The 72,089-nt window shown below is 42.1% G+C and overlaps 1 pseudogene; it reads left to right on the top strand.

Annotated features, from left to right (window-relative positions):
• The first annotated feature begins 35,419 nt into the window (after nucleotides 1-35,419).
• LOC120724090 lies at nucleotides 35,420-66,474 on the top strand (annotated as a pseudogene).
• The last annotated feature ends 5,615 nt before the right edge of the window (nucleotides 66,475-72,089 follow it).

Raw genomic sequence — 72,089 nt, 5'->3', positions numbered from 1 at the left:
CAGACTAGAGAGAATAACCCAAAAACAGTTTAAAGAATTACCCCCACACACGCACTTTCTTCTGTCTGCCTGTCTTTATCTCTGTCTTCAGCCCCCTTATTAATTCCTCTCTCATAGTCCCTGTTTGCTAGTTATCACACATCATCCACTAATCGAGAGAAAGGGCTCCGTTCTGTCAACAAGCCCGCACATCTCCGAGATCTTATCCACCCTTTACACATGTCTGCAAATATTTTGTCGCCATAAATGATTCATGTGTCTTTGCATCTGATGGCGGAACTCATATCCTTGTTTGCTCGTCCTCGCCACTTTAAATGTGATGCGGCTGTTTTATATAATACCGCAATTACTAGCGTCGCGGGATAACCGGGGAGGAAAGAGGCAGAAATGTCACCACACTCGAACGAGCTAAACCGGCTAAACGATGACAAGAAGTCTTCCTGCCAGATAAACAGACTAACAGGCAATCCGGGTGTTTTCAACGTGCACTTCGCGCTCCTCATTAGGGGGCGGCTAATGCGAACATTTTCGCCGGGCAAATTGGCAAGACATCAAAGTCTGTTGTGATATAGTGATTGGGTAAGGGTAAAAATCAGATCATAAACTCTTATGACCATATTAAGTGATAGATGTTGTTTTATTTTTCATCTCTTTTCTGACATCAAAGAGTGCGTACTGGTGAGGGTCATGCATTTTAAAAGCAAAGATCAGGTTTCCTTATGGTACTCCTTTTCCAGCATGTCACTCGAGCTTTGTCTAGGATTAGGGTGTCACTGCATTTGTGTTAGGGTGTTTTTTTGTTTGGGTTTTTTTTGTTATGTTTTTGTGCACAGTGGCAGAATCATTTTGTCTTTTTTTCTTATCTTTTTTTTTCTTTTAAAATACATCCACGTCGTGTCAGAGCCGCAGAGGCCCCTTCCCCCCGCCTCCCCTTTACTAATTTTTGTCTTGGCTAATGACGCGTTCGTCTTCGGTCACCTTCAACACCCGGCCTCTCAAAGCAGTTCTTGACAGATGCTCTCACTTTCTAGAGGCCGCCGGTGTCAAAAACGTCTGGGTGGAGTGGCAGTGTAAATACCAACAACCGATGCTTCTCCAGGATAATCACCACCGCTGCTGGCCTGCTCCTAGCACTCACTCTTGCTTCTCTCCTTTATTTGCAGCAGGTGGGGGGTGTGTGTTGTCTTATCTGGATGCGTGCAAGCTTGCATCTATGTGTGATTAATCTACTGAGCAAAAGGTAGGGTGCAATCACCGCTCCATTTGCGAATAGTAAAGGACTCTGTGACCATGAAGGGGAAACGGGAAATGGGAGATGGCGTGTCCAGTATTTTGGCAGGGTAATGGAGCCTAAGAAGTTATTTAGGACCAGCTCTGCCCTGTCACATGCCTGTCACACCGCTGGCTCGCCGGTGTCACATCCGATGCGCGTCTGGTTAAGCGCGGCGCCCGTACACTGGCATCTCCCATAGTCTGGCGTCAGTCAAAGACAACACACATCACAATCAAAAATACGTACGCGCTTGTAACATTGCATCAGAGACATGGGAACGGAGCCGCAGCAAGCCCAAAGCCATCAATTCTGTCCCCTCAAGATAAACATCCTCTAGACACTGTGACATTTTCCTCAATGCAAGCTAAGTGTGAAGGATGCAAATGCGCATCGTGGTGCGCGTGCTTGGTTTATGTGTGTATATCCGAGTGTTTTATTTATGCATGCAAGAAATAACGGGCCTTTTATATAAAGAGCAAAATTAATGTGTGACCCCGCTGTACTGGGTAATAAATCACTCCTTGTGAAGGATGAGAGTTTCTTTTTTTTTTCCTCAAGCTCCCCTCCCTAAAATGTTACCATTAGCATTTTGTTGTGTTGTGTCTTGATAAATGATTGCAAGATTTATGCAAAGAGAATTAGATGATGCCAAGTGTTTCTGGCACGGTCATGAGAGTCATGTCAAACTCTCCAGCTTTTGATCAATGAGAAAAGAGCAGTAAGTTGACTTCATCTGACTTGACATGTACTTTTAACTCCCTGTCAAGTTGGATTTAATTATTTGTTATTTGTCTTTTTTTTTATCCTAAAAGAACTGTAATATTGGGTCTTGCTGACGCACTTTAGACAGGACATTACACAATCTAATGGCTACGACAGAAAGCAGTTTCTCCTGTCTCCGAGGTTTTCATTCCCATCAGTGTCCACAGCTTAACTTTTAGAGGCAAGCATAATGACTTATTTTTAATGTTAATAAACTGAATAATTTAGACATAACGACACATTTCCAGCCAATTTATGTCTTTTTAGCCTTCATGTTTTTAACAAGGCAGAAATGTAATCAATCCAGACTTGGGTAACTTTAGCCTATATATGTATCTTGTTGGTCAGACCACCACCACAGGTTTCACTTTCACTCTCCACCTCCCTGTGCACCATTTGTCCTCCTTCTCCCTTTCCACACCCTGTGCGAGGTTGAATTAATGTTTGACTGTGGGAGGCTTGTAGATGGCAAATGTTCACATTCATTATGCATGACTTCCATGTTGCTGTTAATTTCTCGGAGCCAGCCAAGTCGAGGAAATGATTTTGTACATTATGTTTGTTTAATGAAATTGTCACACTAATGGAAGTGAGAGTGAATAAGATGGAGATGACTGTTTCTGTTTGTCGTTTTTATGACCTCTTTTTTTTTATATCATAACCGGTTTTCACATCGCCACCCTCGCCCAGTATTTATGGACCATTGCAATACTCCAGGAGCTCAGACACCAAAATGACTTTAGTTGAATTCTTTAAAATTGTTCATCTGCCCAAAGATGATGGTGCTCTCAGCATGCTGTCATTCTTTTTTTTTTAATATCAAAATTTAATTCATACTATACAGTATGTGTATTGTTCCAGACCAAACTCCAATCACCAGGGCTGAAAACAAAGCAAATGGTGACTGCAGTTTCTTATTTGGCCACTTTAATGAGGCTGGATCCAAAAGTAAGTCAATCCTAATAGACTTCAGTGTTAAAAATTTGCAGTTTTCCACAAGAAATACTTGATTTACTGCACAGTCTGACTTTGGTGTGTACAGATATTTAGGTATTTTTTCTGTCCATGCCAACACTTTTAAAGCAATCTCCAAAGGTTGATTCTGTTCATATGTAAACAGTGATTCTGAGGTGAAGAAACTAAGATGCATACCATCTGATTTCTGGTGCAGGGAGAGGGGAAGATAACGTGTGTTTGCTTAGTGAGCTCTATGACCAGAGATGGCTCACAGACAACTGAATTATTCACAGACCAGCAAAAGGAAATCCAGACAATCAAAATACAGTTCACAGATCGATGCACAATTCCAATTAGATGTGCCTGGAACACACACTATATATAAAAGTTGCACTTGATTTCTGTGATGTCATCTATGGTTTTGGGTTTGTGGACTGCTGTTTTGATGCTTCAAGTTTAGCATTATTAGCATTTAGCACCTACCAAGAGACTGACCATCTGATAAGCAGCGGTCATGAGGAAAAAAATGTCTGTTCTGTGAGCAGTTGCGAGGGCGTACTGTAGGTTGCTGGTGTTCTAAGTGAAATTGATTTCTTAAGCCACATTCACACAGGCTAAGAGAGCAGTCAGTCACTTTCTGGTTAACTATGTGTTGTTAGGGAAAAGTGTGTGTTCAAGGTTCACTTGTTTGTGAGCGGTTGCAGGAGCTGCTACCGTGAAATTGTTTGCAAAAAGGTATACAGTACTGTTGCTTTGGTTGCCGACAGTTTGCATGTAAGACACCAGGTTGTCTGCCAGCTCTGTGTCCAGGGGTAGTGGAACATGTAATGCAAACCTAAAACAGAGACTGTTAACTTTCAGTGTAAAAGTTGTGCCTTTTGAATTGTGTTGGTTGCAGCTATAAGGCACAACTTTTGCTTTGAACATTCTCCAGTTATGATTTGCTTCACACTTTTTCTATTTTCCCTACAGCTCAGAGAGTAAATGGTGAGCTTTTTGAACACACGTACTCCGGGCAGTTCCATGACACTCACCACAGTGAGCTTTTTGATAAAGTGTCCTCTTTGTGTCCAGCAAACCCCACCAACCCCTCACAACCAGTTGGGCAATACAAAATATTTCCATTGCAACTGGAGGTTGGTACCTGCCAGTCTCTGGGCCTGTGTGACCCAGAGACTAACATCCCTAACTGTGGAACTAGCCAACTAGTTTGATTAACAAATTGCATCTTTAATTCATCATTACATTAAATGCAGTGTTATGCATGGACATGTAAAGAATAAGCTTAAAACATGGTTTTACCTACAGAAGTAATGGAACAGCCGATGCCTCTCTCCAAAGGTTGATTCTGTTCATCTGGACGTAGTGTTTTCATTGGGAGAAACGTTTTGTCACTCATCCAAGTGACTTCTTCAGTCTCAGCTGACTTCAGGTTTCCCCAATCTTATAAACAGTACATTTGCATAATGACTGAAACCAGCTCACTGAAGGAACAATGGGCTGGGAGGTCAGTTCCTTCATCATAATTATGCAAATTCTCATGCACATTGGTCAACAACCACTGATAAATGGCCACGAGTACCATTCACAGAGAGTTGGTTGCAATCACAGCATTGTAAGATGGTGAAAGATGTACTGTGATGGATCGAGTTGAAAAACAGGAGGAGCCCAGGAATTATTAGAAAAATATAGTTTCCATTTATTTAACCCCCAAAAATTATATTTACAAGCGTAATAAATGTTGAGCTCATAAAAGAGGTCAAAGAAACAAAACTGAACTCAGGCAAAGACTGCAAACTTAACAAACCAAACGACTGCTCCAAACAAACATAATTGACCTAAACATGAAATGACATACAAGGGTATATATAATGGCTGATCAGACCATTGTGACACATGAGGGGTAACAAACAAAACACAATCATAAATCACAAACGATGCAGTACAATCTAGTTTGTTAATAAACTAAACACTAAAGAAGAAAATCAAAAAACCCCATTAAACCCTAAACTCAAATATTTAATTAAATACAAATACTTTGTTTTTAAAGTAAAGAAAACACACATTCCCCCTTCAGCAGGAAGTGGTGGTGTGGTCCAATTATCTTCCTTCATATTTAATAGTTTCAAACCCTGGCTACCATCTTTTGTCCAGCAACTCCCAGGGATGATGGCAGGTAAGAAATAAAAAGACAAAAGTTAGTCAGAAAGCAAAGAAATGAAGTAGTATGAATACATAAGTAAACTAAATGTGCGTGCTTACAAATAGAACAAATGTATCCAAACCAATCAATGAAGTTATTGGCAACTAAAATGTATTACTATGTTCAAATGAAGAATGAAAATACAAAAGTTACCGACTTTAGAGTGTGGCCACGGGTTTGGCCATCACATGTACCCTTAGGCCCCCTCATCGATTCAGAGATGGTCTTTCCCTTTTCACGTAAATGGCCTCCTTGACTCCGCGCTCAAACCAGTGTTCCCCCCTTTCCAGGATGTGAACATCCTCATCATTGAAAGAGTGTCCACTGGCCTGTAAGTGTAAATAGACTGCAGAGTCCTGGCCTGATGAGGTAGCTCTTCTGTGTTGTGCCATCAGCTTTGCCAGAGGTTGTTTGGTTTCCCCGATGTATAAATCAGTGATCAGTGGTTGTTGACCAATGTGCATGAGAATTTGCATAATTATGATGAAGGAACTGACCTCCCAGCCCATTGTTCCTTCAGTGAGCTGGTTTCAGTCATTATGCAAATGTACTGTTTATAAGATTGGGGAAACCTGAAGTCAGCTGAGACTGAAGAAGTCACTTGGATGAGTGACAAAACGTTTCTCCCAATGAAAACACTACGTCCAGATGAACAGAATCAACCTTTGGAGATTACCTGAATTGAGGGCATCGGCTGTTCCATTACTTCTGTAGGTAAAACCATGTTTTAAGCTTATTCTTTACATGTCCATGCATAACACTGCATTTAATGTAATGATGAATTAAAGATGCAATTTGTTAATCAAACTAGTTGGCTAGTTCCACAGTTAGGGATGTTAGTCTCTGGGTCACACAGGCCCAGAGACTGGCAGGTACCAACCTCCAGTTGCAATGGAAATATTTTGTATTGCCCAACTGGTTGTGAGGGGTTGGTGGGGTTTGCTGGACACAAAGAGGACACTTTATCAAAAAGCTCACTGTGGTGAGTGTCATGGAACTGCCCGGAGTACGTGTGTTCAAAAAGCTCACCATTTACTCTCTGAGCTGTAGGGAAAATAGAAAAAGTGTGAAGCAAATCATAACTGGAGAATGTTCAAAGCAAAAGTTGTGCCTTATAGCTGCAACCAACACAATTCAAAAGGCACAACTTTTACACTGAAAGTTAACAGTCTCTGTTTTAGGTTTGCATTACATGTTCCACTACCCCTGGACACAGAGCTGGCAGACAACCTGGTGTCTTACATGCAAACTATCGGCAACCAAAGCAACAGTACTGTATACCTTTTTGCAAACAAATTCAGTAGCAAAACAGTAGCAGCTCCTGCAAATGCTCACAAACAAGTGAACCTTGAACACACACTTTTCCCTAACAACACATAGTTAACCAGAAAGTGACTGACTGCTCTCTTAGCCTGTGTGAATGTGGCTTAAGAAATCAATTTCACTTAGAACACCAGCAACCTACAGTACGCCCTCGCAACTGCTCACAGAACAGACATTTTTTTCCTCATGACCGCTGCTTATCAGATGGTCAGTCTCTTGGTAGGTGCTAAATGCTAATAATGCTAAACTTGAAGCATCAAAACAGCAGTCCACAAACCCAAAACCATAGATAATAATAATAACAATGGATTGCATTTATATAGCGCTTTTCTAGGCATCCAAAGCGCTTTACAATTCCACTATTCATTCCTTCTCACATTCACACACTGATGCAGGCAAACCATAGATGTCATCACAGAAATCAAGTCCAACTTTTATATAAAGTGTGTGTTCCAGACACATCTAATTGGAATTGTGCATCGATCTGTGAACTGTATTTTGATTGTCTGGATTTCCTTTTGCTGGTCTGTGAATAATTCAGTTGTCTGTGAGCCATCTCTGGTCATAGAGCTCACTAAGCAAACACACGTTATCTTCCCCCCTCCCTGCACCAGAAACCAGATGGTATGCATCTTAGTTTCTTCACCTCAGAATCACTGTTTACATATTCTTGCATCATCTGATGAATGGAAATTTTCCATTTTAATCACAGTGTTAAAATAATTTGTGACAGTTAAATTGGAATCGGAATTGAATCTAATGTGCAGAAAGGGAAATCGAGCCATTTGACAATCAGCCAATCCATGGTTATGACAGGTTTACTGACCCCCAGTTATATTAGCTTAGAAAATGCTGTGCTCTCAAAAGATACTGTATTCACAAGAGACAAACATAAAAAGAGAAACAAAAGCGTTGTAAATTTAAAACATAATATCATGCTGTAACTTTTTTACTGTGTTGTTGCATAATTTAACCTATAATAAAGTTTATCTGGTGGAAAGGGAATTCTTTCTTAAAATATTCTTGAAACACAGTAAAACTTAGCACTGTTAGCATGTTTTTTCAGTGATAAACAGCTTTCTATTTTGAGGGGAAATTGAAGCTCACTTCTGCCAGTAAACTGTAACATTGGATACTTGTTGTGAAGATTTAATAAAGGACTACCATTCAAAGCAATCACATGATTATAAATAATTCATCAGTTTGTTATTTTTTTATTCAAATATACGTAAATAAAGGAAGGCAGCATCTCCTTGCATTGTTAACACGCTTGCACTTACACGAAAAAAACCTGTACATGCAAATTTCAGAGTTTTGATCATTATCATATTGAAGAAATTCACCTGAAGTGTACATTCCCCCCCAAAAAAACATTACCTACATGGGCCTCATCCATTTAACTTTCACATATCAGCATTAATCCTTTGTACACAGAACTCTTTCTGCAAATACCTAAGTGTTATGCACATGTGAATAGTATGTGTGCCTTCGTGTGTGTGTGTGTTTATTGCAGTGGTGCTGATGCTGCCTCTAACCCAAAATCCATCACTGAGTCCAGCCATGCGATTACAGCCTGCCATGGGAAACGCTGACTACTGCTGCTACTCTATTAGGCAAAGTGCTTGTGTGTGTATGTGTGTGTGTCTGTATGCGTGTCTGTGTGTGTGTGTGTGATTGAGAGAAATGGAAAGAGAAAGAGAGAGAATGGGTATTATCCCAGACCAGGTGCTAAGTGCTTCTCACTACCCTCTTTTCGGTCCAGGACCATTTTCTCACATGCCACACCTATCCCTCACCACTCCGGGGCTGTGAATCAGTCCTTCCTGCAGAAGACAGAGATTACCGTATGCTGCATTGCAACGGATTGATTTCTTCTTTGCTGCTTTCCATCCTATCTCCCCTACCCCACTCAACATCCTTCTGGTGTCTCGTCTTCTATTCCCTGTAAATAAATTTGTCCAAAAAGTCTTTACCCACTGTTGACTTAAAAAAAAACAAATCCAAAAACATCTGCTGGGACAGATATGTGAAAATGCGTGCGCTCGCATCCATAATGTATGCCACACGTGTGTACATTTATGTGTGTAAGTGTAGGAGGCTAGGCGGGCTGTGAAATAGGGATTGATGTGTCCATTTGGAGACAGGTGTTTAGATGTGACTGAGGGCTGCGGCAGCGTCACTCTGTCTCGGTCTGCTGCCTCTGTCGGCACGGCTCTACCACTGGCCTTGATTACTTGTTGTTATTGGAGTGTGAAATCTGAATATGCTTTTTCATCACTCAAATGTTGCCTTGTGTTGGTGGAAGAGGTGCAGCAGTAGGAGCAAAGTGTTTGGTTTTATGATGTTCGTAGTTGCTTCCTGACTGGAAGTTTGAACTGATGGTCTCTTATTAGTTTCAAGTTTTTAGGCTCTAGGAAAGACACTGTTGGTTGACCTTTTCGGTCTGAACTTATAGTCTTGTAAGTATTTTTCCTAGATATCAATTGTAACTAGAGGCTAAAATGCTGATTTTGTCTCTCTTAAAATATTTAAACATCAATGGGAAAAACAATTAAATTTTATAAATGCAACTTGGTTTTGATTCTACAAGACACAGGAACTCTGAGGATCTGGATTGTTCACTCTTATTTGAAAAGTCTACTACTAATTATATTTTTTGATGAAAGTGTTTCATCACACAATAAATGTTCCTTCCTTCAAGTGGCACCTTGAGGTAGGTTTAAACTACAAATCCTCAAAGCCACAAATCTGAGCAACACCTTTAGCAAATCCCCTCAACTTTGAAGATCTGCAAGCTTTTTATCTAACAACCTCATCAGGATCAATCTCCAGTTCACGAATATTAGTATGGTGGTGCAGTAAGCTAAGATGATGACATTAGATCATCTAAACGTCAGTATGTGAGCAACGTCAGTTTTGATGAGGTGAAATTTACCTTAAAGCAACCCTGTGACTACAGTCACCGCAGTCTTAAACTTTTCTAGATATTACCTAAAGGAGCTAAATGCAAATGTCCAAATCATCTTGAACTCAGATTAGGGAGCCTTTAACCTGCCAGCTACCGGGTAAAAAGTCCATGAGATGTACAGTTTTCCACATGTGAGAATAACTGTCCAGTAAATTCAAAGAAAGTTCATATCATGTGTCATGTATCATGCCTGCTTCCTCCAGACAGAGTATTTCCATTGTGAGAGTGTATCAGACCTATCTCGTCTTGTGTAATGTCCTGAAAATAGCTACAATGATACTAGTGTGGCTGTCCATTATTCATTCCATCCATCCATCCATCCATGCAGTATCTGCAGTAGCCGTGGAGCCGATCCGAGCTGTCATAATACATAAAGTTAGTATACACACTGGACGGGCTGCTAGTCTGTTGTAGGGCTAACATACAAAGGCAGGCCATTCACGCTCCCATCTACAGCCAATTTAGAATAGCCAGTTAACCTAACATGCATATCTTTGGACTGTGGGTGGTAACCAGAGAGAACCCACACAAGCGCCAGAAGAATATGCAAACTTGCAAACTCCAGCTGGTGGAAACCACCAGTAGATCCAAACCCAGGACGTTCTTGCTGTGAGGCAACAGTGATAATCACAGCACCACCGTGTTGCCCCTGCAGAGTCTCGGTTTTATTCAAATGACTCTTTTCATACCGGCGCACTTGCAAACACTCAAAAAATCAAAGCTGTTTTTGTAACTGAGTTTACTTTCCTCTGCCCTCGTGGCAGATGGTATTTGCCATACCACCCTATAAGTGTATCCATGGGTTAAGACTTCCTCTAAATGACCTCATGCTGTAAGCTGACAGCCAGACAGCTGAGCGTTTAAATAGCTGGAGTGTGTTATAAAAAGACAGAGAGCACCTGGTAAAAGTCTATTAATCTTCAGGTGCTTGGAGGAGACATTCGTTATCAGAGCTTGGGAATTAAACATGAGCATGAATTCTTCAGAGGCGCAATATAAAAGAGTTGGATAATTTTAGAAGGGATCACTCCACCTGTAATTTTAGCTCCCCTCAAAGGCCTCTCTGTCTCTGCCGTTTAGAACTAATCCCTTTTGGAATTTGAAAGCTGTGTTCTCCAATATGTATTCACAAAGTGGATTAAAGAGACTCAATAGTTCAGGTTTTGTTTTTCATGTGATTAAGTGAAACCTGTGAGAGCGATTAGATTTTCCACCAAAGCATGGAACGTGAAAGGCAAAAAAAAAAAAAAAATCATATAAACACTTGCAACAATCACAGAAGGAGCTTTTGACTAGGAAATAAGAAATAGTTGGCAGTGTAGTTACTGTGGCTGGTCTTGAAATAGGTCGCAAAATTAATGCTTGTTAATGCATTAAATGTGGCTATCGTTCAATCTTTGTGTCACTGAGTGAAACCTGCTGCTTGGTTTCTTCTTTTTTAAATACACAAAGAAGCAGCAGGTGTGTTTGTGTTACCGGGATTTCCCTGTGATGTTTACAGCCGTCTGCAGGAATCTGCAATATCGCAGAATGGAGTGATTGATTATTCCTACCGTGGCACTGACTGGTTTACAACGATTAGCCTTTGACCTCGCAGGTGAGAGATCACATCAACCGCTGAGAGGAAGGTATGGTGAGAAACGGGATTGTCCTATTTTACTGTCCCATTATCGCAGCACTGTCAGGAAGGACTGGAGAGAAAGGCAGAGGGTGGGAAAAAGGGTGGGGGAAAGGAAACACAACAGAGACAAACAGAGGGAGAGGATTAATCAACAAAGAAGCCGGGTTAGAGAGAACAAAGCGACTGGAAAACACCGGGAATCAGGGGTCCAAATTGCGTCCTAATTCTAATGTTTATTTTATCTGAGGTGGCAGGTGTGTCGGATCCACAACTTTGCGGTGATGCTCTGGTCCTTTCTCCGGCTGACTATGTGGCTCACCTAGAGATAAGTCTGTAATGAAGCCAGATGGGAATAACACAGACCACCAAAGGAAGCCTCCGGCCTCAGCCAGTCCTGACTGTTACTTCTATTTCTTTCCTACCCTTTGTTTCACAACATAAATTTGTTCCTCCATCCCTGTCCTGCTGGCTCTGTTTGTTTAGCAACCGCAGATGAAAGAAAATAAGTTGCGCCGATTCCCAGTGGGCAGTCGAATCCCTCCCCCCCGGACGCCCTGTGTTTGTATTATCACGCAGACCTGCTTCAAGTAGGGAAAATTTAAGCAGTGGAAGCCAAATGTTGACTTTCAAAGCAAAATAATCACGGATAACATCAGTTGGCGTTTCATCATCCCAGGCTAATAGAAGACGTGGGATCGCGAGACGTCATCCGTACATTTTGAGGAACTCAAGGTTGAACAGGAGAATCTAATCAGCAAAGGTCTAATTCACTGCAGAGAAGCAAGCAAAGGTGTGGTTTTACTTTTACTGAGAAAAAATGTTTGTCACCACTATAGCTCATCTTTGAAAAATACAAGGCACATAATGCATTGCATGTCTTTAAGGAACTTTCTGAAGATGAAGCAAACAGCTGATCTCATTTTATGTTTGGTAAATCACTGCCAGCTGTAACCCTTAACCCTTTTTTTTCAGATCAGAAAAGCTAAATGCCCCAGAATATTTTTCAGACAAAGGTGAGGTCACTGACATAGAGAAGAAGAAAAGACATGTTCTTGAAGTGTTAAGGTTCAAATATTGGGGAAGGAGAGTACAAACAACCATGGTCCAGAACTTGGTCAAACAATTGATTTTAATGAATACACGCGTGGGGGAACCAGTGCCTGTTCACAGACAGCGCTGATCTCCGACTACTCAAAACATAAACAGATATTTTATACCATCAGGGCTTGAATTTACTGACGCCCCCTCATGCGTCACAGATAGACTTCATACATAGGTCACATCAAAACCACAATGACTTTTAAGACAGTTTAAAAAGAACATTGTCTTCTATCTTCATAGCAGATGTTTCCTGTCAACCTTTTGACTTCCAGTTCTCGTCACAAGACACTCATCCTGCAAGACACTGTTCCTCTTTTTGCAGAGACAAACATAACTAACCTCTCACCTATAAATGATTCTCTCTAACTGAGTGTGTGTGTGTGTGTGTGTGTCTGTGTGCTAACCACAATTGCACCCTATTTCACCTCGCCGACTAGCTCCTGACCTCTCTCCAGACAGAGAGACAGAAGCCACTCTCATATATGTAATAACCGAACTGAAACTATGTATATGTTGAATAAATGTTTTAATCAGGAACCTCTACTAAAAGCTTAATCAAAGAATATAAAAGTATAAAAGACAATTTGAATAACCTAGTTATTCACATAGCCTCGTCCAAACAGCTCCTCAGAATAACCTGCACTTAGACTCTGCTTTCGGTTTCACTTCTGTAAAAGGCACACTCTGCAACCCTGCAGTTTCCTGTCACTCTGACTTTGGACAGAGTGTACTCAGAATCAACAAAATCAGCACATACACAATTAAGATTATAACAAGCATTCAAAAGCATTTAAGATTATAGATTCAACTCAACAGTTTAAAGTGGTTATAACTGCACCTGTAATAAAGGCTAATTGGGTACCAAAATGTTTAAACATCTGAATGCACTATCAATGCTGTAGATTATATTATTAATGCAATGGTAATGATGATGATTATTAACAATAGCAGCAAAATACCTCTCCACTCTCAATAGAAGCCTGACAGTTCCTTCTAGATGCTCCCAAATCACCTTTGACTCACTGTGGACTTTAAAGATGTAGGAAAAGGGAAACCTCAGGTTTACACATTTACAGCTGCCTGGAAGTTCTGCATGTGCTCAAAAATATTCGTTTTTAGTCACTATTAACAGCTCTATGGGGACTGAGAAAACTGGATGCTGATGAAGACAAGTGAACAAATCGGTCTGGTTTTTAGAATCCTCCCACAAGGCTAAATGCTAAAACAGCTCCATCGGGACATAGACGGGGGACCTCTGAGGGTGTCCTGTCGTGTCTGGCACCACAGACAGCATATCTTGTTGGCAGTGTATCATTTGGGGCCTCTGGAGCTTTTTTCCACACATCCTGATGCTCAACCCAGTCAGCGATGTGGCTCTTCTGCAACAATGTTTAGATGTGTGAATATCAGAACTGAAGATTTCCCGGACATCACATTGTCATGCAATGAGAGCCTGCTGGCTGTGCATCACAGAAGGCTGAGAACTGAAGGTGACAGAGCGTCTGCAACAGTGGCCCCTAAGCTCTGAGACTCTCTCCCGCTGAGCGTGAGATCTGTGGACTCGGTGGTCTCTTATGAAAAGCAAAAACTTTTCTTCGTGTACCAACCTGTTCACTAATCTGATTATTCTTTTGGACCAAAGTTGGACCCTATTATCTGAAAAGAAGCAGTCATACTGGATGCATATAAGCAAGTTTATGCATCCAGTTTATGCAGTGAATGGCTCAGTATCCCAGTAATCCATGGCAAAGAGAACTCAGCACTCACAAACATGCCATAGCAATATTTAACCAGTTTAAACTCCCTTCAATGCAATCAGAGACGTGTAGCTGGTGTGTGTGTGTGTGTGTTTGTGCGCACCCACTCTTATAGTAGAAAAGACAGTTGCACCGAGACTGCTCAGTGTAGCAGGTGTAAGCACAGACGCGCTGACAGCACTGTGGGTTTGAAAGCTGGCTGGTACGATCGTGTGTGTGTGTGTGTGTGTGTGTGTGTGTGTGTGTGTGTGTGTGTGTGTGTGTGTGTGTTTGGATGTTTTTAGGGAGAATGGATTTTGCATTAGTGCCCTTGTTTCCTTTTTCTCCCCTCCTTCCCTCTCTCTCTTGTCCCTCTATCCCACACCCTCTCTCCTCCTATTATTCTCATTCTGCACTAGAGGGCCGTCAGTGAACCCTGAATGCATTATGCTGTCTGCTCCATTGTTTGTGCTGTTTCTCTGTGCCTGTGCCCCACTCTCTCCCAATATTTGTTTTCATTAATCACAATGGGTGCCTGCTGCGGGTGTCTTGATGGCTTTTTTGGTCGTCTTTTGTTCCGCGGCGCAGCTTTTGTCTTTAGGCATTGGCTTTCCCTGTTTTGTTTGTGTGCCTGTGTTTGTGTTGGCATCTGCGCGAACATTCATATATGCTGACATGTGAGCACTTAGACAAGGATAGAGGTGGGAAGGAACGGGACGTCACGCACATTTCCCTTTCCGCACACTCTGCAATGTATCCCTCCTCCTTTTATGTTTTCCTCTCATCTGGGCCAATTAATGCTCCTTTTTTTGCCAAACTACTGTGTTTTCTGTTACAACGCTTCAAAATGCACAAATTTTCTCATATTTCACTGATGCTTTCATGTGCATCTCAGATGAGCAGTTGAAGGACAAATATGGTTTATTTTTATCATGTATATTTCCCATTAATGGGTATATTCTGACTCTATGGGTCATGCTAACTTTGCTTTTTTCCAATTTAGCCTGTACAGGTTTTGGGAAACAAAAACAGCATGGCAGTGTAAACAACTCATTTTAAGGTGGCTATAGTGTTAGAGCTTTCCAAAAAAACACAAATTGTCTGATTTGTTTTCAAGTCTTACCTGAAGTATACACAGAAATTAGCTGTCTGGAATGGACACTTTGCATTAGGGATAACTTCAGGCTGATACAAGCTATACAAATCCCATTTCATGTGTATCTTTGTTTAGCTGCAGTGCACGTTTTCTTTTTCTTCACATCATCTCTTCACATGTTTCTCTCCTTTGCCTCCATTATTAAGAACTTTGTCAGTTTCTTTGGTCCAGATGGGCGGTGTTGCCATAAGGTGGATAAATAAATCATCTCTGAAGAAAAATTAAAACTTGTCTGTTGTTTTCTTCCCTCCCACCAGTCTGCTCTGATTCCATGTTGCCTCTCTTCCCACTTTCGTTTCCTTTCACCTTTTTTTTATAACAGATTTTCATGACCCTCTGCTTGTCTGCCTTCCTCTGATGTGTGGGTTACCGATTTTTTGCTTTCTTTTTCCATTCTGTGTTTCAGGGGTCCTTGTCTTACCACATGCAGGTGCACACTTTTGCCCCCTCACCTGAAATCTATGGATGTGGCTACTGTTAAAATTTTCAGCTGCTCCACAGGATCAATTCCAATTAAATATCAAATACTGCTTCTATTTTCTCTCTAGTCTCTGGCTGCTTTGCAGTCTCACAACAGCATGTGGTCCAGAATTTGCTCTATGTTCTCCTTTAACCCCAAAGCTCATCAAACGTTAATAAATTGAACAATTTATTAATTTAGCAAACTGGGCCTTCAGTAATATGTGGAAGGACCATACAAAGGCACAACACCCTGGCACTTCTTACTCATGCTGGTCACGAGCTTTGTCACACTGCTGGGTGATGGCATCACATTCTTCAAGCATTTGTTGCAAGTCAGCTAATGTGGTTGTGTTGGTCACTGTTGCATGAACAACACACGTAGGCTGATCCCACAAGTGTTCAGCGGGGCTGAGGTCAGGACTGCAGGCATACCATTCCATCCTCTCCACTCTTAGATTCTGGAGGTAGTGTCTGATAAACTCCGCTCTTTGGGCGCAAGTCATCATGGGGGATAGGAATCTCATTTTGATATCTCTCAGCATTGAGATTGCCTCCATTGATGACAAGTCTTGTTTTCTCAGTGAGGGTGACCTCACACCATCACACTGCCTCCAACAAAAGCTGTTATCCTAGCAGTACAGCAATCAGCACAGTGTTCTGTGCATCTTCTTCACCCTTTGGACCTATAATTCAGCCGCCATAGGCAGAATCTCCATTAAGCTCCAGAGACACCAGAGGTGCTCTCACCTTATCCTAGAGAGCACTGGGATGAGGTGAAATGGGAGATTGGCATTGTGGATGTGCAGTCAGCAAATGTGCAGCAACTGCCTGATCCCATGATGTCAATATGGACAAAAATCTGTAAGGAAGGTTTTCCAGCATCTTGTTGAATCTATACCATAACATGGATAGCCACCCCATGCAACACTGAAGTAAAAGCGACATATCAGCTGTTCAGCAAAACTCACTAAATAAAGCTTTCAGCGACTTCAAGAAAAGTGGATTTGAAGAAGTGGCAGCCAGTGGTAGCTGTACACTTATCTCTATTCTTTCACTTTTTCACCTGTATGTTGCATCATTTTGAACACCAACCTGTGAGTGTGTGCCGGTCTGCATTTGTGTTCAAGTGTTTGTATCTGTCTGCATTTAAGTATGAGAGTGTGTACTTGAACCCAAATCCAGGGTATGTCAAATGATGTGGCATCAGTGGACAAGGCAGCATAAAGACAGCTTTTTTTCTCTCCCCCCCCCTTTCTTTTTTGGAAATCTCACCCAAGGCAATTCTTGTGGATAATAATGTGTCTATCTGTGTGTATGCCTGCAAGTATGTCAGTGTCTATCAGCTAGAAGGGGAGCTGATAAGAGCTCTTGGGATATTGCTGTCCTCACACACTTTTCCAACAAGGATCGTCCTTCCAAAAATGGAAATTGAACATTGAGGCCTTGACCTGCTTATATCATCAGTACAGTAAATGACTGTTGCTGTATTTGGTACACATACAGCAAATTTTTAAAGCATGTTTTTGCAGTTTGAATACTTTCAGGCACTTGCTTAATACTATTTATCTATCATTAACACACGATAAATGGAAAACCACCTGCAGTCACATGCTATTTTCACATACAAACTGGATACAACGTCAACATGATCAAAATCAAGGTATTTTTCAGAAGCTGTCCTCTGCCATGTATCGCACAACAGGAGATGGTATGCTTCACATGCATGCTGCCTGGTATCTGCAGGGGGTTGGACACATGAAGCATAATCACTCGTTTTGAATTCACTGATAATTAACTGCACTATTTTCACATATTAGGTGCCGTAGGGCATCACATGGACATGGCATGTTAGTGACAGTTTAATATCCTGAGTGCGTCGAACATTTGCATCCATTTGCAAGACGACTGGACTTTTTTTAAACTTTCACTTAAAGAACTCCAGTTTCCTTTTTAAGCTCCTCAGATGACCATGGCCTGGATGACTGAGAGCATAAATTGACATACTTACATTTACCTCCTTTGGGTAATGTTTAAAAAAGATCAGAGCTGCAGTGCAAATTGGCTTGGTAAAAGTCACAGAGGCTATTCTAAGAGTTTACAGTCTGTTGTGCTCACATGGAGAGCCCGCTGCTTGTCCTGATATGCGTTATGCTCTTTTGCACAAGTCCTCATTTTTCTGGACCTCTAGAATAAGGACTTAGAATTCAAATTTAACAGAGCCACAATAACTTCTAATTGGCGTAAGTGGCTTTGCCCAAATTATGAAAACAAAATCCCCAAATACACAAAGGTATGCAGACAGGATGAATACTCATGGCCATTTAATAAGACTGCAGATATCTCAAATTAATAATGTAACCTGTAGGAGGCATTGTGCCACTTAATTGGACAGTGTTACACACATAACCCTACAAGCCAAGCCAAAGAAAAGACCTAGCTAATCTGCACACACACAGCACACTGTTTAAAGTAGTGGACATTCGCAAGTCCCTCTGATCCCCCTGATTAAAGAAATCCATCCAAGCTTCTAAAAGAGAGAGAGATCATTCATTTGTGCATGTTATATTATGCCTCTGTGGACTGACCTTTGACTCCGTGCTCTCCGTCTTTCTGTCTCTCTCTGTTGCTTTCTCCTGGCACATCCTTAATACTAAGCCTCAATCACTGGAGCTACAGAGAATTAATGAATTATAAATCCCCTCGGATACGTTAACTAGACCCACTTCACTTGCAAGGATTCAAATAACATCAATATACACTTTGTGCATTTGTTAATTCCTGTCAGTTATTGATGTGATGTCATTAAGCGAGCAATGTCTGTAATGAATGAGTAATACGTGTCATACAGCAGTGTTGCCTGAAATTAAGATGGTTTCAAACATGGAAAATTGGTGGAATTTTGATCCTGTACTTTGGTATCCATTGATAGGGTTCAACAGCTAACCTGAAATGTGCCTTTCAACTCTGTATACCTTAAGCATACTGAAACTGCTTTTTGAAAAACATTTGAACCTTTATCATCTAGCAAATAAGGTAAATTGTTAAAAGTAACATCTCCTCTCCAGCCACTACAGGCAGACTATTGGTACAGGTAGGGACCATCCCCGAACTGTCTCCACAAAGTTGGGAGCGTGAAATTGTCCAAATTGTCTCAGTATCCTGAACCATTAAGAGTTCCTTTAACTGGAACCGAGGAACTGAGCCCAGCTTCTGAAAAACAACCCTGCACCATAATCCCTCCTCCACCAAACTTCACACTTAGCACAATGCAGTCAGACACATATCGTTCTCATGGGCAAACCCATACTCGTCGATCAGATTCCCAGATGAAGAAGTGTGATTTGTCTCCAGAGAACATGTCTTCACTGCTCCAGGGTCCAGTGGTGGTGTGTGTCACACACTGCACCTGATGCTTTGTATTGCATTTGGTGATGTAATGTTTGGATGCAGCTGCTTGGCCATGGAAACCAATTCCATGAAGCTCGCTACTCACTGATCTTGAGCTAAGGTCTGTAGCGATTGGCTCTGCAGAAAGTTGGCAAATACCACTGATTTGATTTATATACCTGTGGCCGTGAAAGTGATTGGAACACCTGAATTCATTTACCTCTTTCTGGATTTAACATTGTAAGCAACCTTAAAGTGGTAATGCAATCCATATAACGGTAAAATGCCCTGCCTCATTTAATATGGGGTTCATCCCAGTGCCAGAGGAAAGTAGGTGATACAGAATAACATTTTAACTTGTTCTCACAAAACACAGATGCTTTCACTTTTTAAGCCAAACATAGAAATGTTTGGCTTAAAAAGACTCTTAAATGACACTTCTTTGCTCTGGGTTGTCTGGCTTTTCCCCTCAATCCAAAGATGTGCACATTGGCCACAGGTGTGAATGTAAGTATGAATGGTCTTCTGTTTGGTTCTCTGGTCGTGTCCAAATTCATGGGCTGCATCCTCCTGAGGCCGCACTTGTAGACCGATTACGTCACAGCGACAGGCCGAAGGCTGTCCAAATTCGTAGACTCCTCCGAATTCAGCTGACAAATGCGTCCTCCTTTTCCCCGATTTTTATCAAGATAACGCATATTTGCAAAAGTGCTTCGACGTTTTCGGAGACGTCTGCTACCCACCAGCTTGATAGCAAGCCGGGAGCTCGAGGGTCACTGAAGCCGCCGAGAACGGCACAACTCCCGGTACATCATTTTCAGATCACCGCGGACTTTCGCTACTCAGGTTAAACGTAATATATAAGTCACTTAGACAACCTAAAAATGTTATTGTTGGGCTTTTTTCAGTGTTTTATTTGTTCGTGAGTCAATCGGTTTGGCTGAGATTAAAGTTATTAGATTAGATTAGATAAAATAAAACTTTATTAATCCCCCGGGTGGGTTCCTCCTTGGTTTTTACACAGCTGACTAAACGGCAAACAGAAATCTGATTAAACAGAAGTGTGAGACGGTCGAGAATTTACGCCAGTGTCCTGTTATATTTTAGATAGCAAGGAGCAGAAGGCCAAGTTTATTAAACTCCACCGAGATAGCGGTGACGCTAATCAGAAGGCTAGACCGTCCAATTAGGTCCAACCTACCCGACCTTCTGAGGACCCGGCCCACGTAGACCGCGAAGGCCGGGTCCTCAGGAGGATGCAGCCCATGAATTTGGACACGACTTCTATGTCAGACCAGACTGGCGACTGGTCTAAGGTGTATCCTACCTTTTGCCCAAAAACAGCTAGAAAAGGCTAAAGGTCTGCAACCCTGAATTGGATCATGGAAGAAAATGGGTTCTCTGCCCCTGAGGCTTTTTCTTTTCCTTAAAAGGTTCGTTTAATTGAACACGTTTTGTTTGTTTTGTCCTAATTAGATAAAAGATCATATAACATAATTCTTAAACTCTTTTATTTAAGAAGACCAACATGGATATCCAGACACCATTCAAGACGTATTCAAGTGTCCCAGCATTCATCAAGAAAACACCATCAGATAATGGCTATTCAAAGTCAGAATGCTTCTTGGGTTGTATGTGTGTATGCATGTATGCCTTTAAAAACTCTTACAGCCAAAACTAATTTTACTTAAACACCTGCTCAAACTTGAGAAAACTTTTTTTTTTACCTGGCAAAACTTTTTCTCCATCTGTGAAACAGATGGAGAGGAAGAACTTAGATGTGATGTTGACAAAACTTTTCTTCTGCTCACCAAAATTGTTTTATATAGTAATTTAAAAACCCTTCTTTTCACCTGGCAAAAATCCGACATGTTTTAAAGCTGAAAAGCTGTTTTCAACCATTTTTAATGCAGATTTCTCCTGGAAGGGCTCGGTGGGTAGAAAGAAATTTGTCTTGATAGCTTTTGGGTGAAATTTTGCTACATTACATTAGTTTGGGCCTTGATAAAGAAAGCAAATACACTAAGTGCAGCATTACTAAGTGGGCAATGCTCGAATTGTAAATTCTCAGTTAATTTGTTGTGCAGTACTGCTCATCCTGTGAAATCAATTAAAAGTATAATTCACCTTTAGATCTGAACTGACATGACTTTAATGAAATTTCAGTATAATTCAGTCTTGCAGACTTTAACTATATAGGGAGCTTGGAGCGTGTGAAACTTGGGTCTTCGACTTTATGTATACTGTGCTGCAGTACACCCACATCTCTCATAGAGACATCATCAAATTAAGCAACAGTATAAAGTCCGTCTATGCTGTGCCCCTGCTAACACACACTGCTTTTACTTATCTCTCCTGCTATTGACAAAAACCTCCACCGAGGCACATTTATAATGGACTGCCTAACATGATTTGAATTTAGTTTATGGTAAGACGTGATTACATTTGATTCTATTATTTTTCTACTGTACCAGCACCTGCAGTTTTGTAGAAATTAATCTAAGTGTTAAATGTTAAAAATCTGAAAACCTGAGGAAAAAAAGAGGAAAGAACAAAAGAGAGACAGTTTTAATGTTTGACTGGTGTGAAAATGCTCTGTAAATGCTTGGTACAGTTTTAATCATATTATCTTACACCTTCCTCTTTTGTGATAATCTAATTGCACATGACTGGAGAATTTGTGCCTTTAGCTGTTAGCGATGAACTAACTCCTAATGTAACACATTCTCACTCCCAATTTGTGTCATGCTGATGTTTGGTCAAGAACCCCTTCTCATCATAATTTAACACTCAAGGACATCCAATGAATGTCAATTACCAACTTGAGAAAGAACAAAAACTTACACAAGACCATGTTTGTGTCCTTGCCTCTCTTTTTCTCTGTGTCTGTGGTCTCTCTTTGTTTCCCTCTCCCTCTCGCTGGTGGAGCTGTGGACTGGCGTTTCCTTGCTGGTCTCTCCATGGCCAGAGTTTCATAAGCTCATGGTGTTTAAACACCAGCATGTGCTGTTTTGTTTTTGTTGCCATTATGGTGGTTTTATCTGTGTTCCCAGATTGCTGTTGCCTTGAGGCATTTCACGAATACTTTGTTTTCCTTGTTCCTTGAGCCCTCCAGCTGATCGCTCGTCAATGCATTCATCCACTGACTGGGATCCAGTTGTACCTCCAAATCTCCTGTTCGAGATACCGACATGTACAGTCTCAGGGCTGATTGCAAATACTACAAAATCAAACTCACCTTGGACATTTCTAACGTCTCTGTGGTCCTGTTCTGATAGTGAAAACTGCTTCCTGTGTCACGTATCTGTTTGCTGATTCATTCCTTTTTTGCAATAATTTCCATAAAACTGCTTTTGGTTGTCTGAGTCTGTTTTTTTGAGCCCAACTCATTGTTAAACATGGCTGTAAATCACGTGTATGAACATTTCATGCACATATGAATGATTTATCAATATTTCTGTATCCAAATTTGTTCATACTTTTTACAAACAAACTGAGAAATGCCTCTGGCCATTTATACAAACAAATGAAGGCCTAGCTGCTTAGGAAATGTTAGCATTAGTCCTAAAAATGAATGCACAAATCCCTTTGGGGTTGCATTAGGAAGTGTATCCAGTGTAAAAAATCTGCCAAATCAGACGTGCAGAGCTACCCGCTGTGGCATTCCCGTGTGACTTCTTCAAATTAAATATTACCACCACTACTAACAACAATAATATCACTATTTGCCTTTTGTTCATTATTTTGAAAGCTCTTTCATAGTGATTTTTGATTTACTCTTAAAGAAAATTACCTATACAAAGGCAAATACTTCACAATGAACTCCATTTTACTCTAATCCTATTTAGCAGAATTAGATGAATATAAATAATAAATCACCTAATAAATTATGATGTCATTTAGTTACAGTGAATTAGCTCCAGCTGTGGTGTACACTTTAATGACTTAACAATTATGTAGAGTTTGAAGTTAATTTTAATGCAGACGATTTACGATTTATGTACTTTTACTTATTTTTACAGACTGTAGTAATACTACAAAACTACTATACTTTAGTATTACTACTTTGATAAATAAGTAAGGTTAGGATAGGTACTTCTTATACAACTATAAAAAGTTGATAATCAGCATTTGATCAGAGCCTGTATTCAGTTTATCGAAACAGTGAAATGTTATTTTTACTTATAACCACAGATCTAAGTACAAACCCGAAATAGCACCTTAATATAGAATAGAATTAGAATAGAATTCAACTTTATTGTCATTGCACATGCACAGGTACAGGGCAACGAAATGCAGTTTGCATCCATCCAGAAGTGCTTTAGTGATATAGATATATTACAATATATATTAGCAATAATATAGATATGTGAGTATATTACAGAAATGGGTCTATTATGGAATGTGATAATGTACACGGTATGAAGTATGTTGTGAATATTCTATAACTATAAGTATGTACAGGCTGTAGTGAGTACAAGCTATGAACAGGCTATGAACAGGATATAAATATGAAAAACTATACAGAATATGAAATAAATAACTTTACAGAATCTGAGATATACAGCTATACAGAAATGGGAACTATGCAAGTTGTAAACAGTTGTAGGATTAAAGATTATCGAATGTACAGAATGATTATTTACACAGAGCTATACAGTAGTGCAGTTAAGATAAGTGAGGGTGTAGATGGTTTCTACAGAGGCTATATAAAGTGCTGGTGGTTGTGAGTGGTGGTTCAGTCCATGTTATTATTGTGTGTTTGAGGGTACAGTTGTCCATTGTGTGTATGTTCAGTCCATGAGTTTAACGTGGGTCAGATGTCAGGAGGCAGAGTTCAGGAGTCTGACAGCTGTGGGGAAGAAGCTGTTCCGGTACCTGGTGGTCTTAGTCCGGAGGCTCCTGTGGCGCCTCCCAGAGGGCAGGAGGGTGAAGAGTCCATGTGATGGGTGACTGGGGTCTTTGATGATTTTCCCAGCCCTTTTCAGACACCGCTTCCTGTAGATGTCTTTTATGGCAGGAAGTGGTGCTCCGGCGATGCGCTGGGCAGTTTTCACGACCCTCTGCAACGCCTTCCGGTCCGAGGCAGAGCAGTTCCCGTACCAGACTGTTATACAGTTGGTCAGGATGCTCTCGATGGTGCAGCGATAGAAGTTCACCAGGATGTCTGAGGACAGGTGGTTCTTCCTCAGAGTCCTCAAGAAGAAGAGGCGCTGGTGAGCCTTCTTGACCAGCTTGGAGCAGTTGGTCGTCCAGGTGAGATCCTCGGAGATGTGGACTCCCAGGAACTTGAAGCTGCTCACACGCTCCACAGCCGTCCCCTTAATGTGGATGGGTGGATGTGGGTCAGCATTCCTCCTGTAGTCCACGATGAGCTCCTTGGTCTTCTCGGTGTTAAGCAGCAGGTTGTTTCTGTCGCACCACTCAGCCAGACGATCCACCTCCTCCCTGTAGGCGGCCTCATCGTTGTCACTGATGAGGCCAATCACCGTGGTGTCATCTGCAAACTTAATGATGGTGTTGGAACCATCAGCAGGTCTGCAGTCGTGGGTGAAGAGGGAGTAGAGGAAAGGGCTCATCACACAGCCTTGTGGTACACCGGTGTTCATTGTGATGGTAGATGAGCAGTGGTTATCCAGCCGGACATGTTGGGGGCGGTTGGTCAGGAAGTCCAGTAACCATTTGCAGATGAGGGAACTGATGCCCAGGTCTGTCAGTTTCCTGATGAGTTGTGAGGGGTGGATTGTATTGAATGCTGAACTGAAGTCTATAAACAGCATTCTGGCGTAGGTGTTGTTGTTGTCCAGGTGTGAGAGGACAGAGTGCATTGCGATGGAGACTGCATCCTCTGTGCTCCTGTTCTGGCGGTATGCGAATTGGTGGGGGTCCAGGGTGGGGGGGAGACAGGATTTGAAGTGTGCTAGGACCAGTCGCTCTAAGCACTTAGTGATGATGGGGGTGAGTGCTACTGGGCGGTAATCATTGAGGCAAGATGGGTTGGAGTTTTTGGGTATCGGGACGATGGAGGTGGATTTGAAGCAGGCCGGTACCACAGCGTGGGCCAAGGACAGATTGAATATGTCTGTGAGCACTCCTGCAAGCTCCCCAGAACACGCTCTGAGAACACGCCCGGGGATGCCATCAGGGCCTGCAGCCTTGTGGACATTGATCCTGCTCAGCACCGCTCCTACATCGGTGGGGGAGAGAGTCAGAGGTTGGTGGTCTGGAGTCATGTCTGCTTTGGTTGTGGTTGTGGGGTTCCCTCGCTCGAAACGAGCATAAAAGTTGTTGAGCTCGTTGAGGAAGGAGACATCAGAGGATGCGGGGGAGGGTTTGGTGGTCCTGTAGTCTGTGATGGTCTGGAGTCCTTGCCACATGCGTCGGGGGTTGGAGTTGGAGAAGTGTTCTTCTACCTTCTTTTTGTAATGGTGTTTGGCTTTTTTGATGCCCTTCTTTAGATTAGCCCTGGCTGTACTGTAGGCGTGTGCATCTCCTGACCTAAAGGCAGTGTTGCGGGCCTTCCAGATATCCATATCTTCATGAATGCTATTAGTATTTGTAAATAAACAAATATATAAACTTATCAAACAAAAACTTGAAATTCTTTAAAGAAAATTGTGCAAGAAATATTTGAGCAGTGACAACAGACAGATGTGTGGTCTGCAGGTGCAGGGCCGGAGACCGGAGTGATGGATCTACAATACACATAACTAAAGTTAATCCAGTGGCTACCTGCGCAGAAATAACCACAAAGCACAATACAGCTAGCACAGCTAGCACACCTAGCATGCAGCAACTAAAAAGACGGTCTATAAAATTTTTATAAGATCCTTTAGATTTACACAAAACGATAGCAAGAACCTGAACTGTTTTATCAGACACCTATTCAGATTCGACCAATAAGCTACTTATTGAGAACAGTTCCTCCTGTCCACTCCACAGACTCCCTGCTCAGAGACCCTGTAATATTATCTCCATGAACTATTATAGTGGAGCCTGAAAGCACGGTGAGTGGAGCCCTGCAGGCCAGATGTGCCCAGCTGTGTTTCGCTGAGTGACCCTGGCAGCAACATAAGTGCACATTTTGGGAAATTAAATTTACTCAACTGACTACAAAACTACTTTTCCTTTTTCTTAGGAATGCTGTATACTCTTTGTTATGATTAGTTTTTTTAATCATAACAGGTATGTAATATTGTACAAATGCAGTGCAGATGCTTCAGAACTTGCCTGAGAATCTTCCGGTTTTAAAGGTTTCTTTAGCAGGAAAGTAATCCAGTAATAATGTCAGTGTTTCCACTGCTTCACAGCAAACAATAAGTGTTGGTAGAGCTGGACGATAGAACGATAACGATATGTATTGCGAAATAACTTTTTCTCGATAGAAAAATTAAACTATTGCGATAGGCCTCACCGCTCTTGTCCTCTTAAAAAAAAAAAGAACAGCCAATCCAAATTAAGTAGTGCAGAGCCGAACCAATCACAGCCGCAGCGTCACGTCACGTGACTTGTTACGTACAGCACAAGTGCCAAGCCGCACATGTGTATTTGTTTTGGGAAGCAGACAGCCGCCGTGCCGCCTGGGTAATTGAGGAAATGAGTGTGCCAACTAGAGAAAAATCAACCGAGAGCGTGACCGAAGGTTACCGAAGAGAAAACCGATGATGGTTCCAATGCCGGAGAGATTGTTGAACGGAAGTGCCATAGACGTTCCGTAGTGTGAAGGTATTTCGGCTATTTCAAGTCAAACAGAGTAGCGCGCACTGTAAATTGTGCCGAAAGCAAGTCTGGAAATATAATAAAGCGGTGCATGCTCAATCTCTGACTGGAAGCGTTAATTCGTCATTCGGCTTTTGTCAGACTAAAGTAACTGTTAAAACTGTTTGAAAAGCTAAGCTATACAACAAGGAGAGATTGAGAATTTCGTTTTAGTTCTCAGTTTATTTGATATTGACAAAAGTTAGTCAATTTTGTCTGTTCTTCTGTAAAACAAACTAAGATTTATTTTTAGAATTAAAATTTTGTTTCTAAGTGGAATTGACAATTTAGTAGTCTGTTTTGTTTGTTCTATTTGGAAACTTAAACGCTTTAGCGGCTGCCTTTTGTGTAGTTTGCAATATTTGCCTTTATTTATCTGAAAAAGTCTCATGTTTCTTAAGTACATCTACCCTGTTGAACTTATTATGGGAAATAAATATTTAAATCAAAACAAGCTGCTGATTATTTCACATTTTACTTACAAATATAGTTATTTGGCTTATATCGTGATATGTATCGTTATCGTCTGAAATGAAAAAAAACATATCGTGATATGAAAAAAATCTCATATCGCACAGCTCTAAGTGTTGGTAAATAATTCGGCAAACTTTACTTTCCAAATTGTAAACAATGGTTTATAACAGCTCTTATGTTGCTGCCACAGTGTAACTCGGTTTAACGAGGTGATCTGAACCGTCCATTAAAGTGACCGATCACATAGGGCCTCATCTTCCTTCCTCCAAGTTAATTGATTAGAGCGAGCAGGATTCAGCGCAAAGAGCAAAAAGCAGACACTCCCACATGTGGGATGGCTTCTTGGCACGTTGGGGTGCTGAGTTCTACAAATGCGGGTTTTTGAATTTACATGCCCGGATTTGCGCCATGAAATGAAATTATCTTTGCTCAGATTATACTTTTCTTGTCTGCGACTTATGATAGCAAAAAATTCCACGCCACTATTTTTGTTGGATTCTTTATTTCTTTATAAAAAAAAATGAAACCATTGTTACTCTGGTGTAGATGTTGTGTATTTTCTGGCTTCAGTTCACAATAGTCTTGCAGGCTTCTCTCTTGCAACACTGTCACCACTTTCTCCCCTTATTCTAAAGTTAGAGTGTCTCCTTATATGGAGAAATGAGGGCATGGCAGTATTTATTTCCATAAGTCTGTTGGTTCAGAACGATTCTGATTTACTACTGATGTTCCACAATTTTGTTGTACATGTACAATGACAGTAAAGGGCTATTCTGACCTATTCTATTCTATTCTATTCTATTACTAACAAACACATTGAGGTAAGAATAAAATCGTGTGCACATTTTATAAATGCAGTAATTTTGTATACACTCTTATTTTTTGTTCCAGGTAACAACATATCCGCGCAGATAATAATAAATGAAGGCCAATGTGAGGAAGCAGGTGGGGATGGCCAATAACACAACACTTTATATTTTGACTTCACCTTTTCTGTCACTGTTTGGTCAGGTTTAAACACAGATTTACACAGTTAGATTTAGGCATTCAACTTTGTAGTTAGGCTTAGAGATATAATCATATTTGGGGATAAAGTACACTGTTTCAAGCCATAAAACACAAGTTTTAAAAAGGTAAACGTCTCCCATATAAAACTAGTTTTTGCAACCCTTTAACACAATTATACATATATACTTTTGCACACTTACTTGCAGATTTAAAAAAAAAGCTTAGCTTCAGTGAGTGACACAATATTAATAAGATAAGATAAGATAAGAAAAGATAAGATAAGATAAGATAAATATTTATTAGTCCCACACGTGGGAAATTTCTTGGGTCATGGCAGAAAGTTGACAGTACAAAGTTACAAGCAGCAAAAATTAAGAAAAACAATAGAATAGAACAAGATAAACTAGAATAACACAATATATAGAGTAGAATAAAATACTATATATATAGAATAAAATACTACGTTGCAACGGAAAATTACACTTAGCAGTATTGGGGGACTTGTCGAAGGCTATCATGATGTATTAGATGTGTGTGTCTGTCTGTCTGCACGTGTGTTGTCATCTGCAAATTCTTTGTTTTGAAGTCTGACAGCAGTTGGAAGGAAAGACCTGTGAAATCTCTCTGTCCCACATCGTGTGTGCTGCATCCTGCCACAGAAGGAGCTGCTCAGTGCTTTCAGAGTCTCCTGCATGAGGGGATGGGAGGGTAATGTTGTCCAACAGGGATGACAGCTTAGCCACCATTCTCCTGTTGCTCACCACCTCCACTGGTTCCAGAGGGCATCCTAGAACAGAGCTGGCCCTCCGGATCAGTCTGTTCAGTCTCTTTTTGTCCCCAGCAGAGATGATGCCACCCCAGCAGACCACACCGTAAAAGATGGCTGAGGCCACCACAGAGTCATAGAAGGTCTTCAGGAGTGGGCCCTTTACTCCAAAAGACCTGAGCCTAATATATTTGCTATTAGTGTAAGAAAACGTGGTCATGTGGTCGCGAGTGCAAACGTAATATTTAATTATAATTTACTTTTGTTTTGCTTTATTTGCGTGGAAACCTGGTCATATACTGAAAGCTTTTTCTATGCTGTACCTGTACTAAACTCACTGCCCTCTGAATTTCTGTTGGCTTCAACACTGTTCATATATTTCTATTTAGTTTAAAAGCCTTCGCTGTATGTGTATGCCTCTAAAAATTTCATTTTGCTTGCTCTCTCCCTCACTCACTGTCTCTCTTAGTCTCTCACTCCTCCCCTCTGATGCAGAAATCCATAGTGTTGGAAATGAAGCTGTGAGGATCGATGTTGCAGGCAGGGTAATGCCAGAGTGCTGCCACCAGTGTATTGCTACAATGATCTAGTGGTTAAAAACACATTCGCAAACAGAGAGGGGAAGATAGATCTGAGCCAGCAGCACGCCCACATTGCTCTCGCTGGAGACATCATCAAATTAAACAACAACTATGATGTGTTTCTGCTCTGTGCCCCCGTTACCACACGACCACGTTTTCTCCAACACACACTCCTCTTTTTCTCTCTTTCTATTGACAAGAACCTCCACTGGGGTAGATTTATAATGGAATGCATGACATGATTTGTTTCGAGTTTAGGATGAAGGCCAATTAGTTTAACAAGTATGAGACAAATCTTGTTTGACAAAAGTTGATGTCAGGGACATGTGAAAGTTATCCATTGGGAGATATTTTGTTAGCTGGAGGCAGACTCTGTTGAGACACAGACGCATACACCCCGACACACTCACAAAGCAAAAATATTGCTCATGGGGTCTGCAGTTCTCTTCGAAATTCACATCCAGGAAAGTATCTTTGTATCATATTCATGGGCAAAAACATACAAATAGTTTGCAGTCTGGTTTCTCTGCTTGTCTAGTTAACATTTTTTACACTTTTTGAACATCGTTAGCGTGCCTAAAAAGGAAGTGACGTCTTGCACGGACTCCAAAATAAAATGTAAAAAATTCAGAAACGAATTCATGAAAAATCTTTGTGACTTTGTCTAATTGTCATTCTGTGACTCCTTTCTTCCAGGCGACCTTTTAGTTTCACCTCTTCTTATTTCTCATGGGATTAGCATCAATCCGCCTCTGTCTCCGTGTTGCCACAGCAGCGCTCTGGATTATGGCACCTCCTCATCCCTAAAGCAAACAGTACACAGGGGCACAGATGCTCGCGCACAAACACACATCTATCAAAGCGAGCAATCTTCATTGGGAAAGCAGCAGATGAAGGCGAATGTAGGCGAGCAGTTAATTATGGCTCTGCGTCACGTGTTCAGGGTTTTCCTTCCATTTGTCTGAAATACACCTGTGTACAGCTGTTTGCCCTATTTTCATGAACGCTATATCTCAGGAAAGGCTTTCCGGGGATTAAAATCTGGTGGTTCAGAGGTCACAGATCAGTTTTACTGTGACTTCTGTGGCAAATACATATTTTGGGGTCATATCTCAAAAATCCATATGCCTACTATGGCAAAATTCCACACCTGTGTCTAATGGGATAAAAAGATAAAGCGATGACATTTTACATCCAAAACGTTAAAGGTCACAAGCCTGGACAGACGTGGATTTAAAGTTTAACTTCACTGGTTGGCAGAGGAACACAACTGCAGGAACTCTAACTTGCATATATTGTTCTTTAATTCATGTTTGACTGTACATGTGTTAACTATGTTTTTGTCCGAATACTGGTGAACAACATAACCTGAAAGGTTTGGGTAGGTGAAGTCAAGCCAGAGTGAAAAGGGCCAAGATGTTGCCCTTATCTGTCTCCTGCCAGAAAGATTAGATCTTTCATCCCTGCTTAGATGAGCTCTGATCAAAAGCAAACAGTTCACAAACACACACACACACAGATTCGCAGCCACAGTCTCCCCTTTGTCAGCTGCGCTGACAAGATGTGATCATAGACCCCAATCATATAACCACCACAAAGAAAAACAAAGATGTGTGTGTCTGTGTGCGTGTTATAAAACCCTTATTGTCATCACTGCAGTTGTTTGTGAAGTTAAACAGCAGGTTCGGCAGCAGGGGCTGAGACCTTATCACACCGAGCATCCCGAGTATCTGCTAGCATACTGGGCATTATGAACACAAGACTTTGACTTCAGCCATGGTCTGATCCTTGTCTCAAATCCACTGAGCAGCAGAGTCAACAGGTGATGGGAGCAATGATAGCCAGCTATGGGGAGAGTCAACAGGCGGCTCGGCTCCGGATAAAAGCCTTGTTTGTTTGGTGAGCCTGATCCCCTCTCTATTCATCTGGTCTTGGCCTTTCTTCTACACCATTCTGGACCCTCGCCTGAACACGACAGATTACTTCTGATCTCAAGTATTTCAGGTCAACATCATCTCGTCGCTGGAGTATAAAACCAACATTCTCATCTCTGCACTCCACCTTAATCACATTTGCTCTCGGCCCCTCTCACTCCGCCACTCTGCCTCGTTCGGCGATTTTCATCCTCTACCTCACGCTGACCCTACTGACAAACACTTTTGACGCAAATGCGCGTTGTTCCAACAAACAGAGTGGTGAGTGCTTGAGATGTAATTAGAATTAAGGATATTGATCACGCTGGGCCAGACAGTGGCAGTATAAATAATAGCTAGTATGAATAAGAGAAAGCGATAGGTGAGCTCTTAATGATTTATGTACAGACTCCCATGGTCCACGGCATAAATCACCAACAGCCATGTTCTTATTGAGTTATGAAGCCCTAGAGTTGCAGCAGAATAATGGCCAGCTCCGTGTCTTGTGTGTGTCTACTCAATCCATGAGATACCAGCCATGGACTAATAAATAAACACGGTGCGCTGAATTGCTTCGTGGCACAGTGTGCATCAGGGTTTATGTCACCACAGAATAAAGATGTGGGCTTCTTCAGGGACTGAAAGTTAAAATTAGAACGTTTTCACAAATAATGTTAATATCTTTCATGCCAACAAAGCCATGATGGCTGAAGAATGAGTATTAGCCAAATAAATGGCAGAGTATTACTAACAGTAATGTGTGTAAATCATGCATGCAAGCATTTCACGCAAAAATCAGGGGTTTATCAATATTCTTTTTGACTGTACAAATTTGGAAGTCTCTTTCAAGTAAATACAAAGAAATAAAGCTCTGTCTGTCTTAGGAAATGTAAACACTTTAGTCTTTTAAATGAAAACAGCTACTACAACTTCTAACAACAATAAGCATTAATTATTAATATTTTTGCCTTTTAGACTTTATTTATAGTTTTTGTTTAACCTTGCAATTTAAATACATTCCAGGATTTGTTATTTCCTCTTATCTTCAATTACCATTCATTAAAAATGGCCTGTATCACTGCTGGATGTGATTACTTACGGTACTTACAGCCTAATTTATTGGCACCTATACACAGATGCTGGTTAGTCTTTTGTTTTTTTCATTGCAGTAAGTTTGTCATCCTGGGCTCCAGAGATGGGCAGTAACGCGTTACTGTAATCCGATTACTTTTTTCAAGTAACGAGTAAAGTAAGGGATTACTATTGCAAAAACGGTAATTAGATTACCGTTACTTTCCCGTAGGAACGCTGCATTACTGCGTTACTAAAACCGTGATTTTTTTGCGAGAATGTCTCATGACAGTGACGTAAGCGAGTGTGACGTTCATGACAACAGCTGTGTGCAGACCAACAATGGATAATATATCGAGTGCGGGAGAGAGTATGAGGTGCAGCGTTTAAAGCGTGGAAGTACTGACCTTACTTTGAGTTTGATTCCATAAAAAGTGACAAAAACATTAGCGTCCGTTGTGCGTGGGAAGAAAACCCCTAAACTTCCGAGCAAGCACCGAGTGCGCTACGACGTAATGGGAAATTCACAGAGAAACTTGCGGATTCTTCAACTGACTGCTGCGGCACACCTGCACCAGGGTAAACCTCCGCCTACGCAACTCCTGCTTTACAGGTGAAAATAGAGCAACAGGACCGCTAGTCTTTGACTTTATTTATTTTCTGCTGTGTTTTACTTGCATCTATTTGAAAGAGTGAGTGTAAACACAAAAACATTATTTTATTTTATGTGCTGGAATGTGCAGAAATTAGGTATAAATATTAAACAAATTTCTTCCAGTCAGAGAATGTTGCATATAATTAAATCTTTGCTTGATGCATAAAGTTAAAAGATCAAAACTAATAAAACAAGTTTTAAAAAGAGACTTTTCCATTTGATTACATTTTGTATGATGGATTATGCAGAAAAAGTAGAATTGGGCTGAAAGATTTATCACCTATTCAGGTTGTAAATCGTGTCTTTAAAAAGTAACTAAGTAAATAAGTAATTAATTACTTTTGAAAATAAGTAATCAGTAAAGTAACGGGATTACTTTTTGGGGGAACTAATCAGTAATTAGTTACTGATTACTTTTTAAGTAACTTGACCAACACTGCTGGGCTCACAGATTCTTTTTCTTGTAGTCTTTAAGTCTTTTTTCAGATCAGCACTGATGTCCAAACATGTTTATTCTTAAGCCTTTGCCTCTCTGCTGAAAACTCAAACTCAAATTTTGCTCTGGCAACATCATCACCACTTTCTCAGCTTCACCTGGAGGCAAATTAATTTCCTCACATATAAATATGAGCAGGTCAGTATGCAAATTATATGCAGAGGACACTGGCCTGTTAGTTAGATTCTGATTTTACTGATTGGACACAATAGGCTGGTGTGCACGTTTCGTAAATTCAGCAGTTTTGTGTATATGCTGGTTTTTGCTTCACATTTTCATGCACATATTACTTTATACTCTATCATTGAAACTATTGTGCATCCTAGATTTTTACGTCAGGTTACACGACTGTCTTATCATATCACATAATGTGAGACCTCTGGATACACAAGGCCATAACCCCAATTCATTATTTAATATAAGTTAAAAATGAACAAAATGTAAATATAGGAAAAAAAGAAATCATTATTTTAACAGAACAATCTCAAGGTTTCCACTTTCTTTCTGTATTCTCATATGAACTAGAACTGGTTTGAATAAACATTTTATAGGCCAGGAATCAGAAACCGACCCTGATGACTGCTTTCTTTTTTGCCAGAAAGACACAGCAGTCAATTAAATCTGGTCAAACAGAGGCTGCCCTTATCAGAAAGCCTACAGCGTGTGTGGTTTGTTACACAGCTGAGTCACTTGACCCACATTTACAGTTTTCTGACATGCACCCTCTTGTGGTAATGCAAATCATGACTCTCTCTGAAGGTAGAAGGAGTGTGACATTTAACGGTACAATGCAACCTCTTAGGGAGGAAAATGGAGAGATGGGTTGCGTGTGCCAAGACTCTGGTTATAACATTAGAGGCTGTTGTGTTTGGATGCCTTCTGCCAGGAGTCAGTGTTTCCTGGCCGCAGTCAGTGACACTTGCTTGGCAGATCTTCCCCTGACCTTAACCAAGTACTATTAGTTCCCCGAATGGAAATCTTAGAATTGCCATGAAAAGACACAAGTCTTCAGACAATCTCATATACCTGTGCACATATTTGCTACGAAGTAATTAATGATGGCTTGTTGTTCTCATGTGTGTTTTATCATTGCTGCTGCAAATTCTGTGAATTTAGGAATATAACATAATATGATTGTGTGCGTGTGTGTGTGTGCACCTGTGAGATGTGAGTTCCTATCCCAGTAATACAGTGTTTTCAGCTGTTAACCAAGGAGCAGGTGAGAGCCAGAGCTTCAAGTTTACATCTATACTAACAGACAGTTTGGTTGCAGTTTGTAGAAGAAGTGAATAACACACAAGAACACAACACATAAGTGCAAAGCAAAATAATTCAGGGAAAAAGGGACGTATCATTGTCATTCACCAGATCAGGCCATGTATGTTAACACTAAACTGAAGAAAAACTTTGTTACAAAGAATTAGATGGGAGCATCTAAGCAGCTCCTGCCTGATTTGAGACATGGAATCACTACATCATTTATACAACACAGTTCTGGACAATGGCACCAGTGAAGCAGTGGTGAGAGCCAGGACAGCCATGAAAACGTTCCTGCCCCAGGGTTAGCAGAGAAAAACAATGCTCTTTTTTTGTTTTTGTCTAGACCCAACCTGAGCAGCAAACTGGTGTGCAGCAAAGTAAAGCCAGTGAAGCCAACATTAAATTGTTTAGAAAACAAGGTGTAGGGCTTGCCTCTGCCAAAAAAAAAATTGCCTTGAGAAGCAGGATGGCTATGCTCTAACAGCAGAATGATAGGAAACCCCGTGTCCCGTATCCCAGTGGACCCCGTGGAAACCAACACCCCTCCTGAGTTGGAAAGTGCTGCATCCAGAGCTCCGTGAGGTGAGACGAAGCTGGGGATGACTTTGGCTCTGTTTTGTAGACGTCTTCGCCTAAGAGGCCATGAGAAAGATGCAGGATGTTCCACAAGCATCACCGTGCCTCTCAGATATGACGCTGCCTAAATCGCATCCTGTGTGGACAGTGCCGGGGCAAGGCTGGAGGCAAAGTTGAAGCTCTGACAGGAGGATGAAGTCTGTCTGTTATCCAGTGTAGAGTAAAAAGAGACTTGTGGATGTGGATCACAGGGGTAAAAAAATTAATAAAGCTTCAGGACTGGGCAAACGTGGGGATTAGACCAACTGGGAACGCTGTTAGGGGGGTTTCATGTAATTCAGTAACTCCTATATGAAGTTTTTGTAATCGCATTTACATTTTCAAACAAAACCAATGTCAATAACGGTAAACAAAGGCCAGTAGGGACATAATATTTACCTGCTGGATATTTAAATAGTCATTAAAATCTCACTATTTCTCAGGACAGGAGCTTGTCTTTGCAGATGGCAGGCATCTAGTTAGCAAGTCCCTGCAGTTTGTGCTGCATCTTTCACACCCTCCTCCTAAGTGACACTAAGCCTCAGCAACAGGGGAGGGTTTTTAACAGGGCCCACGAACAGCCATTACCCTGAGTCTCTTAAGTGCTGTCTGTATGGTGCGCTGACAGATCAGTATCCCCGCTCCGCTACTGTGTCGCTGCCATCGGCAGGGAGACAGAGATTTCATCCAACCTGATCAAGCACGGGGAGGAGAACAAACAGCTCTTCAGACAACACACATTACAAGCAAGCATGCACCACAACAGTGAGGCACTCCTGGGCTACTGCACTCGCTTGCCCGTTTCTCTGTGTATGTTTGTGTGTGTGTGATGTTATCTGCCTTTAGGATGAAGCACTGTTCTAAACAAACAGAGCAGTGCAGGGGCAGCTTAGGTCAGCGTCGAATGCTCGTCGATCTCACATTCGCCGATCTCACATTCGCCATGTGTCCCACTGACACATGCGCGCACATACAAAGAGCACACTGGCTCTGCAGAGCTGTGCACAGAAAACCTTTCATCAGACACACTTGAAGAGAAAATATTCTAGCCCAAGAGGAGAACAACGGGTGCTGGGGAAATTGATTTTGATTTGAAAGTGACGGGAAATAATGGGGCTTGGAAACTGCCCCTGAATCTGAATCTGTTTCTCATTTCAGAATGTAAATAACCCATATCGAGACTTTTTGAGGCGGGAGGGGTAAACAGATTTAAATTCCTACACATGGTGGAAGGGCCACACGCTACACACACGCACATACAGCAGTACAGCATACATTTACAGAAACACAAGCCTGAATTTGCAAACATGAACACGCACATCGTAGATGGACAATTGCAAGTTTTTTGATAGAAGCCTGGAGTATCTCTTTGACAACTGAATTGATCTCATTGCACAGGTCACTGAACAGCTCTTTGCCTCGCGACGTCGACAATACAGAGTTACCATTTCATGCAGTAAAGGTCACAAGGAAAGTTAAAGATCATGCTCACACACAGCAGCATTTCCAGACAGATCATGAGCTCTGTTACATTTCCATTTGCTGCGCGATGCACATTTTGTGTCAAGTTCATTCATTTGTGCACTAGAAGCAGTTATCTGCTGGTTTTTGCTCCTAAACACATGCACACATGCCACACACACCCCTGCACAGGCAAAAATTCAACCAAAAATCCTGATAAACTGAAAATTCTGCTAATATGTGTCAGTCGTTCATTTACAGTAATTGAAAGATTGAAACACGTTTTCAACAAGAAAATCACAATTAGCAAACCCAAAGGCAGCCTCCCTCTAAAGCCAACCTCCGAATGCATCTCCTCGAAGCTGTCAAGTTGACAGCTATTAAAAAAAAATGGAGTTGCCAAATTATACATCATTAAATTCAACAAATTAATCATGATTTTCAGTGACAATAGTGCGGTGTAATAAAAGAAGACTGACAAACAAAGCCGGGCGCATCACCACTTCCAAATTAATAGTGACTGACACCAACACCCCCACACTTAATTAATGGGAAACAAAACACAACAAGAACATCCATCTAGATACAAGAAAACAAAGAATGGGTCGGCTTGTGTCATTCTGCGTTTGTTGCCCGTTGACAGTGAAATGTAACACGGAGATTGATAGCGTCTGCGTGCACGGGCGTGCGTGAGCATCCTCAAATGTTGTTTTTCTACACCGCGGTCTCTTAAGTAGACACCTAACACGCCCCGAGCCACTGACATTGAGTTTATAAGCAGGCATTATTTTTAGCGATGCTGTCATGTTTCTCGGAGTGACAGTTCCTAAAAGCTTCCACAGGCAAACCCATCTCCTTTTGCACTCTAAAGCCATGTCTGCTTAACAGCGATGACTAGGCTATTATCTTACAAGATGAAAGCTGACGCGCTGCGATGCTTTTCATTTTCTGCAAAGACCATCGCTTTATAGCTGAGCTTTTTGATGTTTGATTTGTCCTCTCATTTCTGCTCCATGATGTCCCTCGGTCAATATTCTGCGATCATAACAATATCCGACCGCCGGATGTCAAGAGACTGTTTTTACCCCCCGTTTAAACCACACTTGGTTGTGAAAGGAATAGCATACAAAAGGACAGAGAGAGACGGGGGGGAAAAAAGGTCAGAGCAGCATTTTAGAAAACCACTCTGGAGAAACGGGACACTCCCAGGCACTTTGTCACATCAATTAGGAATTCTATCTGGGCAATGGGATCGTGGCCTATGGGGCAGCAGACAGGACAGCCATTATACATCTTGCAGCTGTGTGCGTGCACGTTCGTGTCTGTGTGTTTTTGTGTAAATGCCTGACAGGGAAAGCGAACTGATCGTTTGAACTATTGACTTTTCTCTGACTGACCCCCGGGAAAGCTAATTTTAGTCTGTGTTTTGCATTAGTTTTAATTGGCTCACATTGCTAATTTCCTCTTCGGCGAGAAAAAGAGAGCACAGGAAGTTGCCGCCCTTTCTTTCTCGTTCTCTCTCGCTCTATCTCCTCAACAGTCAGTCAGGCAGTCAAGCCTTGAGGCTGTCAGAGAGGGAACAAAGTGACTGGGTGATGAGCCAGATGCCGGTTGTCTGATCACATGGACTGATGCTGTGCCAGACATCGAAGCCACTGGCTCACTCAACAAGGTTCCTCTCACAACAGAGGAACATATTCCCGACCTGGGCCTTTTATTCTTTCGCCGTCTCCTTTCCCCCCCCGTCCACGTCTCTTGTCTGTTTCGATCTTTCTCATCTGCCAGTTCTTTTTCTCCAATCTGTTTGCTCTCTTTCTTTACATTTTCCGAACACTCGCGTTTTTCGCTATCTTATTTAAACGTTACTGTGGTGAAAGATACACATCTGCAGTCAACACCCGCCCCCCATCCCTTCTTCCATCCCTCTCTTTTCTTAATTGCTCCCTGAGTAAGAAGGTTGCTTCCCGCTGTGTGCTGAATTACTGCGACACACACAGACAAGTGCATTACCTATATGGGGAATCAGCATTTTTAAAAGGGTAAAATGTGAATGTAGACAAATTTACAGAGCTTAACCCTTCCCCTGACAAGACTCTAAAGGTAAAGTACAGAAACCCACACACACACATAGATATATATTCTGGGAGAATGTCATAAACAGGGATTGTTTTGCAAACTTACAGTGCATTTGTGTCTGGTTGGTGCCCACTAACACACTGCTCTGACAAGCCTCATCTATACCGAATCAAATCCTCTGAGATGTGTGTACGAAACAACTATATTTTTGTTCTATGAATAAGCTGACTTCCCCTCAGATTTGTAGCTCCCAGCTGCAGTAGGCTATGTATAAATCAATGCCTTGGTGGGCTAGAGAGGGAGCAGTTATATTTACTCTGTTTCCTAGCTAGCAGCACTAGCTGTACTAGGGGGTAAAGGAATTCGATACACACCACTGGAAGGCGAAGGCTTTTTCACTCACATACAGGAATGGCAGTTCTGCTGATAGGGAAAGACTAATGAAGGAATACTAGTCCAGTCAAGCAAGAAAAAACACACTCAGCAACACATCAACAAAAACATAAAACAGATTTTCAGTCATGCACCACAGGAGAAAGCGTAGCAAAAAGCGAACTGTGTGCAAACAAGCGTGGATACTCACCTACCTGTATGAGTTAGGCTTGTTTGGGTGAACTTGTTTTATCCTTACAAATGCCTCCAATTTTACCTCATTTATCCACATTTAAATCTACAGTCGTTTATTGATTCAGATAAAGCACTTGTGTGTTTCTGTTCTTCATTTGCAGTCTGCAGCGCTGAGTACTGGATTAAGGTTGATGGCAATGAATTATACATGCAGTCTGAAATGTAATTCTCTTCATTAGATGACAAATCTCTTGTTTGAATATTGCATACTGTGGTAATAATACTGCTTTTATCATTGGCTACTGCAGTTGTGGGGCACAGAAAAATAGTCTTGTCATCACTGTAATGCACCGCTGCCAATTCATTAATTCAACTACCAAATTAAAGTTAAATCAAATGCAGTTGTTGCAACATTAATTTTAACAAACGAAAACATGCGATGTCTGCTTATCCACGGTGAAGAATTGAGTGAAGTGTCTGTGTGGGTTTTTGTAGGTGTGTGTCTTTTTCATCTTTTTCTGGACTTCTTGTCTATTTGTAGTTCTGTGCATGTGTTTCTGCAGGCTTTGAGAAATGAGGGCTGTGCCTGGTTAATAATAGTGGCCGAGAGGGTCTGTTAGCATAGCCCACTACATCACTCGCTACCAGGGAGACATCTCCAGGGCTCCGTGCTGCTGTGATGGAGTACTGGAAGGGGAACAGACTGTTTCGGCGAGTCAGTGATGGAAAGGGGATCTGAAGATAGAGGCTGGAGGACAGATGAGAGTCAGTCAGTGGAAAGGCAAGTGATCAGTAGGGCAGGTTTTTATCCTCTATTGTTTCATCACTTTTACAAATACACAAAATCAGATTTTCCAACAACTATATCCATGGTTAGATAGGGATCTTTATGTATGTTCTTGCCATCCCAGATCCATTTTAACTTTGAAAACCCTATATATTGTAAATGACGGAGAGGAAGATGATGATTGCACAGAGAGCGAGTTTGTAGTAATTTCTTTTTTGACCATCACACATCTTAAATTAACCAGTGACATTTAATGGAAAAATTTGGTTCCATGAAAAGTAAGTGAATTTTCTGTTAGCAAGATCTGCTAAGCTACGTTAGCAAGAAGTGCTAAGCTAAGTTAGCAAGAGGGTAAACTTAGCTTAGGACTTAAAGATAGCCTAGAACTGCTAATGGTCTGTTGCTGTTTTTTTAATCTTCTTTTGTACAGATTACAAAAGAAATGCAAAGTATTAATTAGTTACTTTTTCACGCTGCTATGTTACTTCTTTAAACATATTTGTTTCTATATTTGTTGTCTCTGCACTAAGCTAACTTGGTTCGGTGATGTATATTGTGTGTAGAGACACGAGAATGAATATTTCCACATAAATACCAGCCAAAAAAGCATTTCTCAAAATTACCTTCTTTAAATATCTTTACTTAAAACTTGCATAAGCCATAACTGTACAATGAGCACACTTAATTAAAAAATAGGAGGAAAATTAGTTTTTATATTTCCTAATAATGCAGTAAATACATGTGAACTAAGACAATTAGGTATTTAGTCGAAAAAGAAATCCAGTTGACAAAAGAATTAAAGTTACTGATTTGCCCAAGTATTGACTTAAACATATATTACAAGAACAAATCTGTAACCATTCGATTAAGTGCCACAGAATTGGGCAGTGAATGTGTGTGTCACGGTGACATAAGCAGTTCCTGCAGCTGTGCATTAGGAAAAAAATGAACTGTCCTCATTAAAAATCTCCAGATGGAGGCATCTTTTCATTTTCACACTAAGCAAATTCATAGAAGGAAGTGTATCATTTTGATAAAACTATACTTATGCAAAGAGGTGCAAAACGAAATTCACAGATTATACCGATATATACAGAAGCATTACCAACAGCAAATTATATATAGAATTACAGATTAATTTATTTTGAAGAAAAATTATTTTCTCCTCACCGACTTCAACAGTAGTTACACTTACCTGCAACAAATCATTTTTGATATAACTACTTGCTTGACAACTCTATAAATAATGAAACATGTTTTATGAGTTTTTGAGTCTTTCCCAAACTTGTTATGCCATCGTTGTGCTTTATTTATTTCAAGTCCTTTTTATCAACTACTGCGAGACTGCAGAATCAACTGAGGACAAAGTATGGCTGTCAGAGAACAGGAGGAGGGTCCTGTTAAAGATGACTGCAACAGACCAGAGACAGAGAGTGAGGCCAGGCACAGAGATTGAACAGAGAAAACACTGAATAGAATATTGTGCTAGAAAGAATGAACAGATTTGTATGGATGAGATTGAATGCAGGGAATTATGTGAGGTTTTGAATAGATTCCTCTAAACCGAGACTGCAGTGGGTGAGGAGCGAGGAGCTGCAATGATTTTCTTTCTTTTTGACACTGACTGAACACTGTAGTTGTCTGAGTCACTTTTTTAAAAAAATGTTCTCTTAATGCAGCTCATGTCATTTCTCTTTATCAGCGGAGGGCTGATGGTGATGGATAATATCATTTGATGGATATACGAGACGTCTCAGCCGAGGTGTGGCATGAAACGTAAATGTGACCTGCTCTCACAAATCTCTCCACCACTCCCCCAGCCTGCTCCACCTTTGTGCCCCCCTTCAATATGCTCTCATTTTAGATAATGAAAGAAGTCTGGAGGGGGAAGCCACTGCAGAGATCACTGATCCACTCTAAGTGAAAACCTATACTCAAGTTAATGTGAATACCCTCAGGGGACGAGGACTTCTAATTGATTAACCACATTACCCGGATAAGAGTTGAACTCTCCTCTATGAGAGCAGCTCAATATGGGCATCCACGAGGTTTCAGGAGATATGGATAATGAACAGTTTCTCACTGCAGCATCTGCTCTGGACTGTACTGCAGGTGTTTACAGTGTCTCTGGATTTACAGTCTTAGTCCACAAGAGGCAGTGTTGACTCAAAGATTCCCTGCAGCTCTTGCCCAGGTTGACACAGCGTTTGGAGCATGAAAAAAGCATCATGGGAATAACTACTGCAGCACAGAATGGGTTGAAGAGCACTCTGTTTGAGTGAAGACAGGTGCAGGTTTAAAATGATCAATACTTCACTGTGAGAATAAAACCTCTTCACACGAACACAATGAGCTGAGCAGATGCTGAATACATATAATCAAATGTTTCCAATTTATTTTCAGTCGTGTTGGGCTTATAACCTTTTTTGGGGGGGGGGGTTACATATTTTCCTGTGAACATTGCATAATCAAAGCTTAGACGGCTATGTTTCCCTCATCAGTGTTAAGCTCTAAATGTATTCCTTTCACCTCCTTGCCGTGTTGACATAGTCACTGTCGTGATTAATAAAACTTGTCCTTTGAAGATGCTCATGCAACCGTCCTCGGTGCTCTGAAAGAAGGTGCCACAGTTCAAAATACTCTTTGATCTTGCAATGCAACTAAAAAGACAATACTGTGGCTTTGTAAGAAGAAGACACAGAGACCTGGTGGGAGATACTGGCCTTTAAAACCCAATAGGGGCATTTTCCGCTGTTTGAATTATAACAAGAGCCCATTGCGTAATGTGCTCATTGCCCTAATGTGGTATGTTTATGCTAATGTGGCGTCCTTGTGGAGGTTATAGTATGTACTCGGGATGTCGTTTGCAAATGTTGCTTGGAATTACAGGAAATTACCTTGGGTTTTGCAACATTACAAACACAGGTAGGTGTCAAAGAATCAGCTGGAGCTCTTTGAAGATTGAGTCTTTTGAGTATGAAATACTCACTCTTTGTAGTCTTGAAACGTGGTGGTAATGAGGTTGTAGTTTGCAGTGGCTAGGTTAGCCTCAATGCAGTTGCAAGGTTTTTCCAGTGTTGAGGGCCTTTCTCACAAGTGCGAAAAAGATGTAATTTCATTTAATATCCATGACTTTTACTTTAACAAAGTAGTGTTATTTGTCCTTATAATGCCTGGGAAAATTGAGATTCTTATTTACTTAGTAGACAGATTTGGTAAAGTAGTGAAATTCCTTTGGAGTAGATGACTTGTAAATAAAATAAAATAACTTTGAGACATTTGGTGGATATAAAGGGATGTAAGTAAAGGCTTGAGTATTCAAGCATGAAATGAGCCAAGGATATAGTTTGTTAAGTTAGCCAGTGACTTCGCAAGAACAAATCTGTGTCCAGTGGTTGAGCAGGAAATTCCTAAGTGCTCAAACCAATATATGGTTAAACAGTTCCTGCTCACACTAATGGGCAGAGCGTGTAAAGAATTTGTATAACTCAGTATGAGTACTAATGTGATTCCAGGCAGCATCGAGGTGAAGGAAATTCAGACTTTTTTAAGTGCACATCTGTACATCCACTGCAGATCAAATAAACAACTCCCCCTCTTTGTACTTCAGGGAAAGTAGCCACGATACCTGCAAAGCTAGTGAAGTTATTAGGTTATGTTGTCATGCTGCAGTGTTATGACAGTGCCAGATGAACTTTTGTACACCAATTCCCTGGTTGGTTTTTAAGCTTGCCCGCAGACAGTGCCCTTTTTTATGGGCTTGTAGATTGCTGGGAAACACATCAATCTCCCGTGGGCGTGATGCAGTATCTCTTCCCCCTCTGTGCCGTGTGACCCCATTGCCCTTCTTCTAGTGTCCACTGGGCTGCTCATGTCTGGTTCCTGAACCTCCGCTGCCCTGGTTATTAAAGAGCACTGGGCGATATCCACCCTCGCCTTTCTTTCTCTCTCCACCTACCCTCACTCACTTTGTTTTGTCCTCTTTTCTCCCCCCCTCATCTTCCCTATTTCTCTGTTCATTCATCTAGAATACCAGTGGAGACCGCGCTTGTTCTATTCTTGTATCACCCCTGCAATCTCACTGTTTCACAAAAAAAATCACAGTGTTCACCACTTTTACACCTACGCTACCTGCAGACCTTGTAAGACAAGTACCAATGGGGATTTTTATTAATTGAAACGTATTTATAATTCTCATCAGTAATCGTGGTCCCTTCCCTTTGTTCTTGTTCCATCAATCACAGTGGAGTGTGGCAGGCTGGCCCACAGGTAGAGAGGTTGACTAATTAATGAGTGAGAGGTTCCTTGCTCATTCCTGACTAAAAATCAACTAAAGATTTTTCTCTCTCCCATGTTCTCAGTTACTATACAAGCGCTACAGATGCTATATTTACTTATGTGCATTATGTATTTACATAGTTTTTTTTTTTTTTTTTTTTACATCCATTCTGACAGATTCTGTTAAAAACAAAAGTAATGTGACAACAGTGAGTGGAACCTGCTGGTGTATCCCGAGTATATTTTTGGTCTCTGTGCTACAGTTTTTACACCGTCATTTAATTATGTTATTTAATACCTAATTTGCTTACAAACTGCTGATTGCTGTGTCATGAAAGCCACTATTGACTAATACTTCTGCTGTTCGAAGTGTACATGTACTGAAATTGAATTTGGCACCTACAACACAATTCATAAATGCTGAAATAAACATCTTTAGCACTCTGTTGCATCGCATTTTCTTTAAACAACACTGTGAAGTGAATGGTTGTCGTATTTACATAGGATTTCAAATGCTAAACAGCAAGATGTATTTTTGATGCTTTGATGTATTGTTTTGCACCAAATACTCATCATATACCAAATACTTTAATGGACGACAGGTGTGGTCAGGTTACTCCCTGAACACTTATTTCATTGTCTTACTGAGGAAAGGAAGACACTAAATTCCCTGTAGCAGACACTAATCTGGATAACACGATGTGTTGTGCCAAACATCTGTGACTCCATTCATGCTGAAAGACACACACACAGACATAACAGGTGTATTTAGTACACCTGTTCAACTGCTCGCCAGTATCGAGTCACATGGCAGCAACCCAGTGCATTTAGGCATGTTGACATAGCTCGAGTTCAAAGCGAGCATCGGAATGGTGAAGAAAAGTGATTTCAGTGACTTCGATGTGACATAATTGTTGGTGCCAGACACCCCGCTCTATTTCAGAAACTGCTTATCTGCTGGGATTTTCCCAAATAACATTCCCTAGAGTTTATAAAGAGAAATAGAAAGTAGTTTTCTGTGCAAAAAAGGGATCATTGATGTCAGAGGTCAGAGGAAAACAAGACTGCTTTTGAGCTTGACAGGAAGTAACATCACCAGAGATATACAGAAGAGCACCTCTGAATACACAGATGGGCTACAACAACAGAAGACCACACCTAGTGTCACTCTTGTAAGCTAAGAACAGGGACCTGTGGCTACAATTTGCATGCGCTCACCAAAATTGGACAATAGACGATTGGAAAAAATTGCCTAGTTTGAGTGAGTTGTAATGTCAGCTGTGACATTTGGATGGCAGGGACAAAATTAAACATAAAAGCATGGATCCATCCGGCTTTGTATCAGGCTGTATTGTTCAGGCTGCAGGTGATAGTGTAATGGTGTACCTGAGCATTGTTGCTGACCATGTGGATCCCTTTATGACCACAGTGTAACCATCTTCAGATGGATGCACCCGGCAGGATAATGCATCATGCATGGATCACAAATCACTCAGAAGGCATCAACGTTCATCAGATCTCAAGCCAACAGAGCACCTTTGTGATGCGGTGGAAGAGGAGATTCATGTCGTGGATGTGCAGTCAGCAAATCTTCAGCAACTGTGTGATCCTATCTTCTCTGAGGAATGCTTCCAGCACCTCTGGAGTCTGTGCCAAAAGGAATTAAGACAGTTCTGAAGAAAGAAGGGGGTCAAAACGAATACCAGCAAGGTGCACCTAATAAAATAGCTCTTGACTGTATGTGTACATAAACCACTCAGAAGTTTTCCACTTCGCCTCAGTGCATCTTAAATGTGCTTGGGTGCAGAGAAGGCAGTTTTATTTATTTTTTAAATTGTATTTTTTGGAGTACATGAACAAAATTGTGTTCGCTGACTAACATTTTTGGTCAATGTACTGATTACTACTATAAAACTGTACATGTCTATTTATTGTTTAAGAACTAATACACTAAGTTTCAACATTTGCTAAGTTGCTGTTGTACTATTTGTTGGACCATTATTATTTCATTAAAAAAGGTTTGCAAACCATTTATGTTATTCCCACTTTTTTAAACACTGCATTATTAAGAAACAAGCAAGTGTGATACCATATGCAACCCTGCACAGACACTCACTTAAAATCTATTTTAAGTGCTCTAGTGTGCAAACACACAGATAGCATATGTAAATGTTTTGGGGTAAGTGTGACCTAATGGTATTTATTGGTGTAATAATATATGTATTGTATGTTTATTTGGCTCCTCGGCCCTTTAAAAGTGGTAACAGTAGTGTCTTCTGCACAAAAGCCTGCATTCTATGTGCACATGTGCAGTCTTGCAGCTCTACCAACGCTCTTTGAAGAAAAAAGAAACATAAGTTGAACCACGAGTCAGGAGGCGTGCTCATCAAGCAACCTGCTTTCCACCTCGTTGCCCCTGATGCTTGGTAACATGGAGATCTTGATTTTATAAGGCACTCGATGTCATCACCAATAGATTAGGCAAAAGATTGCTTAAACTGGGCCACTGGCAAACTCGCAGCTCTCCTGAGCACTAACCCTCTCTTAGTCAGTACCTTTTAATGAAGATCCTCCCGTCCTAATAGAGTCCTCCTGCACTCCCATCAATTCGACCACTCTTAACCCCTCCTCCTTTCCACCCCACCCTCTGTCTCTCTCTTTTACTCCACTGTTTTAATTGCTTGAAGGTCATTGACAATAATGTGACAACTTATTAGGAACCCCATCTGATGCCTCCGATTTTATACCTCACTTTGCCACAGCGCTTGGTTTCCAGGCAATTACTGAGCATGCTATTTATTAATTTCACGGTTCACAGAGCATCACACGCTATAAATAGTGAAGGATGATAGCTCAGTCATTCACGATGTCGGTGGTTGTTATCGATTTTGAGGGAGATGCTGAGGTGGGATGCAGCCCTCATATTTTGGGCTTTAACCCTTGTGCGATGTTTCGGGTCTGTGGAACCAGTTAAATAAGAATCTCAGTGAAGGAAACAAGGTTCCATTAATTTTTTTTAGTGCATTGACTCATTTTCTGTGAAGAACGCGTTAATTCAAAAGAACTTGCATCCTTATGAGAAATGCTCACATGCCCATAGGCGTACACACAATTCAGGCATCACACATGCTTGAAACATGCTTCAGAGTAGCCACTGGAAAAAAAAACAAAAAAACAGAGAAAAAAATACAAGACTGGGATATGACAGGGTACCTGAACACAACACCACATGTGGTAACTTTTTACACTGTGCAAGTTGGGACGACAGCTCATCATGAGGAAGTTGATACTGGTAAGAGCCATATGAAAAATCAAGTCTGGGCTCCTGCTGTCACTCTTTTGTCACTGTCCTATTTTCCAAAGAATGGCAGAAACAGTGAGAGAATGCTTCTGCAGAGAATGCTGCAGATGGATGAGAAAATAAGGTAGGTAGGGTATAAGAAAAAGAAATCACGGTGGACTACAATCACAAAAAAAAAGATGTTTACAATTTCGACAAGGTGGAGGAAGGAGAAAAAAAAAGCTCTTCACACTGGATAGATTCAATTTGGGATATCACTGTGGTCAGTGTGTTTGTTGGCGTCATTGTGAAAAAGATTTAAGAAGCTGGTGCCCTTTCTGTCTAAATCACCGAATCGGCTACAGCATCTCAACTCTGTGGCGCTTTTGCGTGTCTCTCCGTCACAACTGCATCTCTGTATATGAGAGAGAATTGCTATTAAAACTGTCCTCATCAGTCTGGGTTGCAGACAGTGGCAACAAAAGGGCCACTCTGAAATGTGTCAGCCCAGAAAGGCTAGAAATACAGTTGATAAATGCAATCCAGCAGAGTTAAGTGGCAGATATTAACCACAATTGCTGGCCCATATTACTTGTATTTGAGATAAAGTTGTCTCTGCTCAGTGAATATTCATTGTTATGTCTGTATTGTTTTGTACATCTAATAATTTGGGTATGATAGCCCCATAGGCGTTGGGTGGACAACGTGGGTTGGGAAATGCACAGGAAAAAACAATCAACAATCCAGGGAGTGATATGTTTAATAACCCAGGATGTGCTTAAATGCCCATTTTTCCTGCTAAAATACATGCTTAAAAATGTCATGATAGTAATCACACAGAAAGAAAGCAAAACGTGTGCTGTGTGCCCTTTTTATTTCCACAGGAATCCATTTATCTACAAAGATAGCTGACATCCTCATACAAGTGTTATACAGTGCTAACAGTTCAAGTGCCAAGACCAATTATGTGTTGTTTCCTTGACGAAAGGAGCAGCTTTGCAGTTTGCCATGCTTTCCCAACATACCCCCTCCGTGCCAAAGTAATGTGTCTCTAAGTTGCGGGAGCCATTTAACCTGTCAAGGCAAGAGTTTCGTTGTCTGTTTGGAAGCAATCCAATAAATTAGGCAGAGACGAACCCTCAGCCAAGAAATCTGATACAGCTCTCTTTTGCTAAACGCACAAAATTGTCAGTCTAGCTGTTGAGCGTAGTGTAGATGCTGAGGAACACTCCAAACAGAAATACCCTTTGAGATAATCCTTTTTAAATTAGCGATACCCGTAAACTGACATGTTTGTTTCCCCCCCCTATATGCTCACTCCACACAGCCTCCAGCCTTCTCCTTTTCAAGTCTCACTTCACATGAGTGGCTCTCTTTTTTTTTTGCCCTAAGGTGCAAAAAAGCCAAGTGAACACGCACAAGACGTTGACCTTTAAATCAACAGCATAAATGTTGACTCTGTCTTGTTATCATTACCACAAGACAACAGAAAAACCACGAACGTCTCGCTATTCACAGTGACGTGCGGGTTCCATCACCGAAGTGTAGACACTAAAATCACCGCTAGGTGTTTGCAAATACGAGTGAAGGAAAACTGGAAATCAAGCCAGTAAAAGCTTCGTAGTTGAAGGCATGTTTTCTATCAGGATACAGCTGCATTTTTTTATTAGTACAGCACGCAGGACACGGTGCAGCTCGCAGATGTGTAAATCAAGACTACAAGCACTTAGTGTGTTGACAGTGTGTTGGGAGACACTTGTGCTTCAGAATCCCACTTTAATGGTTTTCCATATGAGGCCGTATATCTGCGGCGTTAAAGTCCTTGTCGAGGGCATGCGTGTGAGGTTTTCCGTGGGTTTTCATCACACAGCTTTAGTTGTAAAAGGCCTTCGTGCCAGAGGCTTCCCTGATTGAGAAGGCGGCTTCTTTTACGGTCCGAAGCGCTCTGAACTTTACGAGAGCGACAGAGGCCCTTCCGTCCTATGGCTCCCGGCTGAAATATCATGTTTGTTTATCTCTGGAGAGAATTTATTCTGCTGATTCATTGGCTGGCACTCCTGCAACGGCTGAAGGAATTCGATTTTCTCTTTATTTATTCGCTTCATTTTTCCTCCTGTGGAAGAGCAGTCTCTTGTGTGATACCACGGGAAAACTTCCTTCCTCATTGCTCCGGTCCCCTGAGAAATGAGATTAGAGAGAGGAAGGGAAACGGGAGATAGAGGACAAGGGACATAATAGAGTTGTTATTCATTGTAATCTTGCTTCTCCTGTAGTTGCTTTTGAATTCACCTTCAAAATAGCCTATTATATTAAATAAATACGTCAATATAGCAATTCATCAGTGATCAAATTTGAATAAAAGAGCAGTTAAAAGGAACATTCTTAGACTTTTTCGGAATATAACTGAATATATACTGTGCTCCACAAAAGGATACAAAAATAGCCATCTTTTTCTTGGCAGGGGTTGGAACACATAATTCAGATGCATTGACCAATATATTACAATTACATAGATGCTAACAAGCAAACCCCGACTAGCATGAACATCTATTCCAACCTATTATGGAGGTTTACAATTTGAGACGGATATGACTTGATGTGGTTTAAAATTCATTCAAAATGACATTGAGAAATGATAAACAATGGGGTGTGCATATATGTGAGCTGGCAAAACAGAAAAAAATGTAAAAAATAAAACTGTTCCTCCGACAGGTGCAGGTCAGCCGCTTTGAATGGCTTCAGAGAGAAGTTAGTCTAACTGTGAAGTGGCTTACAGACCTGTGAAATAAAATAAGTCAAGGATAGTAAAGCAGGAGGCTTGCTGTGAGTTACAAATCCAACACATTTCAAACTCAGGCCTCTCTAAATCCCTCTGTCTGGACTCTGTTGACGACAGGATACCAAAGCATCCGGAATGTACAATCGATATCCCCCCGCCAATTTGTCTGAAATGGTTTGGTTCAGCAGAAGGACAAGCCCAAAGTGCTGGTGTCAGGGCTGCAGGGGAGAGCGCGACACACCTTTGTCATTTTCTCACTCTTCCTGCAGTTTTTCACGCATCCGATGTGCAATCAGCTTGACGTGTGACCACTTGGCATCATGTGTCACATGGACAGCCCTTAAACCGCGGAGAACAGACCCCTTGCACGACACGCTCCCGGGAAGCAAGAGAGGATAGACTTTACATGCAGGTCACATGGTCCCGGCATGTCTCCTGCCTGGTTCAATTCCACCTGGAGTCACAAAGCGCTGCATTATCGAGGAGGAGCCAAAGTAACACTTTATTTTTGTGCCAGAAAGAATAAGGTTTCTTTTTTTTTTCTTCCTCCACCCACACCCATAACGTGATGCTGTTTTGTAGCACAGCTGAAATATGGCATCGCAAATCAGCTAAATAATAAACGACATGCTTGTTCCGTATATAGCTGTCAGTTAAATATGTAATTTATGACATAGCAGGTTTTTTTCTTGCCGGGAAATTACAAAACTCTGAAAGACTCTCTAAAGCATTTTTTTTCTGCAAAAAGAAGACTGGTGAAGAAGAGATTAAGGCAGGTTAGGGAAGAATGTCAGGAGTGATTTATGACAGGAGGATGCCAGCAAAAATGAAGGGGAAGGTTTACAAGATGGTAATATTTAGCTTTGTGATATAGGCTGAGGTGCCACTGTCTTTTTGTCTGTGGCACCGGGAGTGACAGCGAGGATTAGCAATGAGTATATCACAGGGACGGCGATATTTTGGTTACTTTAGGGACAAAGTAAGAAGGTGAGGGAGATGCAGGGGAAGCATCTGATCCACTGCACAGCCCCCCCCCACACACACACACAGGAGCTTGCTGAATAACAAAAAGATCCACACTGCCTACTTTTGATGAAATATTTATGGCGTTAAATAATGATACAAGGTGATAGACATCAATGAGGGTTTTTGTTTTTCTCTGGAGGGAGCTCAGAATCTCCTTCCCTGAATGAAGCGAATGTCATGCTCTGTTTATTATGACAGAACAAACTGTTCACGACAGAGATGAGAGGAGCTGATTCTCCGCAGTTGCCGCAGGTCTCTACGCAACTATTGATAATACTATATTCCTATTAATTTATCCCCATGTACTTCTTTGCCGGCGGTGCATCACCACCTCTGGTCAAGAATTACCGACGCTCCATATGCTGTGTCATGTGGAAACACTTTAGCATCAGAATTTGTGCCGTCTTCCTGCTGGCTCCAGCAGGAATGCGACAGATTAATCAGCGTGTCCTCTGCAATTATTGGAGCAGTAGGGGTGATTGAAAATTTTGGCTCTCGGTCCAGAGCTTTCACAAAGTTGATGTGCTCCTCTGAATATATATTTTTTATTTAAGAAAAAAAGTAATTACAGCTCTTAAATGGGTTTTTTGCATCTACACTTCGTTAAGTAATATCTTGAATTTAAAACTGGTGACGATATAATCGCAATACATGACGAAAAGTTTTGTTTGTGAATCGTTCAGGCGTCTGAGTTTCTGGCTGGTCCTTTGCTAGGATGGATTTAGCAAAATGAAACAAATCTTCATGCATCTGTGCTCTCTCTTCTTTTTTTGATCTTCATTTCATTGTAAATCCAGAGGCAGGAGATTCTGGTTATTTAATGTTCTATGAGCCAAGTACCTGTAGTTGGACTGTAATTGTACCCCAGGGACAATTCCACTGTTTCAGCTAGGTAAACGCTTTGTGGCTGTAAGCCTATTGTGAATTATATCAAAGCAAATTAGATTAAAGCAATTGGATTTTCATGGTAAATTACTCTTTACCCCTCAAATGACCCACTGAATGAGAGAACAGAGCCACAGGCTCAACTAAGTAACTGTAAACTACTTTGTAACGCTGTTAGCTTTTATCAGCGGACATGAGAAGGAGAGACGGGACTATTTATTTTAAAGATGTGTTCGCTTCAGTGGGCTCATTTATAAACAGATTTTAAAAAAGAGACCGTTTATGGTTCATGTAGAGGTGTTCTTGAAAAGCCGTCACGGTTTCTCATGACAAATTCAACAGGACGGATAGTTTATTTCGATGAAAAATAAAGAAAGGAAGCGGGAACTTATTTGTTTTAGGATGAAAAAGTGGTTATAGATGCACCACTTGATCAACAAGCAACATGAGAAAGTAATACGCCATGAAAGTGACTTTTCATTTGCTGGCAGCACACATAACCACATTACACGCTAAACACAAGAAAAGCAGAAGGACAAAATTAAGGGTTGTTTTCTCTGATGGCTGCCGATCTAATTTGCATGACTTTGCATAATATAGTCCATAAAGGCAACGATAGTTATAACGTGACAGGCAAATCATATTTTCCTTGATAGGGAGTCAATGGTAATTTTAACTTTTGATGCAGGGTATAAATAAAGTCTTCCCCGGTTTGGGACGGAGCACTTGTACGACAAAGGAAAAACAGAGAAAAAGACAGCCTGACACCTTGGTTGAGTTGTGATCATATCTTTAGCACCTCTCTCTCAAGGTCTACTGATTGAATAACTGAAGTTAATAATGTCTGTTGCCATCAAGTCAGCCAGAGCAGTCTTTAACATGTCATTAACAAAATTAGAAACTGAGAATTTAACTGCAGTGAAAAGTGGATGGGTGATGAGATTCTTTCATTCTGTATAATAGCTGTGGCCCTGTTAGCATTTCATATGCAGTGACATTTTTGTTAAAATTAACACCTTCTCGCTGTTCACTGTATCCTATCTGCATGTAAAAAGGGCTCTTACTTGTTCTACAATATTTGTACAATGTAAGCCAAGTTCGCTCTTTTCTGAAAAGCTGATGCTCGTTTCGCTTGTTTAATTTCTTCCTCTTTATCGGTACGAGTCTATCTAAAACAGACAACACGGATGTGTGCATGAGATCAAGACCATTTGGTGTCTTGGTGAAAAACAGAAGACTAATTACCTCCTGAAATAATTTAATGTCAGCCCTGGTGTGGGCTCTCCTCAGCAGGACAGCTGAACAGGCCCAGCCCTCTGCTGGGAGATTCATCTCTGTCAGCTTAGATAAACCTGCTGGCCATCACAGAATTGGCACACACACCCTATTCCTGGACAGGCATGATGAAGCTGTCCTAGCTTGCCTCCACTTGAAAAAGACAGGAGCCGTAAATGAACACGAGGTTTCATTACAACTCCCCTTTGAAACACTTTGGAGGTGCATCTGTGTGTGTGGTTTTGTTTTTAATTTTTCCTTTTTGCAAATCACCTTCGTGCTTTTCAGGCATAACCGTTTGCCATCGCTCTCTGCATTGGTCCTCGGAGATGTCAGCTTCGGGTAAGTATGGATTTCCATGCTATGGTGCAATCTTTTTCAGTTCCCAGGTAGGTAACCAGTGGTACTTGAGTGCATTCCTAGGAACATCTAAGATATTGTGTAGAAAACTCTTTGGGAATTAAAAAAAAAAGTTTATATCTGTAAAGAATTCAGATGCAAAAGCCTCTAAACGCCATCTCAACGAAAAAGGAGACAACAATATCAAGCAAAAGCTCTTGGTGCATAGGATACCATAATCAAATGCTTTTGATTTAAACCCTGTGAAACCCTACACTGAGCCTTTTCCAAAATGAGAGCTGTAGGCAGAAAACTGCCACTTTTCTCTATCAACAAAGGCATTCACCAATGAGATGTGAATCAGGTCATGTCTGTTATAATAATTTTGTTTCATGCAATACTTTGGAAGTTAACTCACTTGACATGCTGAGAGTACACATAGTCATTTATTCTTGGAAGTTTTTCATTTATTTTGATAATCTTCTGTTTCTTGTTTATTCAGTTATTGTGTAGCAATAAAGTATGCTGTCATGTGGTGTGATTGTATGTGGTTGTTGGGTTGTTACTGTTAATCGTTTTGTTTTGTTTCTTTTTAAATTCTGCTGTCACCATTTGTAGTCCCCCGAGTTACATCTTTTGTGATTTTGTAACTTTTATCTATGTCTTATCCAAAGTGGAGGACTTAGAGGTTTTTACACACACACCGACACACACACACACACATATAAAAAAAGGCACACCAGGACATAATGGGTTTGGCTGCAAAAGGCAATCATATTTGTTAAAAATCAATTCATTTTTGATTTTTTTGAAAATAAAACATGTCTTTCAGTGACTAATTACCTTTTTAGTGCAATAATTACGAAAATATTGAAGCTGAATTTAGAAGCCTGATATCAAAAATGCTTATTTAACCCCAAAATGTCAGATGGACATGGGGTCGTGCATCTGAACTTTTTCCTGAGCCATCTCTTAGTTATGCTTCCATAAAGTCAGGCTGTTGGAAGACTTCCTAAGATGCACTGACCACATCTCTAAACTCTCCCCTTTTCACTTTCATGCATTTATTTACCACTATTTCATTGATTTAACTTCTTTATCTTTTCCCTTAGTTTGTGTTTGGTCTTGTTTGCTGTGCTTTGTCTCTATATGCTCCTTTTGGTTCTGTGGTCTTTTCCTGTTAAAAGGCAGTTCTTCCTCCCCACCATCGCCGTGTGCTTACACCCAGGGAATTGCCTGCATTAATAAAGCTATTAAGGATCCAATCAATGGCAACCGGTGATCCAAACCTTCCTGTTTAAAGGGATTATATCTACCTATAGATATCTACCTGCAGACTGTATCTGTGACGCATAGGTGTCGTCCTTCATGTTGGCTCTGTCCTTGTGGTCCAGTCAAACTGCACGTTATGTGTCAGTCACAGTCCAGTGACAGATAGCCGCTTCAGATCAGCCATCCTTTGAACTCATATTGAAATATCCTTCCGGTATTAGCATGCTTTTAAAATTGGAGGTGAAGTGCACCTACACATCTTAGAACACAAACATGCACAAGGACATCAGTTATTCATCGCTAGCATCATCTGACCTGCTCAGTGTTTCTCTTTGATCACTACCTTTTAGTCTAAAGCACATGTATTAAGTGGCTACGCTGCATTATTTAAGACTAATAACTAAAAGGCACTGGGTTGCTGATTCATCCCTCTCACTTCAAGGACAAGCTTTTATGAGGTTTGAGACTATTTGATCTGAAGAAAGAAACATAAAGTCAATTTTTTGTTGCACTTTTGTAATGAGATTTATATGCAAGGTTTAATTATGATGACAGTTTGACGAAATCTCTGAATAAAGCACAGTCAGTTTTTGCTTGCATATAAATCAGGCGCATAAAACATTTACAGGAACAGAAGCTAGCTGTTGGCAACGCAATTTTTTTGTTTTCTGGTGGAAGTGAAAATGCAAAAGAACAAACCTCGATGGTGCCTCGTTGACTGTTTGGGCAATAAGTAAAAATACAAACAAAAAAACAAGGTAAAGACTTTGGATTCTGTTTGTGATTGATGGCGCAAGAAATTCAGTCATGCAGATGTAGCAGCATTTTTTTTAAAAATATCGCTATCCATTCATTTGAGAGAATAGCATCTTGCTTTTTCTTTAATATCTCTCTCTTCCACTTAGTCTCTGGGTTTTTCACCCTTTTGTGCATTTCTTAAAGGTCAGACGAACTACCTTGTCTCTGTACTCGCGCACTCTTTTGTCAAATGTAGGGACTTAGAAAACACAGAGCTTTGACAATGCGACCACTGTGTTGCTTTTTTTTTTCTTTAAAGCTGTTCTTTCCTGCTGTCCTTGGAGCTCCAGTTTCTATCAAAAGTTTACTTTCTCGGACCACATTACATGACATGTTAGTTTCGCATCTGCACTTTATGAATTTCTTCTTACTGAGCTCTGACATAGCAGTTTTCAAGGATACACAAGCCTATTATATCAATATATTCCAGTAAACAAAGGTAATCATGTCTTTTTTTCTTTTTTTTATTTCAGATCTGAATATTTCACAATTGCCTTTGGCTCAGCAGTTAGATCTCACAACATTATTTCCCCGGTGCGTGATTAAAAGTCTTTCATGGGATACTTGGAAGCTGGGCAGAGACAATAACCTGGATTGCATTTCATGACACAAATGAATTTACCCTTTCTTTTCCAGCAGAGGAAGAATGACTCTCGCTCCGTGGCACGCTAGCACGTAGAGATATACAGGAAACGTGCCTCAAGACTCCATGCCATGAAATTGAATTCTTATACTGCATGAATGAATGAAACAGATTCAAGCAGATGTCATTCAAATGCGAGAGGCCGGAATTTGAAATAACGCCCGGTGTCAAACACAGACCTATTCATCTACCCCACACCTCTTCATCTATTTATCCTCTTTCTCTTCTCTCCACAATTCTGTCTCTCAGTCTTTTTTCTTCTTCTTTTTACCAAAGAGTCCTTATTCCACGAATTAATCCCTTCATGAACAGCACACAGACGGCAAAAAGAGAGGAATTGAGAGGGTGAAGGATGATAGAATCCTAAGGCTTTAAGGCGAACAGTACTACAGTATCTAGGTGGTGTAGAATGAGCTCCATTATTGCTCTTGGGGCTCAAATTGAAAACATTACTGCTCCTATTCACAGTCCTCAGACACAGAGGATGGTCTTTATTTCCAATCTCAGTCTCCTTTCTGGTTGAGAGAGCACCCACCCTGTGTGTGTGTGTGTGTGTGTGTGTGTGTGTGTGTGTGTGTGTGTGTGTGTGTGTGTGTGTGTGTGTGTGTGTGTGTGTGTGTGTGTGTGTGTGTGTGTGTGTGTGATAGAGAGAGCGAGAAAGATTGTGTGTTTTTGACTTCACGACTGCATCTCAGTAAAGTCATCGCTGCCAATGCTGGTCATATAAGTGACCTCTCCTCAGCCTTTCTCATTACCCTCCACCACCCACAGATGGAGATCTCAGTGCATTTTGAATACCCGCTTTAACGTCACTAAAGCTGTGACATTAGACGCGGGCGCTGCGGCGTTGACCTTGGGGAGCTAGGACAGCATCAGTATGCATTGTGTTTCCCTCAGAAGGACATGGTGCTATATAATAGCTGGTTGTAAATGAGTGAAATCACATATTACTTTAAAAGACCTCAATAAATGAATAATTGTGTGTGGAGGTCTCATGTCTTTGGCTTTCAAGTTGCTTTCCACCTTTTACTCTTTAAATAAAAGCGCTTCCAATCTCTGAAACATGGTGTTTCAAAAAAATGAACTTTGCATTTTCAATTTAAACAGAAAACTGAAAATCTGTGTAATCTGAGAAAAGACTAATAAATCTTGAGGAAAATCAGGCATTCTCTCTCTCTCTCCATCTCTCTGAGGTGCAACACTTGCCAACCTGTCATTTTGCTCATTTCTGAAAGGCTGTTTAGCTAAAAACACTTCACTGGAAGTAGAAAGGTCACATCTCTCTCATCCTTCCTCCACCCTTGTTTCAACCCCCTCCCACCCCGCTTTTATACAGGGGAGGCTGCCAGATTGCTTTAGCCTTTTTAGCAGAGCTAGCTGACAGACAGACAAGGCGCTGACAAGGTCACTGTGAGGAAAAGCAGTCATGATGGAAATGCCAGCTTTAAGCAAATACACCACCGTGAAACCAGAATTTACAGCACAAACTTTTTAGAATGATCATCAATAACTGTGATTTAATCAAAAACTAAATGCATCCAAAGTATATTTAGTTATATGCAGCTCAAACTGTCTGTTTGTCATCTGTTTAGGAGTCCTGTTGGTGTCGCCTCACAGTACTAGTACACCATTCATGATGTTATAGACATTGTTGTTAATGTATGTTTGGGGGCATTGCACCCCGGAACCTTCAGAAGTTTTTCAGGGTTCTCCCTGCCGGAATGTTATGTGTGGGACAGTTTCCTGTATGTGTGCGACTAGCTGTGGTTGTTTCTAAAAGTGGTCAGTAAACGTCCTAAAACTGGCACTTGAGTTTCCGAGCATTTTTATCCTGAGGTTATAACACCTTTTTGGCGACGAGGATAAAAGCCGAACGCGGACAGTTTTGAGTTTTTGCTACGGATTTGGCAGTCGGACTACCGCTTCGCATCTATGGCTACGATCGGATCGCTCACGGAGTTCGCCGAGGGGAGACGGCGACTGGATTGAATATGTCGAGAGGCTGGAACACTTCTTCTTGGCAAACGACATTTCGGACGAAGGAAAAAAAAGGTCAGTTCTTCTCAGTGCGTGTGGAGCGAGGACCTACAAGTTGATACGTAACCTGACGACGCCTCGGAAACCCGGGGACTTCAGTTTCAAAGAACTGGTGACGTTGGTGCAAAATCATCACTGCTCGAAACCCTCCGTGATTGTTCAGCGGTTCAAATTCCATACTCATTCATGCAAGCCGGGAGTTTCGGTGGCTGCGTATGTGACGGAGCTGAGACAGCTATCGGAGCACTGTGAGTTTGGAGGCGTGCTGGATGACATGCTCCGCGACAGGTTGGTGTGTGGTATAAATGATGATGGCATGCAGCGTCGGTTGTTGGGGGAGCCCACACTGGACTTTAAGAAAGCTTTGGAAATTGCTCAGGCAATAGAAACGGCAGCTAATAACACTAAAGACATTCGGAAAGCTAACAACAATATGCACTCAACCGAGGTGCATCATGTATCTCGGAGTGTGAGGGGCAAACCGAGGGAGCTTTTAATAATAATGGATTGGATTTATATAGCGCTTTTCAAGGCACCCAAAGCGCTTTACAATACCACTATTCATTCACTCTCACATTCATACACTGGTGGAGGCAAGCTACAGTTGTAGCCACAGCTGCCCTGGGGCAGACTGACAGAAGCAAGGCTGCCATATCGCGCCATCGGCCCCTCTGGCCAACACCGGTAGGCAAGTAGGGTAAAGTGTCTTGCCCAGGGACACAACGACCAGGACAGAGAGCCCAGGGATCGAACCGGCGACCTTCCGGTTACAGATGCGATTCCCAACCCCCTGAGCCACGGTCGCCCAACACTTTTGGAGTGTTACCGGTGTGGGGGAGCACACTTTGCCAAGGACTGTGTTTTCAAAGACAGTACCTGCCATAACTGCAAGAAAAAGGGACACTTAGCCAAGAAATGCAGGGGCACTAAGGAGAAATCAAAGAAGGAATGGAAGACAAAACACAAACTAAACACGCATCACCTGCAGGGCATGGCGCCTGAGGAGGATGAGTGTGTTTTCAACATGTTTAATCTGGTTGGCTTTAATAAGTGCTGTGCGGAGCCCATCTATGCCACTATCCAGGTAAATGGGAAGGAGCTACAAATGGAGGTGGATACAGGGGCTTCAGCTTCGGTGATCAGCCAAGCCAACTACCACAGCTTGTGGCACTTGGGCGGGGCACCAGCTCTCCAAGCGACTGAGATAAGCCTGAGACAGTACACGGGTGAATGCATTCCCCTGCTTGGTGCTATAGAGGTGCATGCAGCATATCAGGATCAAGAAGCTGCAGCAACACTACTGGTGGTGAAAGGGGAGGGGCCTAGTCTGCTGGGTCGTGACCTTCTGCAGAAAATCCGCCTGAACTGGAGGGAAATCAGGTATGTAACGGTAATAGCAGAGTTACTGGGAAAGTATGCAGATGTGTTCAAGAATGAATTGGGCACTCTCCGGGGCACCACTGTGAAGCTGTGTGTGGACCCTTTTGCCCGGCGACGCTTTTTCAAACCACGCACTGTACCATACGCCATGAAGGCCAAGGTGGAAGCAGAGTTGGAGAGACTACAACAGATAGGGGTCATTGAGCCAATAGAGTTCTCGGACTGGGCAGCCCCGATTGTACCAGTGTTGAAATCAAATCAAATCAAATCAAATCAAATCACTTTTATTGTCACATCACATGTGCAGGCGCACTGGCACAGCACATGCGAGTGAAATTCTTGTGTGCGAGCCCCACAAGCAACAGAGATGTGCAAACACAACAACACAAACGAGCAAAATACAAGAATGGCCGACCTGAAACTAATAAATATATGTACAATATATAATAGTGTATGCATTTCTGGATGTGTATACTAAATATTTTCCTACGTGTGTGTATGTGTGTGTGTGTGTGTGTGTGTGTATACACATTTTTACAAATTAAATAGTAAAAAAATAATAATAATAACAATAATAATAATAATAATAATAAAATATATAAAATATACAGAGTTGAATATGTGCAAAACAAGTGGCATTTATATACAGTGTGGAGTGCATAATGTTGAAGTTCCAGTAGTGAAGCTGAGGTGTCTATGACGTGTTCAGCAGTCTGATGGCCTGGTGGAAGAAGCTGTCTCTCAGTCTGCTGGTACGGGACCGGATGCTGCAGAACCTCCTTCCTGATGGAAGTAGTCTGAACAGTTTATGGCTGGGGTGACTGGAGTCCTTGATGATCCTCCCCGCTTTCCTCAGGCAGCGCTTCCTGTAGATGTCTTGGAGGGAGGGAAGCTCACCTCCAATTATCCGTTCAGAGCACCGCACTACTCGCTGGAGAGCTTTGCAGTTGTAGGCGGTGCTGTTGCCATACCAGGTGGTGATGCATCCAGTGAGGATGCTCTCAATGGCACAGTGATAGAAGGTCCTGAGGATGCGGGGGCTCATGCCGAATCTTTTCAGTCTCCTGAGAAAGAAGAGGCGCTGCTGCGCCTTCTTCACTGTTTTGTTTGTGTGTACTGACCATGTAAGATCCTCAGCCAGATGTACTCCAAGGAACCGGAAGCTGCTCACTCTCTCCACAGCAGCGCCGTTGATGGTGACGGGGGTGTGTACTTCTCTGCACCTCCGGAAGTCCACTATCAACTCCTTTGTCTTTGCGACGTTGAGGGTGAGATGGTTGTCTTGACACCAGTGGGTCAGGGCACTGACCTCCTCCCTGTAAGCCGTCTCATCACCGTTGGTGATAAGACCTACCACTGTAGTGTCGTCCGCAAACTTCACAATGATGTTGGAGCTGTTAGTGGCTGTGCAGTCGTAGGTGTAGAGTGAGTACAGGAGAGGGCTCAGTACACACCCCTGTGGAGCACCAGTGTTCAGTGTGATGGGGGATGAGGTGATGCTGCCCAGTCTGACCACCTGGTGTCTGTCAGACAGGAAGCTAAGGATCCAGCTGCAGAGGGAGCTGCTCAGTCCTAGATCCTGCAGTTTCCTGTCCAGCTTCGAGGGAACGATGGTATTGAATGCTGAGCTGTAATCTACAAACAGCATCCTCACATACGTGTCTCTCTTCTCCAGGTGTGACAAGGCAGTGTGTAGTGTCAGGGCTATGGCATCATCAGTGGACCTGTTGTGGCGGTATGCAAACTGTAGAGGGTCCAGTGAGTCGGGTAGTGCAGAGCAGATGAAGTCCCTGACCAGCTTCTCGAAGCATTTGCTTACGATGGGGGTCAGGGCTACAGGTCGCCAGTCGTTCAATGAGGAGATGGTGGAGGATTTGGGTACAGGGACGATGGTGGCCATTTTGAAGCAGGCTGGGACTACAGACAGAGAGAGGGAAAGGTTGAAGATGTGCGTGAACACTCCAGCCAGCTGAGCCGCGCATGACCTGAGGACGCGGCCGGGAATCCCGTCCGGACCAGTAGCTTTGCATGCGTTCACCTTCCTGAAGCACTTCCGCACATCCTCCTCAGACACAGTGTGCGCACTGACGTCATCCGCGGTGCGCACACTGTCCGGTCTCATGGTGTTCGCTGCGTCGAATCTAGCGTAAAATACGTTTAGATCCTCACACAGAGAGGCCGTGGTCTGCGGTGTGCTGGTTTTCCCTCTAAAGTCTGTGATCGTGTTTAGTCCCTGCCACATACTCCGAGGTTTGTCAAACTGTTGCTCCACCCTGTCCCTGTACTCACGTTTGGCTGCTTTGATCGTCTTCCGGAGTTGGTAATGTGCGTGTTTGTAGTCCGATGTGTTCGCGGAGGCAAAGGCGGTGTTCCGTGCCGCCAGTGCCGCGCGAACATCTCCGTTAATCCAGGGTTTTTGATTTGGGAAGGATTTGACTGTTCTGGATGGGACGACATCTTCCACGCATTTCCTGATAAATCCACAGACTGAGTCTGTGTATTCATCAATGTCTCTGGCGGCCACGTGAAACATTTCCCAGTCCGCGTGATCAAAACAGTCCCGCAGCGCAGACTCCGATTGGTCCGTCCAACAGTGCACCGCCCTCCGGGTTGGAGCTTCCTGTTTCAGCTTCTGCCTGTAGGCGGGCAGGAGCAGGATGGTGCAGTGATCTGATTGGCCGAATGGGGCGCGGGGGAGGGCTTTGTACGCATCCCGGAAAGAGGTGTAACAGTGGTCGAGTAGCCGGTTTCCACGTGTGTTGAAAAGGATGTGTTGATGGAGTTTTGGTGAGACTTTCTTCAGGTTTCCCTTATTAAAGTCTCCGGCTGTGATAAACGCTGCCTCTGGGTGTGCGGTTTCCTCGCTGCTGATCGCGCTGTACAGTTCCCTGAGTGCACGGTCAGTGTCGGCTTGTGGGGGAATGTAAACAGCCGTAATAATCACTGCTGTAAATTCCCTCGGTAGCCAGAATGGCCGGCACTTAATCATCAGGTACTCCAGGTCCGGTGAGCAGAAGGATTTGACCGGGTGCACGTTCGCATAATCACACCAGCTGTTGTTGATCATGAAACATACACCACCGCCTCTGCTTTTCCCAGTAAGATCCTGTGACCTGTCCGCGCGGTGCACAGAGAACCCCGGCAGTTGTATTGCGGAGTCCGGTACTTTGTCCGATAGCCAGGTTTCTGTGAGGCAGATCACGCAGCAGTCCCGCATCTCTCGCTGGAATGAGATCCGTGCCCGAAGCTCGCACAGCTTGTTCTCCAGAGACTGCATATTAGCCAGTAATAAACTGGGTAACGGTGGTCTGTAAGTGCGCCGTCTCAGTCGAACCAGAACGCCAGATCTTCTCCCTCTGCGTCGGCGTTTGCGGCCTCCAGGGCCAGAGAACAAAGGCGTCTCAGGTGAGATGAATGGGGGGTCTGCAAACGGAGCGTCCGTGTTGCAAAACTTGAACTCCGGAAAGTTATAAGAAAGACCGTCTTTTATGTCCAGTAAGGTTTGTCGGTCGTACACAAGGAGACAAGAGCTGCTCGTGAAAAAATAAAGGAAAAGTAAAATTAAACACAGAAGAAAGCCGTTGCTTGGGGGAGCTCGCGACGAGGCTGCCATACTCGGCGCCATCTTGAAAGAGGACGGAGGGGTGCGTATATGCGGTGATTACAAACTGACAGTAAACCAAGCCTCTCAGCTCGACGCCTACCCTCTGCCTCGAGTGGATGACCTGTTTGCCACACTGGCGGGTGGTCGGACATTCACAAAGTTGGATATGAGTCATGCTTACCAGCAGTTGCTGCTAGATGAGGAATCAAAAAAATATGTGACAATAAACACACACAAGGGGCTGTTCAAGTACAACCGCCTGGTGTTTGGCGTTGCATCCAGTCCGGCTATCTTTCAGCGCACCATGGACAATCTTCTGCAAAACATTCCTGGTGTTGCTGTTTACTTGGATGACATTTTAGTTACAGGTAAAACAGAAGAGGAGCATCTGCGTAACCTTGAGCAGGTGTTGAGGAAGCTCTCGGAAGCTGGGTTACGTTTGAAGCGCAGTAAGTGTGTTTTCCAAGCCCCTAGCGTGACATACCTGGGTCATCGCATCTCTGCACAGGGCCTGTCCCCGCTGGAAGAGAAAGTGAGGGCAGTAAAAGAAGCCCCGAGTCCAAAGAATGTAGCCTAACTAAGATCATTCTTGGGCTTAGTGAACTATTATGGGAAGTTTTTGCCTGACCTCTCCAGCATGCTTGCTCCCCTGTATGGGCTACTGCACAAAGACAGTCAGTGGAGGTGGTCCCAAGCACATGAGAAGGCTTTCAGACAGGTAAAAGAACTGTTACAATCGGCACCGCTCCTGGTGCATTTTGATCCGGAGAAGGAGGTGGTCCTGTCCTGTGATGCCTCCCCGTATGGCATAGGAGCTGTTCTTTCCCATCGCATGGAAGAGGGGGAAGAGAAACCGGTCGGATATGCGGGTTCAGCGCTGGGCATTAACACTGTTGGCATACCAGTATCGCATTGTTTATAAGGCGGGACCTGAAAATGCGAATGCAGATGCTTTCAGCCGCCTCCCCCTCCCGGAGGTCCCCGACCAGTCGAACTTGCCCCCAGAAACTGTGTTTTTGCTGGACAGGTTGGCGAACTCTCCAGTCTGTGCTAAAAACATCAAAGCATGGACTGAACGGGATCCAGAGTTATATCAGGTTAAACAGTGGCTGTTGCAGGGCTGGCCAGCAACAGTGGAGCAGGATCAGCTCAAACCGTATGCCAAGCGTCAGCAGGAGCTCAGTGTTCAAGATGGCTGCATCCTGTGGGGTTCCCGAGTCATTGTTCCGCCTCCAGGTCGGTCACAGATCATTGAAGTGTTGCATGAGGCTCATCCAGGGATTTCTCGAATGAAAAGTCTGGCAAGGTCATTCGTGTGGTGACCGGGAATGGACAGTGCCTTGGAAGACAAGGTAAAAGCCTGTTCTCAATGTCAGTCAAACCAAAAAATGCCACCACCTGCCCCACTCCACCCATGGGAGTGGCCTGGCCATCCATGGTCCAGGCTTCATCTAGATTTTGCCGGCCCCTTTTTGGGCCACATGTTCCTGGTGTTGGTGGATGCGCATTCAAAATGGCTGGATGCCCACATAATGCCGACCATCACAGCCCTAGTCGTCACAGACACACTCCGGAGAATCTTTGCAACACATGGATTACCTGAGGCAGTGGTCACGGACAATGGGCCCACGTTCACAAGTGGGGTCTTCCAAGAATTTATGGAGAGAAATGGGATCCGACATATCCGCACAGCACCCTACCACCCTGCCTCCAATGGCTTAGCGGAGCGCGCCGTGGAGACACTGAAAGACGGTCTAAAAAAATGCCAGGTCTTTCCATAGAAAAGAGGCTCTGCCGTTTCCTGTTTCAGTATCGCATCACGCCTCATACAACCACAAGCTTGTCCCCAGCGGAGTTGCTGATGGGGAGGAAGCCCAGATCTCATCTGGACCTTCTTCGCCCAGATGTGGGAGCCAGAATCACCCAGTCACAAGGTGGGCAGAAGGTGAGACATGATCTACATGCCAGAGGCTGTGTTTTCAAGCAGGGAGACTGTGTGTATATCAAAAACTTTACGGGTGGCTCACGGTGGCTGCCTGGCGTCATTCACCACAGTTCAGGGCCAGTATCTTTTGTGGTGGAGTTGTTGGATGGCAGACAAGTTCGCAGGCACAAGGATCATGTGAGAGCCCGCACGGATGGAGCTGAGAAGAGGGCTCAGAGTGGTTCGCACGCACATGGTGGAGACAGGGCTTTGGACATTGTGGGGCCTCAGAGTGGTTCACCTGAAGGGGAAGTCGTGTCAGCAGCCCCTGAGATCGGGATTGGTTCTTCAGTATCACCAGAAGGGCTGGTGGAGCAATCTAAGTCACCTGAGCCGAACCCGGCCACAGGAGCTCAGCAGGCTCCTAGCCTGGAGAACCCAGCAGCAGGACTGAGAAGGTCAAAGAGGCAGCACAAGCCCCCTGATAGACTGAATTGTTAAAATAATGTGGTGTTGAATTCTCTCTCTCTTTTCGTACTTATGCATAATTGCTATCTTGTGGGTTTTTGCTTAAGGGGGGGGAAGTGTTATAGACAGTGTTGTTGTTAATGTATATTTGGGGGCGTTGCACCCCGGAACCTTCAGAGGTTTTTCAGGGTTCTCCCTGCCAGAATGTTATATGTGGGACAGTTTCCTGTATGTGTGCGACTAGCTGTGGTTGTTTCTAAAAGTGGTCAGTAAACGTCCTAAAACTGGCACTTGAGTTTCCGATCATTTTTATCCTGAGGTTATAACACATGATTACACAGTCAGCAGTGGTCTGTTGTAGTGCAGGATACTGAATCATTTAGTGGTAATGTAATGCAAAAGTGTTGCAGGGTAATGTGATTCCTTTTGTTGGGTAATCCAAAAGTTATTGCTGGATAACAGAAAAAGTAATCCTAAAAGTATTTGCTCTTGATGTTTAGGTGTCTCAGTGGTTCCAAAATATCACTATTAGGCTTTAGAGATATTATAAATCAACCAATGTTATCAACCACAGTTAGGTTGTTCCCAATGAATGCACAAAGTCCCTATTAATAAGCTTAGTTGAAATGGGGTGAATGCCATTCCTTGAGCCACTTTTCATTTATTCGTATTTTATTTTGAAGAGGCCAGACGTCTTTGTATATTTAAGTGGTCTGGAGCAATAGTTCTTCAGGCCTTCTGAAGGTCTTTCAAAGCCTCTGTGTGGACATTAGCTGTTTTTCCACTAATTTTCAGTCCAGTCCTTTCACTTTTTCAAAGGAATTTTTGTTTGTTAGTTTTTTAAGCCTCTTAACACTGACCTATGAATATTCAAGCATAAAAAAAGCACTTCAAGGGATGAACCAGTTTTGTGTCTATACATAACAGACAATTTAGCAAAGCATCAATTTTAAATGGTATCTTTAGGCACTTTGTTACTAACAGCTTGTTACAAAAACACATAGTTTGTTCCCATGTCTTTGGTTCAATCTATGAAAAATGCCAATGATAACACAGTTTGACAGGCATAAAATAGCATTTTGCATCAACAAGGTGATTCCTAAAGAGCTATTAGCTATTTTAGAAAACTTGGTATAACTCGGCAGGGTGTGCAGTGAGGAAACTGGACAAGTGGAGGACAAAGGAATTAGTGGATGGACAACTATTTACAGTGGTTGAACAGTTATCTGAATGTCATGTCTGTCACGGCTGGCGGAGTGAGCCGTGTGGAGTGGAGGAAAAGGAGGACCCAAAATGCAGCAAACTGACGATATGAGTGAAGTTTATTTAACACGGTGGCAGTGGCAAAAACAGGCAATGAAGCACGAGTAATGATAAACCTAAACTGGGAGAAACTAAAGAGCAAACCTGAAGTCCACAAAACGGAGAGCAGAGACGCAGACTAAGGAACAGGGTAACAGACTGACACGGAGTTATACAGACGAACCGGCAACAGGCAGGAGAACACACAGGGCTTAAATACACACACCAGTAATCAGGGGATGAGACACAGGAGGGCAACACAGCTGGGAGGAATCTGAGCTGACGGAACAGGGGAAACGTAAACTGAGCACACTCACATATGACACAGACCTTCACAATAAAACATCACACGCAGGCTCGACATCGAGAGACAGACAGGAAATAACATATGAAACTAAACCTGCATCTTAAACCCAGATAAACAGAAACATGGAACTCTAATAATAAACATCATAATCATCAACATAAACATTACCATAACACGACAAGAGAACAAGAACACAATCCCTGATGCAAACTTAAATCAAAACACAATAACCTCAAAATACTGGGTCCAACGGACCCAGAACCGTGACAATGTCCTTAACAAATAGCAAAAGAAATTCAGCAAAGACCTGACACAGGAGCTGAGAGATGCAGCTGGCCTTTCAATTGATCCATCCTGTTCACTGAATACTTGCAGAAATGGCAATAAGCCATTCTGAAGGAAGGGAGACAAAGCTGAGGTCAAATTACATAAGAACTCGACTGAAAATTAGTGGCAATACGTCTTCTGGAGTAATGAACCCAATTTGGAAGTTTGTGGTTCAATCAATATGCAATATGATTTGTTCCATCATGTAAAACCATGGTGGAAAGCATTCCCAATCCCACTCAGCCAATACATTAAAATCATACCTGGATAGAAAAACACACAGTGAAACACTAGCGGTCATGGTTCGGCCTCCCGATACAAAAGAAATGTAAGAGCATTTTGAGAGATAACAGAAGTAAAGGCAGCCAACATCTAAACAAGAGCTTTGATTGTCCTTCAAGAAGCCTGGAGAACTTTTCCTGAAGACTACTTCAAAAAATGACAAGAAAGTTTCAGGCTGTTCTGAAGAATAAAGGTGGTCATACCAAAAAACTGACTTTAAAGCACTTTTGGATTGTTTACTGTATTATTTACTGTATATCTATGTATGTTTGCAGTTCCCATTTCCCCATGAAGGAATTAGGGGTGGCTCGAGACTTTTACACAGTACTGTATCTTTGTGAATGGGGGTCACATTTTCCCTTCTCATCACATCGATTTATATACATATATGTATGTATTTGTTACTACAAATACTCTTGACAGTTATAGAATGTTCGCTTCTGATTTTAAGCAAGCATGCATTGAATTTTAAACTTTGTCATTTAGAGATACTTCTTGATATTTAGAACCTTGGAAAAGTTTGGTGGAGCCGCTATAGTTCACAGTTCAGAAAACAGACTACTAAATGGCACCGCCATTAACTTTTAAAACTTGGATAACCCAAATATTTTTCTGTGACAGTTTCACTGCATTTGTCACTCTTCAGTCACAGATTTCTTGTCATAATTTGGAAATTCTTCATGCTTGTCTGGCAGTCAGTAGCCGAAAGAGGCACGTCCTTATTGGGCCCTAAAGCAAAAACACAGTTTGCGAAGGCTAAGCCCCGCCGAGTGACAGCCTAGATAGAAGTGCGCGCTCTAGAAGACAGACTAATTGGGCTGAAAGGAAGATTTGCATTAAGAAATGGCAAAGGTGTTGTGCAGCCTAATCACATTTAATCAGAGAAAGGGGAAAAAAGAGAGAAGAAGAGCATCTAAAACAAGATTAAATTATGCCGTTAAGAGTCTCTTTCACATCAGCAAAACGACCTCCATGCCATTTTTCCTTTTTTATTACACTGTTGAATTGAGACTGATTGTAAAAGTGTAGTTTGCTGTTCTTGAAAATAACCTTCAGTGCAATTGTACTCCGATCCACAACTGTGTTTTATACTCTGCACAAACAAAATAAAGTGAATTACAGTAAATCAGTCAGTGCCTGAGACAAGTTAGCGAAGGAGGGTTGTGGGAGTGTATCACTTATGTGTTTTACAAAGTTACACTTCTCCTTGGAAGGGGGAATGTTTCCCACAATGAAAAATGATGTTAACACCTATCTGTGGGCAATAGCTAAGAACCTTTGGAATGCTCTTAAGAGAGAGATTCTATTTTATTGCCCTGCTTTTTGGCTTCTCTGATGTTTCGGGGGTTTAAGGCAACATCATTCACCGCACAGCAGAGGTGTTAAAGGACTGAACAGATGTGCTGGCATTGTAAAAGAGGGCGAAAGCTGACAAAAAGATAGATGGCGAGATAAGAAGGGTGAAAGAGAATGATACAGTAAAGACAGAGAAAGACTCGAAAAAGACAGAGAGATGAAGCGGCACAATGCCAGTCTATTGCCTTACCTTGTTATCTTCATCCCACTCTGTTCCAGATTTATCCACACTTCAGACAGGCATCAAATCCATCACAGCTTCCTGTGTTTTGTCCTCTGGCCAATACACATCACTGACAAACATCAAACAACATTAGTTGTTAAATACTTTGTAGTAACTTGTACTTGATTCATAATGTCATTAGGGGCTCCAAACAGGAAATCAATTCATGTAATCAACAGCTATCCTAGTGTGCTATCTCATCTTTCTCTGTGCTAAATGAGACTGAATTATTGTACTCACACACGCTGGCAGAAATGTTTGGATTGATTTTTGAGGAAACCTTATGTATGATGCAACATACTGTTATCGATCAAAATCGCTGTTTTAGACATGTAAGGCAGACAAAACCATTAAAATGAAATGTGTTGTTCATACAGGCTGCATTACAATAGTGGGTTTGCACACTGGTTTTATTAAGCATACTCTGCGGTTGTTATTTTTCAGTTGAACGATCCCCTTTCCCATAAACAAACTGAACTTGCTATACGCTGTCAGAGCCTCCACAGCCATTGTGGTGTGGCAATGCAAATAAACTGCGAATCTGTGACGTTCGTGAGTTCACATGCATTATTTGTAAGAAGGAGATGGAGCGTGGTGTTCATATATAGCCATGTCAGAGTGCATTAGAGAAAGTTTCACTCTCCCGCTGATGAAACATTCGTTTAGCCATGGAGTCAAGCCTGTTTTACTGTGAGGCAAATGCAGTGCTGCACAGGTTGAAAGATACAGTTGTGATGATCACGGGTGGAGCGCAGTGTTATGTAAGCTTTGCTGGTAGTCAGGAAGTCTGTACCCAATGAAAAGAGCCTCAGGGGATCCGCTGCTTTTTTTCCCCTTTCAGTATAACAGGAAGGTAAATTATTTAAACAAATTTTCCCCTATACATTGCCTGCCACATAAAATGGCCCAATATCCAGTTTCAGGTATGAAGAAGTGTCATTTGACTCTATTTGAACAGTTAAGGTCAGGCAGGTGGACAGAAAGACGAAAGGTGGCGCTCAAGCATCCGTCCTTTGGGCCTCTTACTTAACAAGTGCTCTTTTTTCAGTTTCTGTTTTATAATTTGAAATTTTAATTTGAAATTTTGCTCATGGCATCAATTCCCAATTAAAAGCATGCAATGCTAAGCAATTGTGTTTTTTAGAATTCTGCTGAACCACACATGCTCGGCCCCCTTCTGCAACTCTCTTTGTCACAGTCAGCTATACTCATTCGAATTCCCCGAGGAGCACTATCTTGTCTCTTCCCTGCTGTTACTGGTGACACACAGGTAGCAATAGCATTTGCCCTAGACTCATCTGGTTGTCACTGGTATGAAATTAAAAAACTTAGAAATGCTGCAAACCAAATGTAAGCAATAACTAACCAACATTAGCTTATAAAAAGCAAGCCAGTCTAATTTAAAATGCAAAAGTCAACTCCGTTAGGCACTTTGTCTGAAAAAAGAAAGAATTAGGTGATCATTAGTCTGAGCAAATATTTGGATATTGGAATAGTTTGCCATTGACCGTCTAAAGTCCTGCATGGCGACTTGTCCAGAATTTCCAGAAATCTAACAGATTGTTCTTTATTTCCATTGCTTACAGGCAATTATTAGATTATTATGAACTCACAAGCACACACTGTGATGAGAAGACAGTGCACGCATGCAGTCGTGGTGTGTGGGCAAGTGTGGAAAGTGTCCGACGATGTGGGCGCTCCACGAGACACAAGTAGCAGCATGTCGCCCGTGTGTGAGTCTGACCTGCTGCGGAGAGAAAAACAACAGATAGAGATGATGGAGTCAGTTTGTGCATGATGTCCCAATTAGTTTGGATAATTTGCACACCGCCACCTGACTGAAATATTACCACGCAGTCAGAGAGTG

This window comes from Simochromis diagramma, unplaced genomic scaffold, assembly GCF_900408965.1.
Source record: "Simochromis diagramma unplaced genomic scaffold, fSimDia1.1 OVJJ01000685.1, whole genome shotgun sequence".
NCBI classification, from domain to species: Eukaryota; Metazoa; Chordata; class Actinopteri; order Cichliformes; family Cichlidae; genus Simochromis; species Simochromis diagramma.
Note: the sequence above shows the minus strand (reverse complement) of the source record. Positions and strands in the feature narration are given on the sequence as shown.